The sequence below is a fragment of the Lolium perenne genome, chromosome 3 (genome assembly GCF_019359855.2).
Source record: "Lolium perenne isolate Kyuss_39 chromosome 3, Kyuss_2.0, whole genome shotgun sequence".
Taxonomy (NCBI): Eukaryota; Viridiplantae; Streptophyta; class Magnoliopsida; order Poales; family Poaceae; genus Lolium; species Lolium perenne.
The window spans coordinates 48,398,260-48,470,348 of NC_067246.2; the positions used below are offsets into that span (position 1 = coordinate 48,398,260).

Below are 72,089 nucleotides of genomic sequence, written 5' to 3' on the forward strand. Positions count from 1 at the left end.
CCGCACCACCTGCCGGCCAACGCATGCGTCCTCCTGAGCTGCTTCGTGGTGTTCATGGAGGCCTACGCCGGCTTGTGGCCGGATATCGACTTCTGGAGCCGGCTGTTCTACCTCAAGGCCCAAACCACTGAGGGCCGCCTGCGGACCTGCGGCGCCGCCTCGATCTACACCCGGCCTGGTACGCCTTTCCCCAAAATCCCCACCGTTGACTCGGTGAAGAATTGGCAGATGTTATTCTTCTACGTGCGCAACGAGGGCCAGCTCGTCGACCGGATCAACTTGCCGGAGTTCAACCCGGCTCCTCCAGTCGGCCGGATCAACTGGAGCTACAACGCCCGTACGACGGATCCGGATGCTGAGGTGAATCAGCTCTGGGACTTCCTGGGGGCGGCCGTTGAGAACGGGCTGACCGCCGAGGACCTCCTCTGCACCATCGCCGAGCGCCGGGTGCTGCCGCTCCAGAGGCGCACCCACAAAATCGGGCACATGTCCGGCCGGTTCGACCCGAACCGGACGTCCAAGGCGCTGCTCTCCAAGGCCCAGGTGGCCAGCCGGGTGAATAACATCACCAAGGCGAACATGCCGGACGACTGGAACTACGGGCTGGCGCCCCGCGACAGGGACCACCCGCCCGAACGGGTAAGCTTTGTGTTTTTCGCCGGCTTCCGGCTTGCGGCTGCGAGGCCGACTTCCTTTTGCTTCTGCCGATTTCCGGCTTGTTGTTTGCTCATGTTTTCTGCTTTTCTAGCTTTTTGAGCGCCAGAACGTCGAGGACGGCGACCTGGCGACGAGGAGGTGGACGCCGGATCACGTTGATCCGGCTGACCAAGCCGGCGACCAAGCTGGCGACGACGACCTGCTGCAGGCGCCTGACCTAGGCGGCCAGGGGGAGCACAATCCGCCCCCTTCACCGGAGCAGCAGGAGGACGAGGAGCCGGCGACGTCCGGCACGGGGCCGATCCCGGCCGTGCCTCTGCGCGCGAGGCCGCCAAGCACCACGGCGACTTCGGCGCACAAGGGGAAGAAGCGGGCCAGCGAGCCCCACTCTACTGCCGCCTTGGAGGCGAAGGCGAAGAAGCTCCGCCGGCAGCAGCCGAAGAAGGTTCCGGAGCAGGCCGGGTGAGTTTTCTTTCTCTTTCTTGTTTGATTCCTTTTCTTTCCTTACTTTTTATGCTTATCTTCTCCTTGTTTGTCCGGCTAGGGCTCCCATCAAGTTTGCCCAGGGCGGCGGCTCCCGGCAGGCTCCGCGCGTCGCGTCGCCGCCTCTGCGCCAAAGGAGGGAGCCAACGCCGCAGCCTCCATCGCGCGCGCCACGCCGCCGCCGCCTGCGGGCACTCCGCCTCCCGCAGGGCGCCTTCCTTCGCCGTGCCGCTGGCCTCAGCGCCCGATCGCGGCACGCGGGTCGAGCCGACGCGGCAGCCGACACCGGATGACATGTTCCCGCGCCGGACTCGCCTTCTGGACCCAGCCGCCGGGGCCGGGCGGGCATGCCGCCTTCAACCGGAGCCGGAGCCGGCAGGGCTGCACCGCCCGCGATCGAGCCGGGGCTGGCGGGGCTGCGCCGCCCGCGACCGGAGCTGGAGCCAGGCCAAGCGTGGTGGTGCTGGATGAGAGCCCGGAGGGGGCACCTCGAGCGCCGGAGACGGCTGCGCCGACCGGGCCCTCTCGCCGCCCGGAGCGCCGCCACCACCGGAGCCGACGGGGGAGCCGGCCAGGCAGGAGCCGGCAAGGGATGAGCCGGCGCGCCCGGAGGGCGCCGACTCTCGCGCGCTGGTGAGGACGGGAGCCCCATCGGCGCCGCAGCAGGGCCTGCACGTGGCCAAGGGTGCCATGCTTCTGCATGTGCCATCCGCCTCCGACTCCAGCCTTGGCTCGGCTGGCACTATGGAGCAGGCGTGGCTCCGCGCCGACTCCTACGAGGTGACCAGCCGGGAGGGGAACCCCGGCCAAGCATCGGTGGAGATGTTCTTCTCCAGCCTGCAGGCCAACCTCAAGGCCAGGGCTGCCGAGGCCGCAGCCAACGTTGCCAAGGTGGAGGAAGCCGGCAAGGTAAGCTTCATCTGTTTTTTGATTTGGTTATCATCCTGGTAGCCCTCCGAGGCATGGGCCGGCTGCTCGGAGCCGGTCCGGGTTTCGCCTAGCTGACTGTTTTTCTCTTTTCCTTAGGCTGTGATGGATCGGCGCACCACTCTGTACAACCGCGCCGTGACCCATTACCACAAGGCCAAGCTGGACCGGGCCGACTTGGCTCGCGAGCTTGCGACCGTCAAGGGTAAGATCTTGTTTCTTCCGACTCGATGTCTTCTTTCTTTTTAGTCTTCGTTGGCTGACGTTTCTTTCCGGCTACCTCGCAGTTGAAGCCGCCAAGGTCCCGCGGCTGGAGGCGGATCTCCGGGTTGCTCGCGCCCAGTGCGCCGAGACCGAGGAGGCGGGCCGATCTGCCACCGCCAAGCTCAAGCTGGCTGAGCAGGAGCTGACGCGGCTGCGCCTGCTGGAGCAGAACCATCTCACTGAGCTCGCCTCCCTTAGGACGGCGGAGAAGGAGAAGGTGGAGGATCTGAGCCGGCGGCTGACTGAGGTGGAGAAGCAGCGGCTTGCGCTGCAGGAGGAGGTCACCACCAAGTCCACGGAGCTGACGGCTACCGCCAAGCGCTGGACGGACGAGATTGGCGCGCTTGATCGCGGCTTGTCGGGTGAGTGCATCTCTATGTTCCTTTCCCTTTGCCGGCTTTCGGCTGTCGGCTGCCGGCTTTCGTTGGCAGCCGGCGGCAGAAACTTCTGATTTCTTCGCTATCTCCATCTTCGGGCTGGGGGCAGTCGGTTCTTGCCGGCTGCCGCCAAGCTTTTCCTTTTGTCTTAGGACTTCGAAACTTTGCATTTTTCAGCTTATTTCGGCTTCGTTGATTTCTGACTTGCTTCTTCTTGCAGCGGCCTTCCCGGAGACGCAGGACGCGGCCTTGGCAGCCGTTGGCGTTGCGCGCGATTCCAGGAGGCGGGCGACTGGCGAGGGCAGCTCGGAGTACTTCACCATGGAGGACTACATGGCGTCGATGGCTGCCCGCGTCGAGCCCATCACCAAGCTTGGCTGGGAGCTTCGGAAGGCGGCTGAGGAGCTGGTTCCGATGCTGTGGCCTGAGGAGGCGGTGCCGCAAGATATCTCCCATCTCACGTCCTTGATGGAGCGGGCGCCGGATCGCTTCCTCGATTGGAAGGAGTCGGCCACGCGCGCTGGTGCCGACATGGCGCTGTCCTTTGTCCTCTCCTGGTACAACGAGGTGGACCTGGGGCAGCTCGAGTACCGGCGAGCCGGCGTGGAGGACAAGCTCCCGGCCGAACATAAGACCGCTCGGCTTGCCCGAGCCAGCGCCATCGCCGACTTCGTCGACAAGGGCCTCTTCGTCGCTGACCCGAACCCTCCATCTGATGAGGACTATATGGAAGATGAGGAGGCGGAAGACGAGCCCGACGACGACCCGGCAGCCGGCTCCGCTGACGCTCCTCCGGCTGGCCCTTCTCCAGCCGCTGCCTAGTTTTACCTGTCTTTCAGTTGTTCTTTTGCCAAGACAATTTATTAAATCCCCGGGATGCCGGGTGCATATGTATGAACATTATCGTCCTTTTATTATGTCACAGTTTAATGTGTTTGTTAATCATTTGTGTGCCGAGTTGCTTTCTTTCGACTCGTTCGCTTTTTCCCATCCGCCCCACTCTTTGGCTGTGCTCTTGCCGATCGTACGTCCGACTTGCGATCCGTCGCCGGATCAAGAGCGGGCCGCTGGGTGAGGCCGACAGTATTTCAGTCGAACGAGCTGAATTCGGCAATCCGGCACTTTTATGAAAAGTTGCAAGTCAACTCGCTTTTACTCTTTCCCTTAGTCGTTTTTCGCGTGCCGGCTCCCTAGGCCTTACTCCCGCCAGCCGGACAGCCGGGTTGCGGTCTGTAGCTGGATCGGAAGCCGGCTGTCGGAAACCGGATCACGTTACTGAGCCGACCGCGTGAGAGGGTTCAAGCCAATTGGCGAAACAAAGTAGAGTACACGAAAAACTTGTCAGAAACGGCGCTCTTGGCACGTGCTTTTTCATAGCTTACAAAAGGGATACAAGGGATACATACATTTCTGCTCTCATGTGTAAAATGGGCGGAGTAAGTTGACATTCCAGGGACGTTTAGTCTCCTCGTCAGCCTTGTCCGGCTTGTTTTTCTTAGCCTCTTGGGCATCTATGAGATAGTAGGAATCATTGCCTACTGCCTTGCTCACGATGAAGGGACCCTCCCATGGGGATGACAATTTATGCTGTCCGGCTGTCCGCTGGATCAGCCGGAGCACTAGGTCTCCTTCTCGGAATGCTAAGGGCTGGACCTTCCGGCTGTGATAGCGTCGGAGGCTCTGCTGGTAGATAGTAGATCTGGACGCAGCCAGCAGCCGGGCCTCTTCGACCAGGTCGACTCCATCTTCGCGAGCTTCTTTGGCTTCGGCTTCGGTATAGAGCTTGATCCTTGGCGCGTCGTGCTCGATATTAGTCGGCAAGACGGCTTCGGCCCCGTATACGAGGAAAAATGGTGTGAAGCTGACTGAGCGGTTTGTCGTTGTGCGCAGACTCCATAGCACATTGGGCAGCTCTTCAATCCAGCAGCCGGCTGCTCGCTCGAGCGGCTCCACCAGCCGGGGCCGGATGCCGGCTAGGACCAAGCCGTTAGCCTTCTCCACTTGTCCGTTGGACTCTGGGTGCGCCACGGAGGCTAGGGCCATCCGGATCCCCATTTCCCCGCAATAGCGAGAGAAGATGCCTTGGGAGAAATTGCTGCCGTTGTCGGTGATGATGCTGTGGGGGTAGCCGAATCTCACAATGATTTCCTTGAGGAATGCGACGGCTGTGGAGCCGTCCAGCTTCTTGATTGGCTTGGCTTCAATCCACTTGGTGAATTTGTCAATCATTACCAAGAGATGTGTCATGCCGCCTCGCGCCGTTCTGAACGGACCCACCATATCCAAGCCCCATACGGCAAATGGCCATGTGATGGGGATGGTCTTCAAGGCGGAAGCCGGCTGGTGTCTCTTCTTTGCGAAGCGCTGACAGCCGTTGCACTTCTTCACCAATTCTTCTGCGTCTCTGTGCGCAGTCGGCCAGTAAAAACCGTGCCGGAAGGCTTTGGCCACTATGGCTCTGGATGAGGCGTGATGTCCGCACTCTCCTTGATGGATTTCCCGTAGGAGTTCAATCCCTTCAGCCGGCTCGACGCACCGCTGGAACACCCCACTTACGCTGCGTTTGTACAGCTGGTGGTTGATGATGGTATAGGCCTTGGCCCTTCTCTCAATCTGCCTGGCCTGGACTCTATCATCAGGCAGCACACCATCGGTGAGGTAGGAGAGGAATTCTTGTGCCCATGAAGGTACGCATCTTATCTCGAATACGCTGACCAACAGGGCCTCCTGCGTGGGAGCTTCCGGATTCGACTGCATGGTCGTCGGGTTCGGCTTGCTAGCCGGCGGGTTCGGCTTGCTAGCCCCCGAGTTTGGCGATGAAGCCCCCGGGTTGGACTGAGAAGTCCCCGGGTTCGGCATGGTAGCCGGCGGGTTTGGCTTTGAAGCCCCCGACTTGGGCGATGAAGCCCCCGGGTTCGGCTGAGCAGCCCCCGGGTCAGCCGGCACGAATATTGAATCCGAGTCCGGTGACGGTGTGATGGACGACTTCTTGAGAACCGCCAAGGCGATGCCCGGCGGAATGGCTTGCCGGGTTGAGCCAATCTTGGACAAGGCGTCAGCCGCCTCGTTGTTTGCTCGTGGCACATGGTGGAATCGCAGCCGTCGAAGAAGCCGGATAGCTGCTGGACATGGAAGCGGTATGAGGCCATGTTGGCGTCCTTCGCGTCCCAGTCGCCAGATGCTTGCTGTATAACCAAGTCGGAGTCGCCGAAGCAGAGTATGCGACGCACGCCAATCTCCTTGGCCAGCTTCAGCCCATGAATGAGCGCTTCATATTCCGCCACATTGTTGGATGCGGCGAAGTGGATCTGCAGGACGTAGTCCAGCCGGTCTCCCTTGGGAGAGGTGAGGACGATGCCGGCTCCCAAGCCGTTGCGCATCTTCGAACCATCAAAGTGCATCTTCCAATGTGTGGAATCCGGCACAGGCGGCAGGTATTGCATCTCGGCCCAGTCGACGAAGAAGTCCGCGAGGATCTGCGACTTGATGGCTGTGCGTGGCTCGTAGAGGATGGTGTGGACGGCTAGCTCCAGGGCCCACTTGGCAACCCGGCCGTTGGCATCCTTGCTGCCGATGATTTCCGCCAAGGGCGCTGTGGCAACCACCTTGATGGGGTGCTCTTGGAAGTAGTGCTTGAGCTTCTTGGCCGCCATGTAGACGCCGTAGGTAACCTTCTGGTAGTGGGGGTAGTTTTGCTTCGACTGGGAGAGCACTTCGCTAAGGTAGTAGACTGGGCGCTGAACCAGCTGCTCCCTGCCGTCTTCTTTGCGCTCCACCACCAGGACAACGCTAACCACTCGATTGGTGGCTGCGATGTATAACAGCATCGGCTCCATTGAAGCCGGCGTTGCAAGGATTGGCGCGGTTGAGAGCACGCGCTTCAAGTCACGGAAAGCTTCCTCCGCCTGCGGTGACCAGACAAACTTGTCCGCCTTCTTCATCAACTCATACAGGGGCAGTGCCTTCTCCCCCAGCCGGCTGACGAAGCGGCTCAAGGAAGCCAGGCAGCCAGCGAACTTCTGGACGTCCTTGAGGCACTGCGGCAGTTCCATCTTCTCCAGGGCACTGATCTTCTCCGGGTTGGCTTCGATCCCTCGCTGAGAGACGAGGTAGCCAAGGAGCTGGCCAGACGGCACGCCGAATGTGCACTTGGCCGGGTTGAGCTTCATCCGAAATCTTCTCAGATTGGTGAAGGTTTCTCTCAGGTCATCAAGGAGGGTAGTCGTCTCCTTGGTCTTTACAACGACATCATCCACATATGCGTGAACTTTTCTGCCGATTTGATCCTGCAAGCATTTTTGCATGCACCTTTGGTAGGTGGCGCCTGCATTTTTCAAGCCGAACGGCATAGTCGTGTAGCAATAAGCCCCGTACGGGGTAATGAACGAAGTCTTTATTTGATCATCCGGATTCAAAGGAATCTGGTGGTAGCCTGAATAGGCATCTAGGAAAGACAACAGTTCACAGCCGGCAGTCGAGTCTATGACTTGATCTATGCGCGGCAGGGGGAAGGGATCCTTCGGGCACGCCTTGTTCAGGCTGGTGTAGTCGATACACATGCGCCAGGAGCCGTTCTTCTTCAAGACCAGGACCGGGTTTGCCAACCAGTCCGGGTGCAGCACTTCCATGATGAAGCCGGCTGCCAGCAGCCGGGCGATTTCTTCACCGATGGCCTTCCTTCTTTCTTCGGCGAAGCGCCTGAGAGGCTGCTTCACCGGCTTGGCTTCAGGCCGGACGTGGAGGTGGTGCTCAGCCAACTCCCTCGGCACACCCGGCATGTCTCTTGGAGTCCATGCGAAGATGTCCCGATTCTCACGGAGGAAGCTGGTGAGCTCGCTTTCCTATTTCCTGCTCAAGCCGGCACCGATGGTGACGTACTTGTCCGGCTGCGCCGGGTCCAGCAGGATCTTCTTGGTGTTGTCGGCCGGCTGGAAGTGAGTCGTCCCAGCCGGGTTGCCTGCAGCCGGCATGTCTGTCTGCGCGGCTTTGGCGAGGGCGACGGCGTCGTGGATGAGCTGCTTCTCGGTGGCGATGACCAGCGTCTGGACCATCTTGGAGCTCTGCGTGGCGCAGTCCATGGAGCGGCGATAGTCGCCGGCTATGGTGATGACCCCTTTAGGGCCAGGCAGCTTCATCTTCAGGTACCCATAGTGGGGCACCGCCATGAACTTGGTCAGGGCCGGCCTGCCCAGGAGCGCGTGGTAGGGACTCACGAGGTCCACCACCTCGAACTCGATTCTCTCGGTGCGGAAGTGGTCCGGCTTCCCGAACATCACCTCCAGCGTGATCCGGCCGATCGGCTGGCAGCAGTGGCCAGGCACGATGCCATGGAAGACGGTGGGGGTGGGGCGCAACTCGGCCTCCTGGATGCCCAGCTTGCGGGCGGTGTCGCGGTAGAGGATGTTGATGCTGCTGCCGCCGTCGATGAGGACGCGCGAAAAACGCACGCTGCGCCGGGTTGTGCCGATGGTGGGGTCGAGGACCATGGCGTAGCTGCCCGGCTTCGGCAGGACAGCCGGTGTGTCGTGGCGATCAAAAGTGATGGCCTGCTCTGACCAGTTTAGGTACTGGGGGACCGGCGGTATGACCGCGTTGACCTCGAGGGAACGGCTCTGCTGGCTCGTCTTGTCCTCGGGCTCGGAGGTGAAGATGATGTAGGTAGCATCTTCGGCCAGATATCGGCCGCCATGGTGCACTTGGTTAGCCTCGTGGTGCTCGAGGTTGGCGTTCTCTGCGCCGGCTTGGCCACCCGGCCCGCCGGCTGGTGGAGGCGGGGGTGGAGGCGGGAGAGGTTCACCGCTTGTCAGCCGCTTCATGAAGTGGCAGTCGCGGGTGGTGTGGTTGGAGGGGTTCTTGCCGCTGTGGTACTTGCACGGCGAGTCGAGCATCTGCTCGAAGGTGTACTTCGGCTTCCACTGCCGGTCTTGCTTCTGGCGGCGGCTGCCGCCTGCCGCATTGTCTGCCACGGCGGCCACGTGGGCGGAGCCGTACCGGCGGTCCGGCTGGTCGCTGTGACGCTTGCCGCGGTAGTTGTCCCGCCGGCTGCCATGAGAGGCGCCGTCTGCCGGCTTGTGCTCAGCCGACTTGTGGTGGTCCCGCCTGGAGGGAGCCGGCGCTGCGTCAGCCGGTGACTTGCCGGCTTCTTCAGCCAGCGCGTACTTGTCGGCAATGGCCATGAGGGCGGCCATGGACTTGGGCTCGCTGCGGCGCAGCTTGTGCCACAGCATGGTGTTTGGCCGGCAGCCTCCCATGAAGAAGCTGATGGCTTGGATCTCGTGCACACCCTCGCAGGAGTTGCGCATCTCGCACCAGCGCTTCAGGTACGCGCGATCCGTCTCGTCCGGGCCCTGCTTGCACATCTCCAGCTATTGGGGGCGACCCGGCCGGCGGTAGCAGCCGGTGAAGTTGCTGATGAAGGCCGCCTCGAAGTCCAGCCAGCCGTTTATGCTGCCGGCTGGCAAGTTGTTGAGCCATGTGCGGGCGGAGCCGAGCAGCATGAGGGGGGAGTAGCGCACAGCCCAGCGCTTGTTGCCTTTGGCGATGCCGACTGCGGTGGAGTAGTCCTGCAGCCAGTCCTCCGGCTTGGCAGTGCCGTCGTACTTGGGGGTGTCGCGCGGGAGCTGGAAGCCATCGATCATGGGCTCGTTGATGATGCGTGGCCCAAAGCACTTTGGGCCGGCTGGCGCTTCTTCTTCCGCAATGCGGGATTCGACCAGCCGATCGAGGCGGTCTCTGGCGTCGGCGGGCTCGATGCGGGGGCCCAGCCGGTAACGAGTCGGCTGGCGTGTGCCGGCTGCTTCTGGAGCCGGCCGGTGCTGGCGGCGGGGCTCGGAGTCTTGCTCCTGGTTCCGGCTTGGGGGAGGCCGGCTGCGGCTGCTGCCGCTCGGCTGGTGGCTCGGCCGGCCCGAACTTGCGTGCGTGGCCCGGGAGTCACGATGCCGGCTTGGTGCTGGGGAGGCGGACTCGGCCGTGTCCCTGGCGCCTTCCCTGTCGTTGCCTGCAGCACCACGAGCGTGAGAAGCTCTGGGGGCATTGACATACCTGGGGTCGGCCGCCTGCCTGGTGGCTGCGTTGAGCAGCTCAGTCACCCGCTTGGTCTGGCGGCGTAACTCTTCGCCTTCAAGGCGGTTCAGCTCTTCCGCGGCGGCTTGTGCCGCGCGCATGTTCTTGTCGGGGGTGTTGTAGACGGGTAGCTCCGCGGACGGAGCCGGCGAAGGAGCGCCGTCGCGGGCGATCTCAGCGCCAAGGTCGCGGCCCCTGCGGCGGATCTGGCCGACTCGGCTGGGCTCGTCGCCGCCTGGAGTGAGGCCGTGGGCGCGGTTGTACTCGCGCTGGGTGATCTCCATCTGGCGCTTAGCAGCAGCCAGTTCTTCGGTTTGCTTGAGGAGGAGCTGGCGGTGCGCCTCCAAATCCGCCTCGCTGGTGGTGGGGTCGCCGCCAGGCGTGAGCGGGGTGCTCAGCTTCGCCCGGACTTCGTCCAGCCGCGACGGTGGTGGTGGCGCCTTTGGGCCCGAGCCGGAGGCGTTGGGGTCGACGTTGCGCTCCAGGTTGGGGCCACGGGTGCGCGGGTTCTTGGTGGGGAGCTCCTCGCCAGCCATCATGACTTGCACGACGGCGGGGCTAGCGGTTGCGCTGCTGCCGGCTCGCGGAGGAGGGCTTGCGCAGCGCAGCACCTGCCGCGGGTAGCGCGGCGGTGCGACGGTGGCGACGTAGACGTCGTGGCCGCCGAAGGAGATGATGCTGCCGCCGGCTGGGAAGGGCCGGTCAGCGAAGCAGCCAGCGTTGTCGCTGACGCAGTCGAGGGAGCCGAATCTCCAGATCAAGCCTGAAGCGACTCGCTCGCCGGTGGTGATGGTGAGGCCCGTCCGGATGAAGACACCGGCCGAGGACGCTGAAGGCCCCACGGTGGGCGCCAAATGTCATGGTATCGTCACGGCATATGCCATAGGGTGGCTAATCGAAGTGGTTCCTGAGAGATCTCACGGCGGTATCCGGATGCGGGTATGGGGACGAGCGACACGGCGACGTACCCAGGTTCGAGGCCCTCCGATGGAGGTAACACCTCTACTCCTGCTATGAGTGTATATGATGATCACACAATACAATGGTGCTCCTAGAGCTGTGTCCGGCTGCTCCTGGGAGGCTAAGGGAGACGATGGTCTCTCTCAATGGGCAGCGCTAAGGGTGGAGTGAAGTGAGAATGATCGATCGATCCCCTGCACGAGAGGGGGTAGTGCGGCTTATATAGGCGCCGGCATTTTACATATAAGACCCTATAGTCTACTGGCCGGCTTGGCCAGCTTCGGCTTCCGCTCCTTCCCGAGGCGGTGACGTCAGGAGCCGTTGAGGCGTCGTGGCCTGTCCCATCCGGCTGCCAAGGTCAGCGGTATGGAGAGGAGGTGTCCCTGTCGCCGTCAGCCACTGTAGCCAGTACGGCTCGACGTAGACCATGATGGCCTGTCCGGCGCGTGGCACTATTGCTCCACAGTGCCCCGCGCTTTACGGAGGATGAAGTCAGCGTGGACTTTGGGAACCCGGATCACCAACCCGGTTCCTTCTAGTGCAAGGCTCGCCAGCCTCGAGTCGGTCTGAGGTACAAACCCCCAGTCGGATATGGCTTGTAGAAGCCGGCCCAGCTACAGCATTGGTGGCCGTAGCCAGGCCGACTAGGACCTAGAGCCAGCCGGCTTCCGGACCAGCCGGCCACGGCGCCAGCCGGCTGCTCCTCAGCCGGCCTTTGCCGCGAGCCGGCCAGTGGCCAGCCGGCTGCTCCGCGTCCATTGCCCTACCCGGGGTCTTCCCCCCGACACGTGCGGGAGGGAGACGTCGCGGTGGTGATAGGGGCGCCCACCATTGTTGCGCCTCCACCAGCGGCACGTACCACTTGTTGCGGCCCGTCCGTTGCGGAGGAGGATCCTGCACCGCCGCCGCCTGTGGACTAGCGAAGAGATGCGGCTGTGGGGGTGGAGGCGGGAGGCGGGCGTGCAGGGTTCCGCCGCAGCGGAGAGTCCAGGCAACGCCGCTGGCCGAACGAGGAATTAACCTCGTGGTTGTTGCCGGATTTCTTCATCCAGCGGGGCAGCTTCATCGTGGGCGAGATCGTAGCAATGGTGGCGGTGGTAGGAGTTCGGGAGAAGATGCGGGCGCTCCCGTGGCTTATGTGCGCTGGCCATCAATGCCGGCGCAGAAGCTGAGACGGCACGCGCAGCTTCCAGCGCCATCGGCTTCAATGCCGACGCAAGAGTCCAGGCGGCTGGCGCAGACTTCTGCGGCGGCCTTGATGGCAAACGCTGCCGCCGATCAGCCTTCTGCCATCGGGTCACTTCCAGGCGGGGCCGTGGCACGCGCGGCTGGACAAGCGTGCTGTCCGCGCAACGTCTGGACGACGCATCGTTTTCCCAAATTTGGGGCACGGATGGGTCGCGGCTGATGGGTCGGTATGTTTGCGTCCCCCGCTGGAGCATGCGCGAGCTGTCTATCTGTCCACGCGGACCGAAACAGACAGCCCATGATCATTTGAGTCATCCCGCTGGAGATGCCCTTAGCCGGACGGTCCAACGCAAACTGACCCATTTATCCGTAGAAACGTATTTGTGGTTAAATTTTAGCTGCGAATCTGTGCGAACACGGCGCGGAAACAATGAGCGTCCGGGCCCTTACCCCTCCGGCACGCATGGCGGTGACTGCGACGCCCGAACCGCTGCCCTCCTTACGAGGTTTGAATCAATGCTCTCCATGCGCAGCCGCATCACTGCCCCTCCCTACATGGCCGCATCGCTGACCAACTGTGGCACCTCCAATGACACGCTTCGGCTTCAGTGGCAGCACCAGTACTGGCAAGCGTCATAGCTTTCACGCCACCATGAATGGCATGCGCGTGGAAAAAGCTAGGCATACATTCATAGAGGCCGCCCTGCCACTGATACGTCTCCGACGTATCGATAATTTCTTATGTTCCATGCCACATTATTGATGATATCTACATGTTTTATACACATTATATGTCATATTTATGCGTTTTCCGGAACTAACCTATTGACGAGATGCCGAAGTGCCAGTTCCTGTTTTCTGCTGTTTTTGGTTTCAGAAATCCTAGTAAGGAAATATTCTCGGAATCGGACGAAATCAACGCCCAGCATCTTAGAATCCCCGGAAGCATCCAGAACACCCGAGAGTCGCCAGAGGGGGGCCACAGGCCCACCAGATGATAGGGCGGCGCGGCCCAGGCCCTGGCCGCGCCACCCTAGCGTGTCACCGCCTCGTTGACCTTCTGACGCCGCCTCTTCGCCTATTTAAGCCCCCTCGACCTAAAACCTCGAGACGAAAAGCCACGGTACGAGAAACCATCCAGAGCCGCCGCCATCGCGAAGCCAAGATTTGGGGGACAGGAGTCTCTGTTCCGGCACGCCGCCGGGACGGGGAAGTGCCCCCGGAAGGCTCCTCCATCGACACCACCGCCATCTCCATCAACGCTGCTGTCTCCCATGAGGAGGGAGTAGTTCTCCATCGAGGCTCGGGGCTGTACCGGCAGCTATGTGGTTAATCTCTCTCCTATGTACTTCAATACAATAATCTCATGAGCTGCCTTACATGATTGAGATTCATATGATGATGCTTGTAATCTAGATGTCGTTATGCTAGTCAAGTGAATTTTACTTATGCGATCTCCGGAGACTCCTTGTCCCACGTGTGTAAAGGTGACAGTGTGTGCACCGTGTGGGTCTCTTAGGCTATATTTCACAGAATACTTATTCACTGTTATGAATGGCATAGTGAAGTGCTTATTTATATCTCTTTATGATTGCAACGTGTTTTGTATCACAATTTATCTGTGTGCTACTCTAGTGATGTTATTAAAGTAGTTTTATTCCTCCTGCACGGTGTAATGGTGACAGTGTGTGCATCCGTGTTAGTACTTGGCGTAGGCTATGATTGTGATCTCTTGTAGATTACGAAGTTAACTATTGCTATGATGGTATTGATGTGATCTATTCCTCCTACATAGCGTGAAGGTGACAGTGTGCATGCTATGTTAGTACTTGGTTTAGTCGTGTTGATCTTTCATGCACTCTAAGGTTATTTAAATATGAACATTGAATTGTGGAGCTTGTTAACTCCGGCATTGAGGGTTCGTTTAATCCTACGCAATGGTGTTCATCATCCAACAAGAGAGTGTAGAGTATGCATTTATCTATTCTGTTATGTAATCAATGTTGAGAGTGTCCACTAGTGAAAGTGTAATCCCTAGGCCTTGTTCCTAGATACTGCTATCGCTGCTTGTTTACTGTTTTACTACTGTTGCGTTACTACTGCTTGTTTACTCTCCTGGGCAAAGCACTTTTCTGGTGCCGTTGCTACTACTTATTCATACCACCTGTATTTCACTATCTCTTCGCCGAACTAGTGCACCTATTAGGTGTGTTGGGGACACAAGAGACTTCTTGCTTTGTGGTTGCAGGGTTGCATGAGAGGGATATCTTTGACCTCTTCCTCCCTGAGTTCGATAAACCTTGGGTGATCCACTTAAGGGAAAACTTACTGCTGTTCTACAAACCTCTGCTCTTGGAGGCCCAACACTGTCTACAGGAAAAGGAGGGGGCGTAGACATCAAGCTATTTTCTGGCGCCGTTGCCGGGGAGGAAAGGTAAAAGGTACTCACACTACGGATCTCGGCTACTAAGCTATTTTCGCCGTTGTAAGTACTCGAAGCTATTTCCTTTAGATCCTGCAATTGCATCTTTTTGTTTCTTGTTTACACTAGTTAGGCATAATGGACAACAATGAGCTTCTTATTCTATTTCCTGATTTAAGACATGGATGGTTTGATGCGAAAATTAAAAAACCTATGGAACATATTAGTATGAATGCTTTGAACACCATTGTTGCTAATGATATGGAAAATTCTAAGCTTGGGGAAGCTGGCTTTGATGAGCATGATATTTTTAGTCCCCCAAGAATTGAGGAGAAAATTTACTTTGATGATACTTTGCCTCCTATTTATGATGATTATAATGATAGTAGTCTTTTGTTACCACCTGTTATGGAGGATGAATTTGATTATGATTACAATATGCCTCCTATATTTGATGATGAGAATAATAATGATAGCTACTTTGTTGAATTTGCTCCCACTAGTACTAATAAAATTGATTATGCTTATGTGGAGAGTAATAATTTTATGCATGAGACTCATGATAAGAATGCTTTATGTGATGGTTATATTGTTGAGTTTTCTCATGACACTACTGAAAGTTATTATGAGAGAGGAAAATATGGTGGTAGAAATTTTCATGTTACTAAAACACCTCTCTATATGCTTAAAATCTTGAAGTTGAGCTTGTCTAGTTTTTCTATGCTTGTTGCATTATGCTTCTTGAATTTGTTTATTTACAAGATTCCTTTGCATAGGATGCATGTTAGACTTAAATGTGTTTTGAATTTGCCTCTTGATGCTCTCTTTTGCTTCAACTACTATTTCTTGTGAGTGCATCATTAAAACTGCTGAGCCCATCTTAATGGCTATAAAGAAAGAACTTCTTGGGAGATAACCCATGTGTTTATTTTGCTACAGTAATTTTGTTTTATATTTGTGTCTTGGAAGTTGTTACTACTGTAGCAACCTCTCCTTATCTTAGTTTTGTTGAATTGTTGTGCCAAGTAAAGTCGTTGATAGCAAGGTTGATACTAGATTTGGATTACTGCGCTGAAACAGATTTCTTTGCTGTCACGAATCTGGGAAAAATTCTCTGTAGGTAACTCAGAAAATTATGCCAATTTACGTGAGTGATCCTCAGATATGTACGCAACTTTAATTCAATTTGAGCATTTTCATTTGAGCAAGTCTGGTGCCCCTTTAAAATTCGTCTTTACGGACTGTTCTGTTTTGACAGATTCTGCCTTTTATTTCGCATTGCTTCTTTTGCTATGTTGGATGGATTTCTTTGTTCCATTGACTTCCAGTAGCTTTGAGCAATGTCCAGAAGTGTTGAGAATGATTGTGTCACCTCTGAACATGTGAATTTTTGATTATGCACTAACCCTCTAATGAGTTGTTTTGAGTTTGGTGTGAAGGAAGTTTTCAAGGGTCAAGAGAGGAGGATGATATACTACGATCAAGAAGAGTGAAAAGTCTAAGCTTGGGGATGCCCCGGTGGTTCATCCCTGCATATTTCAAGAAGACTCAAGCATCTAAGCTTGGGGATGCCCAAGGCATCCCCTTCTTCATCGACAACATTATCAGGTTCCTCCCCTGAAACTATATTTTTATTCCATCACAGCTTATGTGCTTTGCTTGGAGCGTCGGTTTGTTTTTGTTTTTGTTTTGTTTGAATAAAATGGATCCTAGCATTCTTTGTGTGGGAGAGAGACACGCTCCGCTGTTGCATATGGACAAGTATGTCCTTAGTTTCTACTCATAGTATTCATGGCGAAGTTTCTTCTTCGTTAAATTATTATATGGTTGGAATTGGAAAATGATACATGTAGTAATTGCTATAATGTCTTGGATAATGTGATACTTGGCAATTGTTGTGCTCATGTTTAAGCTCTTGCATCATATGCTTTGCACCCATTAATGAAGAAATACATAGAGCATGTTAAAATTTGGTTTCCATAATTGGTCTCTCTAAGGTCTAGATAATTTCTAGTATTGAGTTTGAACAACAAGGAAGACGGTGTAGAGTCTTATAATGTTTACAATATGTCTTTTATGTAAGTTTTGCTGCACCGCTTCATCCTTGTGTTTGTTTCAAATAGCCTTGCTAGCCTAAACCTTGTATCGAGAGGGAATACTTCTCATGCATCCAAATACTTGAGCCAACCACTATGCCATTTGTGTCCACCATACTGATACGTCTCCGACGTATCGATAATTTCTTATGTTCCATGCCACATTATTGATGTTATCTACATGTTTTATGCACACTTTATGTCATATTCGTGCATTTTCTGGAACTAACCTATTAACAAGATGCCGAAGTGCCGCTGTCTTTGTTTCTGCTGTTTTTGGTTTCAGAAATCCTAGTAACGAAATATTCTCGGAATTGGACGAAATCAACGCCCAGGGTCCTATTTTGCCACGAAGCTTCCAGAAGTCCGAAGAGGAGATGAAGAGGGGCCACGAGGGGGCCACACCCTAGGGCGGCGTGGCCCCCCCCTTGGCCGCGCGGCCCTGTGGTGTGGGGCCCTCGTGCCGCCTCCTGACCTGCCCTTCCACCTACTTAAAGCCTCCGTCGCGAAACCCCCAGTACCGAGAGCCACGATACGGAAAACCTTCCAGAGACGCCGCCGCCGCCGATCCCATCTCGGGGGATCCAGGAGATCGCCTCTGGCACCCTGCCGAAGAGGGGAATCATCTCCCGGAGGACTCTACGCCGCCATGGTCGCCTCCGGAGTGATGAGTGAGTAGTCTACCCCTGGACTATGGGTCCATAGCAGTAGCTAGATGGTTGTCTTCTCCCCATTGTGCTTCATTGTCGGATCTTGTGAGCTGCCTAACATGATCAAGATCATCTATCTGTAATTCTATATGTTGCGTTTGTTGGGATCCGATGAATAGAGAATACTTGTTATGTTGATTATCAAAGTTATATCTATGTGTTGTTTATGATCTTGCATGCTCTCCATTACTAGTAGATGCTCTGGCCAAGTAGATGCTTGTAACTCCAAGAGGGAGTATTTATGCTCGATAGTGGGTTCATGCCTGCATTGACACCGGGACGATGTGAGAAAGTTCTAAGGTTGTGTTGTGCTGTTGCCACTAGGGATAAAACATTGATGCTATGTCTAAGGATGTAGTTGTTGATTACATTACGCACCATACTTAATGCAATTGTCTGTTGCTTTGCAACTTAATACTGGAGGGGGTTCGGATGATAACCTGAAGGTGGACTTTTTAGGCATAGATGCAGTTGGATGGCGGTCTATGTACTTTGTCGTAACGCCCAATTAAATCTCACTATACTCATCATGATATGTATGTGCATGGTCATGCCCTCTTTATTTGTCAATTGCCCAACTGTAATTTGTTCACCCAACATGCTGTTTGTCTTATGGGAGAGACACCTCTAGTGAACTGTGGACCCCGGTCCAATTCTCTTTACTGAAATACAATCTACTGCAATACTTGTTCTACTGTTTTCTGCAAACAATCATCTTCCACACAATACGGTTAATCCTTTGTTACAGCAAGCCGGTGAGATTGACAACCTCACTGTTTCGTTGGGGCAAAGTACTTTGGTTGTGTTGTGCAGGTTCCACGTTGGCGCCGGAATCCCTGGTGTTGCGCCGCACTACATCCCGCCGCCATCAACCTTCAACGTGCTTCTTGGCTCCTCCTGGTTCGATAAACCTTGGTTTCTTTCCGAGGGAAAACTTGCTGCTGTGCGCATCATACCTTCCTCTTGGGGTTCCCAACGAACGTGTGAGTTACACGCCATCACATACCTACCTACTACATGGTATTTCTCCGTGTCATTCCAAAGTAAATTGCTTGAGTGCTACCTTTAAATTTCCATTCTTCGCCTTTACAATATATAGCTCATGGGACAAATAGCTTAAAAACTATTGTGGTATTGAATATGTACTTATGCATTTTATCTCTTATTAAGTTGCTCGTTGTGCGATAACCATGTTCCTGGGGACGCCATCAACTACTTTTTGTTGAATTTCATGTGAGTTGCTATGCATGTTCGTCTTGTCTGAAGTAAGAGCGATCTACCACCTTATGGTTAGAGCGTGCATATTGTTAGAGAAGAACATTGGGCCGCTAACTAAAGCCATGATCCATGGTGGAAGTTTCAGTCTTGGACATATATCCTCAATCTCATATGAGAAAAATAATTGTTGCTACATGCTTATGCATAAAAGAGGAGTCCATTATCTGTTGTCTATGTTGTCCCGGTATGGATGTCTAAGTTGAGAATAATCAATAGCGAGAAATCCAATGCGAGCTTTCTCCTTAGACCTTTGTACAGGCGGCATAGAGGTACCCCATTGTGACACTTGGTTAAAACATGTGCATTGCGATGATCCCGGTAGTCCAAGCTAATTAGGACAAGGTGCGGGCACTATTAGTATACTACGCATGAGGCTTGCAACTTGTAAGATATAATTTACATGATACATATGTTTTATTACTACCGTTGACAAAATTGTTTCTTGTTTTCAAAATCAAAGCTCTAGCACAAATATAGCAATCGATGATTTCCTCTTTGAAGGACCTTTCTTTTACTTTTATGTTGAGTCAGTTCACCTATTTCTCTCCACCTCAAGAAGCAAACACTTGTGTGAACTGTGCATTGATTCCTACATATTTGCATATTGCATTTGTTATATTACTCTATGTTGACAATATCCATGAGATATATATGTTACAAGTTGAAAGCAACCGCTGAAACTTAATCTTCCATTGTGTTGCTTCAATACCTTTACTTTGAATTATTGCTTTATGAGTTAACTCTTATGCAAGACTTATTGATGCTTGTCTTGAAGTACTATTCATGAAAAGTCATTGCTTTATGATTCATTTGTTTACTCATGTCATTACCATTGTTTGGATTGCTGCATTCATTACATGTGTTTACAATAGTATGATCAAGTTTATGATGGCATGTCACTCCAGAAATTATCTTTGTTATCGTTTACCTGCTCGGGACGAGCAGGAACTAAGCTTGGGGATGCTGATACGTCTCCGACGTATCGATAATTTCTTATGTTCCATGCCACATTATTGATGATATCTACATGTTTTATACACATTATATGTCATATTTATGCGTTTTCCGGAACTAACCTATTGACGAGATGCCGAAGTGCCAGTTCCTGTTTTCTGCTGTTTTTGGTTTCAGAAATCCTAGTAAGGAAATATTCTCGGAATCGGACGAAATCAACGCCCAGCATCTTAGAATCCCCGGAAGCATCCAGAACACCCGAGAGTCGCCAGAGGGGGGCCACAGGCCCACCAGATGATAGGGCGGCGCGGCCCAGGCCCTGGCCGCGCCACCCTAGCGTGTCACCGCCTCGTTGACCTTCTGACGCCGCCTCTTCGCCTATTTAAGCCCCCTCGACCTAAAACCTCGAGACGAAAAGCCACGGTACGAGAAACCATCCAGAGCCACCGCCATCGCGAAGCCAAGATCTGGGGGACAGGAGTCTCTGTTCCGGCACGCCGCCGGGACGGGGAAGTGCCCCCGGAAGGCTCCTCCATCGACACCACCGCCATCTCCATCAACGCTGCTGTCTCCCATGAGGAGGGAGTAGTTCTCCATCGAGGCTCGGGGCTGTACCGGTAGCTATGTGGTTAATCTCTCTCCTATGTACTTCAATACAATAATCTCATGAGCTGCCTTACATGATTGAGATTCATATGATGATGCTTGTAATCTAGATGTCGTTATGCTAGTCAAGTGAATTTTACTTATGTGATCTCCGGAGACTCCTTGTCCCACGTGTGTAAAGGTGACAGTGTGTGCACCGTGTGGGTCTCTTAGGCTATATTTCACAGAATACTTATTCACTATTATGAATGGCATAGTGAAGTGCTTATTTATATCTCTTTATGATTGCAACGTGTTTTGTATCACAATTTATCGGTGTGCTACTCTAGTGATGTTATTAAAGTAGTTTTATTCCTCCTGCACGGTGTAATGGTGACAGTGTGTGCATCCGTGTTAGTACTTGGCGTAGGCTATGACTGTGATCTCTTGTAGATTACGAAGTTAACTATTGCTATGATGGTATTGATGTGATCTATTCCTCCTACATAGCGTGAAGGTGACAGTGTGCATGCTATGTTAGTACTTGGTTTAGTCGTGTTGATCTTTCATGCACTCTAAGGTTATTTAAATATGAACATTGAATTGTGGAGCTTGTTAACTCCGGCATTGAGGGTTCGTGTAATCCTACGCAATGGTGTTCATCATCCAACAAGAGAGTGTAGAGTATGCATTTATCTATTCTGTTATGTGATCAATGTTGAGAGTGTCCACTAGTGAAAGTGTAATCCCTAGGCCTTGTTCCTAGATACTGCTATCGCTGCTTATTTACTGTTTTACTACTGCTGCGTTACTACTGCTTGTTTACTGTCCTGGGCAAAGCACTTTTCTGGTGCCGTTGCTACTACTTATTCATACCACCTGTATTTCACTATCTCTTCGCCGAACTAGTGCACCTATTAGGTGTGTTGGGGACACAAGAGACTTCTTGCTTTGTGGTTGCAGGGTTGCATGAGAGGGATATCTTTGACCTCTTCCTCCCTGAGTTCGATAAACCTTGGGTGATCCACTTAAGGGAAAACTTGCTGCTGTTCTACAAACCTCTGCTCTTGGAGGCCCAACACTGTCTACAGGAAAAGGAGGGGGCGTAGACATCACCACTTTTTAAGGACGTCAGCATTTGCCAAGATCTCCACAACAGCCAGCGCGACCATGACCATGGGAAAGGGATGGCCATGGAGGAAGCCAAAACGTGACCCCGAGGCTAGGTCGCTGGTGGCGAAGAAGAAGACAATGAAGAAGCAGTGTATCTGTGTGTCCGTCTCCATCTAAGTGGCATGTGCCATATACTGCGAGCGCACGCCATGAGCTCCTGGGTGGACCGACGTCCACCTCCCCCTTAACTGGCAGCTTAGCCACCAGAGGGTTCCCATGTTGCCGATGCCACGGCAGGGATGGGAGCAGCGGTAGGAGATTACCCGACGTAAGGCCCTTGTATTCCTAGATGATGACTGCAAGTGCACAATTTATTTATAGCTAGTTTCGAAGTAAGAGTACCGAACCACGAAGAACTAGATTGCAAAAAGGCTTAATGCTACTAATTAGCAATATTAGATTACTTATGCAAAGTCTACTAATGCAAGCAACAGTTCTCTTGACTGTGTTTGTATTTGAGTAAACTATAAATGCTAGAGAACTAGAGATTCCAACCTACGGGCTGGATAAGGAATGTTTTAAGATAAAACTGCAATAGGCTAAAGTGTTATCGAGAAATGTGGATACACAACTAGCAACGTATTAATCATAATTAGGATAATTTATCCCTTCCTTCATGTGTATGCATGGGGTGGAGCTTCATAATTGGATGACAAGAGATCAGCCATGAATCATCACCCCTCATAACCAACATAGCTATTAATAGTCGGCCCGTTCAATCCGACAATAATTAAGGGTTTTCCCGTGGTTATGGATAGGTTTAGTGAGTCTCCTCATACCCTTTGGATAGGTAAAATGAAGATCCAATGCGATATGTCACTTAGCACCTTCAACAACACCCTCTACCCAAGAGTAGTTCCCTCTATCGCTCCGAAGACATCTTGCGTGGTCGACTTCACACAAGATCAAGAGAGACAACTAATACATAATATCATAAATTAAGGAATGAATCATCTTTATTTCATATCATAATATTGTAGGGTTTTTTCATCTCCCCAAGAATAGGGAAAACTACTCACTCATAGAGGTAATCAACATCATCATAATAATATGCATGAAACACAAATGGATGGCTGAATACTTGTGCAAATCCACAATGAGATCTAGGGATTACAATAAGAATGGAGGTAAATGAATGTAGACGTTGATGTCGATGGTGATGATGATAATGGTGATGATAAAGATGATGCTTGAACCTCCAAGGATCTTCATAGTTGCACATATCAACGCCCTCCCCTAGTTCACACTCTGGATCCCTCCCGAAGGTCAGGTCTTCGAGAGTTTTGGTGCTTCTGTGTGTTCTATCTCAGATCCGTTTGCAGGGGGCGAAGGCATTTGACGACGCGGATCCAGCACCTGATACGGGCGCTGATACGGGAGGGTTGTGCATGTATCATTGCTTGTTAAATTCCCTGGCTCTTGTCTCTTCGATGGCATTTTACCAAGATACATGAACAAATATTCAGAACACTTAATAGTTTTAAAAGGTGTTTCCATCGCTCCTTAAGTTTTTAGGATCCTCATGTAATAGGCATAGAAGGATGCGTACAAGCGCAATAAAATACGAAAATCCTAATACAACTAGTGCGAAAAAATATTTGGTAAAAATGCTGACTTATCAACATCCCTAAGCTTAGACTCCTGGTCGCCGTGAACAAGATCATCATATTTATGAAGCGCGAGTCAATAAAATAAATGAGGCAGTGCATCAATTGGCCAACAATAAAAGATACAGAACCATCTGGGTTATATCACACTTATACATATCAAATGACATAAAAGGCTTCCACACCTCAATACCAATTGTTTATAAGAAGATCAATTTGTAACTTAATCTAGAACATTTTTAGTTCAACCGAATGAGTTTTGCTAGGCGATCTCAAACATGTTTATGACTTCGTACATCCGTATGAGTTTAGAGTTTGAAGCTATCCTTTTCAAGTCCTCTCATGGCCATGCATAGTTCTATTTGATCATCTTCAGGAGGTTCTGCCGCTGAAGTCATTGAGATATGATGACTTGGCTGATATTTGTTTAGAATTTCAGACACAACCTTTCTAATACTCTCATGAGAGGAGGGATTTTTTTTTTACATATATGAATTTGTGCTGAAAATTGGGTGTTTTTTGAGATAAACAGAAAATTCGTCGCGATAAATTAACATGATGACATAATTCCCCGCTCTTCCTCCCGTGCGCTCCCTCTCGGGGCAACACTGGATGACCCCGAACCCTAGCCACCACTAGGCCATCCCAACAAACCCCCTCCCCCTGGACACCGACGCCGGCGGCCACCGGCTATGGCAGGGCCGCTCTTATCCTCCTCCTCTAGTGCATCCTTGTTCCTGTGTCTTCCTCCCAACCCTGCTTCATCCAACTCTTCCATGATGGTGTGTGTCCGTCTCCACTAGCTTCACGATGTTCCCTCGACCCGGTGGCGAGCAGTGATCCACGTGCAAGGTGCTCGTACCGGCTTCCTATGGCGCGAGCAGCTCCATGCGGCTCCAACTTGCCCATGTTTTTCGAGCTCTTCTTCACCGTGGCACCTCCCTGCTCGGGTGTGGGGAGGAAATCAGCCTACTTTGGCTGGCCGGTGTTGTGGCTCATGCCAGATCCATTGAGTGCCTTTCATTTCTCCGATGGTCCTGCTCCCATGCCTCAGATATTTCTTGTTGGGTATTGTGTGCCATGGAGCTCGAAAGGCGCTCGGCTAGGGTGGTTTTCGTCGACTAGGGAATCTTTAGGAGTGTCTCTCGCGGTGGTTGGGGCTGCCGGCTTCGTGAAGGTGGACATTCGTCTTTGGCGGCGGCCAAGCTAGGTAGCAAATAAATATGGTACTTTGAGGCGGCGGCCCTGAGCGGTGGGTGTGGTGGCGTCCTGGCGGCATGCTCCTTTGTACGTGGTATTGGTCGTCTTCACTGACTGCGTAGGTGGTGAGGTCTTCGACATGCTCGGTCATGTTTGGAAGCTTCTGCTCTCCTTCAGATCCAGGTGAAAGCCTTGCCAGGTGGTGACTGTGCCGATGATGATGATGCTTTCGGGCATTGTTTCCCTCTTGAGAGCGTCGTCGAGGGTCCAGGTCACTCTGCCATGGGGCTCCGGGTGAAAACCTTGGTCCGCACTCTAGACCGGGCGACGACGATGTTTATGCACCGCGTCCCTTCTTGAAGGTGTTGACTTTGGAGCCCCTCTCGATGTTGTCTCGGCTCAGGTGGGTTTTGGTTATGTTTTTTATCTCCATCGTCTGGCAACCTTGGTGTTTACTCTACATCCGTGCTCTAGGGTTAGTTCTCATACCTTCGACGTTACGGTGCTCTTCGAGCCAGAGCAAGGGGGGGCAGGGGCCCTCTTCGAATATGGAGGCGGATGGTGCTTTGTCGAAAGGATTCCAGTAAAGTTGGAGACGTGTGGCCATCCGCAGCGATTCGGTTGCTCCGTCATCAAGATCATGTACTCACCTCCGGTCGACGATCGTCTCGGGTTCCGGCTGACTGTCTTGAAGCTTCATCAAGCGGCCTGTATTGTTCTTCTTTATGTTTGCTTGTTGTTCCTTTTCTTATTAGCTGATTTCCTCAGCACTTGTAAGCTGATTCATCCGCGCTGCCGTGATGAATCAAAAGTTTCTGGTAATATTACTGCTCTACTCGTTTTATTTTGAGAACCACGAAAATGTTTCAGTATCTGGATATCTATGTAAAACTGAAACAAGCAGCAAAACAAAGCATCAGTAGATCACGACCGCTCAGTCGGTGTGACCAGTGTACACGAATCGTGTGAGGACTCACCTCATCGTCTCGGGTTACGGCTTACTTTGTCTTGAAGCTTCATCAGGCGGCGTGTATTGTTCTTCTTTATGTTCGCTTGTTATTCCTTTTCTTCATCTGCTCTGCCGTGATGAATCAAAAGTTTCTGCCAATGTTACTGCTCTACGTCTGCTTTGCAAGTCTATGGTGTAGAGGATTAGGCAGATCTCTTTTATAGACCACTATCCACTCAGGCATTTCAGGAGCTTCAGAGTTTACAGAGTCTGATGCAAGATAATCAATTGTCAGTGACAAAAGATGAATGGCGCTATTGTTGGGTGAGAGTTACTCTGCAAAGCAGTTTTATGATCATATCCATGCTCATCTAGTTGTATCTTAGGTTTAGACATGGCTTTGGAAGTCTTGTTGTGTGATGAAAACAAATGTGTTTGCTTGGTTGTTATTGGTTGATAGATTGAACACCAGAGATCTTTTAAGGAGGAGACATTGAAATGTTTTTGAGGATACTACTTTTGTGCTTGGCCCATCTAGGGTTTATGAGGATAGGATCCATTTGTTCTTTCACTATAACTTCAGTGCAAGAATTTGGACCTATTCACAGATTGAATGGTAACAACATGATGATTTACAGGTGGTGTTGAGTGAGGCCAAGAGAAGTTTTCGACGACCTTTTTACATGGAGGTTCTAATTACAGCCTGCTAGAATACTGGGCTTATCACAAATGGAAGAATTTTTAGACAGGGGAATATATCATTTGCTAGATGGAAGACCAAATTTGTACATGATGGCTGCAGTATAGAATTAAGGCCAAGCATAAGGATAGCCTTCTTAATTGACTTAAGTCCCTACCTTAGAGACTTTTCTTGTTTTCTAGTCTTTTTAGTTGATAGTTTCTTTTCTTGTACATAAACCTTTTTTATTAAATTAATAAAATTTTGCTGTGGGCTTTTTGCTTCACAGTCTTGCTTCAAAAAAAAAAAAACGTTACTGCTCTACTCGTTTTATTTTGAGAACGACGAAAATGTTTCAGTAGCTAGATATCTATGTAAAACTGAAATAAGCAGCAACACAAAGCATCAGTGTAGATCACAAGACATGACCGTTCAGTCGCTGTGACCTGTGTACACGAATCGTGTGAGGACTCGCATCAACTCATTGGCCGCCTCGCCGAACGGCTGGAGGACGGAGAAACCGTGCTGCTCTCCCTCGAACTCGACGACTTCCACGGTCTTCCCCATGTCCTTCAGCCTCGCCGCGTAACCGCGCACGTGGTCGCGGAGCACGTCGCTCCCCGGCACCACCACAAGCGCCGGCGGGAGGTCCACCGCCGTGAGGCTGGGGCTGTCCGCGCCGAGCGGGTTGGCCACGGGGTGGTCCCTGCTCGCCCCCACCGGCAGCGACATGTGCCAGAGCTGGTCGGACGCCTCGACGGTCAGGGACACGTCCGCCGGCGCCGGCCGTGCGCTCGGCGCTGCCAAAGAACGCGGAGAGGAGGACGTACCCGACGACGCGTACCGGGCTGACCGCAAGCTGCGCGGGAGCGAGCTGGACGGCGATGTGGTGTGCCAGGTTGGCGCCGGCTGATACACCGGAGATGAACGTCCGTGCGAAGTCGGCCGACTCCGCGAGCCACGGATCGGCGCCGCCACCGGCCTTGCCGCGCAGCCAGGAGGCTTGGGCCGAAGCGTAGGGGGTGCGGGGGGTGGCAGGCCCCCGCGGTACGGTACGGATCGTTAGTACCGCCTATATATATATCTTGTAAGCCGCCGGCTAGACTTTATCAGATTATAAGATAACCCATAGCGTTTGTAGACATTCTCCGATATAGTGAAGTTTTGCTGGCTGGCGCCCGTGGTTTTTCCCCTTCTGTGTTGGAAGGGGTTTTCCACGTTAAATCTTGTGTCTTCGCTGCGTTTTCCTTTATCATTCTTCGTTATTTGCTTGTCGCTTTTGTAACAGGATTGACAACAACTCTTCTCCTCCGGTGCATCGATAGTTGACAAAAAAAATCCCTAGCCCACCGGTCCAACGGCAAACTAATCAGGCTATTAGAGCATCTCCAGCAGGCTTTTAAATTAGAAAAAAGTTTCAGAACAAATGTCTAAAGTAGATGGTGATTGATAGAGCAATTCTTGCTCGTAATTTCCCATGGTCTGTTGGATAGTCGGTGCGAGGCCAGAAATTGAAACACATCGATTCGGCGACGCATTTCGGACATGTAAAATGGTTGTACGCGTCTGTTTCCGTCAGGTAGCGGACACGAATTTTATCATTTTTAATGGTGCGTCCATTTACGCTGGGATGCCTCCAGTTGATGTTTTCATGGGCCAGAAGACAGCTATGAGACTTACCGCGGAAGAGTAACAAGAAGATGTAAAACTTGAAACCACGCAGATACACACCAATGCTATCTTATTATGTTGTAGTATATTATGATAAGAAGCAAATTTGGTACATATGAGCACTAATGCTCATGGTTTTAAAAATATTTAAAATTGTATTTTGCGTTTAAAAAATCATAAAAATTATTTCATGAATACATACACATGTCCTGAATACTCGTGTGAAGTTTTAGTAGAAATTATGTTGTATTTTAAGGTAGAGCAAAAAAAACAAATTTGTGGCTGTGTATATGAGCATATATTTTGTATAGCTCAAAATACAACAGATTTTTCTCCAAATTTTTTAACATACCTTCGGAATGTTTATATGTATGTGCATTTTTTTAATTCAAGAAATATAATTTTTAAAACTCAGGAACACTGGTGCTCATGTGCCAAATACACCTTCCGTTCCTAATACATTTTAAAATTTCATAGTGAGTTAGAAATTATATATGTGCATTGAGAAATGAAACTTTCCATCCTTGATATATTTTAAAATTTTATAGTGTGTTAAAAATTATATACGTGGATTGAGAAATGGAATTTAACACATGGGCGTTTGTAATATTATTTGTTTAGAATTACAGAAACGACCTTTCTACAACTGTTAACAAAGAAAGGATGTATTGTTACATAGGAATGGTACTCGCTGCCGTGATGAATGAAAAGTTTCTACCAATATTTCAGGGAAAATTGAAACAAGCAGCAACACAAAGCATGAGTGTAGATCACATCACAGCACATGACCGCTCAGTCGCTGCATGTGACCTGTGTGCACGAATCGTCCGAGGACTCGCATCAGCTCATTGAGAGCCTCGCCGGATGGCCGGAGCACGGAGAAACCGTGCTGCTCTCCCTCGAACTCGACGACCTCCACGGTCTTCCCCATGTCCTTCAGCCTCGCCGCATACCCGCGCACGTGGTCGCGGAGCACGTCGCTCCCCGGCACCACCACAAGCGCCGGCGGGAGGTCCACCGCCGTGAGGCTGGGGCTGTCCGGGCCGAACGGGTTGGCCACGGCGTGGTCCCTGCTCGCCCCGACCGGCAGCGACATGTGCCAGAGCTGGTCGGACATGTCGACCGTCAGGGACACGTCCGCCGGCTGTTCGGCCTCCGCCGCCGTACGCTCGGCGCTGCCGAAGAACGCGGAGAGGAGGACGTACCCTGCGACGCGTAGGGGATGGACGGGAAGCTTCCCGGAGGCGGCCTGGACCGTGACGTGGTGTGCCAGGTTGGCGCCGGCTGATACGCCGGAGATGAAGGTCCGTGCGTAGTCGGCCGACTCCGCGAGCCACGGGTCAGCGGCGAGCTCAGACTGGGCGCGCAGCCAGGACAGGAAATAGGCGCCGTCCTCGATGGCGGCCGGGAGGCGGTGCTCGGGGGCGAGACGGTACTGGACGGAGAGCACGACGGCCGGGAGCTCGGCGGCGGCGCGGAGGCAGAACGTGTGGAACATGGGCTGCGCGAAGGAGCCGAGGCAGTAGCCCCCGCCGTGGAAGTACACCAGCACCGGGAGCTTGGCGCTGCCGGCGAGCGACGAGGACGACCTGTAGACGCGGGCGCGAAGGCCGCGCGCCGCGTGGTACACGACGTCCTTCCACTCCACGCCTGGGATGTCCGGGTACGTCGCCGGAGGCTGGAGGGCTTCCTCGTCGCCACGGACGACGGTGCCGTCGCTGAGGATCTGGACGACGCCGAAGAAGTCCTCCACGACGTGCGCCGCCGTGTCGCCGCCGGACATGGTGTGTGCGTGACGTGTGGTCGACTGATGCCGTTCAGGTCGGCTCGTCGAGGTATTTGATGCACCAGATTTATCTCTTATCTCGAAGGCGGGAAGGATCGAGATAAGATGGCACTCTTCGCCCTTCTGGATGGAGGTCAAATCCGTGGCGCGAGATCCGGATGGACACGGACTCTTCTTCAGTTCGGCCGTCGCAGACACGTCCGGTGAAGCAGAGCAGCCAAAGTGGGATGTTCCTACCTTAGCTCGTACAGTATTTTGTGTGGTGCAAAAGGGCGATATAACTTAGTTTCAAAGAAAACGATGGTAGACTGGTTTCCTGGACAAATGCAATTTCCACAGCGCCGGTGCCTCTTGGTCCTTTCAATCAACCACGTGCTGCTAGAGCTATCCCTTTCTTCATACTTTCTCCATATCGATTTCTTAGGGGACAGAGATTAAGCACCAGCGATCTCGTTTTTTTTTCAAAAAATAAAAAAATCACATTTTTAGTTTCAATTTTGTTTGAAAATAAATATGCATATAGTCACCCACAAACATGTAGAATATCAATTTCAAATACTTTATACTCTGAGCAACATAAAAATAACAAAAGTGTAGATCTTAGTAGTTATTTTCAAATCTCCAAAACATATCAGATTTGTTATTTTTTCTAGCACAAAATAAAAAGAATATTTGGTTGACATTTTGCATGATTGTGAGATGTATCACTAACAATCCCTAGAATTATTTTCAAATTTTTTAATTACGTATAAAATACTTTTTATTTTTTCTAAATGGCGAGAGCACTGGAGCTCGAGAGCTAAAAGCACTTTTCGTTTGTTAGGCCACCACACATTTCGATAAAAAATCTCTATTAATTTGGTTAACAAAATATAAAATATATGTCATAAAAATTATACCTTTACAAACTTCTTTAAATTTCAATCTGTTGACCACCAAAACCCACCGACGAGTAGCGACGGGCAACACGAAGAGCCGGGAGGCTCCCAGGACTGCTGGTGGGCCCTGGTCCCTCGGGCGACGGCCCGCAAAGCTCCGGCACGCACGTCTGATGCTGGTGCAAGGGCGTGCCACCTGACCTATACCTGGTCAGGAAGGTGATGGATTGCTTCGACTAGTTTCCTGCATGGCATACACGTAAACATTAAATACGAGCCTCGATCGGCTCTCAGGTTGTCCTGTGAATCGGCTCAAGGAGCCGATCCACCCATGATTCGTATGAGATCTACGATAACATGGTGGTCCTGCTTGATCAATATTAGGTTAAAACGATCTACGACGATCTAGGGTTTTCACCACATAACCGGAACGTCCTACACGTAATTGAGCCTGGCAGACACGAAAGGTGATAATAAACCAGCTCTAGACAAGGCCTAAAAACCAACGTGGAGTTGATTCCCGGAACATCTTCTCTAGGGCTAGCAAACTATACCTTACGTGCTACTGAATCCGTCAACCCGTTTGCAAGGCCTAACTATGTAGATATCAAACTAATCCCTGAAGAACAAGGAGCAATCGTAACGGATCAAATCTACTAAACAATGAATAAGCAGGGTGCCACCCTTGCACCTGCGATCGGTACAAGGGTGGCTAGATATCCAGGGGTAGCATGACTAATCAAATACATCAAGAAAGTACCGATGCTAACCCTAACATATCCATGATAACGGTGTTGCTCGTCATCAAAAAGGCTTCAGTACGAGCAACACATGAACAACGAATAAACAAGATTCTGCCTAGATCGCAAGATGCGATCTAAGCAGCATAGCGCTTACCCGGAAGAAACCCTCGAAACAAGGGGTGGCGATGCGCCTAGATTGGTTTGTTGTGAACGTGATCGTCCTCCTTTCTCAATAACCCTAGATACATATTTATAGTCCGTAGACTTCCCAACGTGGGAATAATCCCAACCGTGTACGAGCTAAACTCTACCTTTTAATCCTATCCGACACGTATCCTACTATATTTACAGATACACGGGCAATTTAGCCCAGACTCTTCATACAAGGCCGATTCATGAATAATTTCTACGTATATTTGCTAAGCCCATCTCAATCACGGCCCACTTCTGATTTGGTTAAAATCTGGTGATAACACATGCCCCCCTGGTTTTGGTAATGATAATTCCAAAACCACTCTGCTTTTTCTTCGTCGGGTCATGTCGTTGCAGAGCAGAACCGTCGCAGTATCCTTCATCATGATGCCTTGCCTTCTCAACTTCTCCGCGTGATCTGACAGTTTTTTTTTTCTTTTGGCACCACTTCCTCGGAAACTGTTGTGGCATTAAATCTCCACTATATCCCCTTTATTTAACCGTACCGAACAGTTCTCCTCTTCATCCCCTTGCTCTGTTCTAGCCATCGGCACCAAAAAACCCCCTTTCTCCTGTAGCAATGTCTTCCTCTTCCTCCTCCTCCGCCTTGTCGGGTCTTTCTTCCTAGTCCTCCTCTTCCTCATCTTCCTCCTCCCGCGAACCCACGCCGGAGTGGGATTTAACGGCGGCGCACAACCACGGCGCCCCAGAGGAATGGGACCAGGAGGACCACAACTCCTTCGTCTGGTCTGAGGACGACAAGTCCTTGACCAGCGGAGACGATGACCTCCAGTTCCTCGCCGATGGGGAACTGGAGGCGGAGAGCGAGGATGACTCGTTCTCCTGGGACGACTACACTTCCTCCGAGGAGGAGGAAGAAGAGGAGGACGACGACTCCCTCGAAGACTACCCGCCGGCGAAGCGCTTCCGCGCCGGATCAGATGACGACGACGACGACGAGGAGGAGGAGGAGGCTCCCAATGAGGGCTACGGGAGCAGCGACGAGGAGCCCGCCGGCAGCAGTGCCGACGGTAGCTCCAACGGCGACGACGAGGGCAGCGACGGCCCGTAGAGCACCTACTAGTATAGGTCTAGTAGTAGTAGCAGATTGGTCAACAGACCTTTCTTTTGTTCTTCCTCCCTTGAGCAATCGGCTCTTTCTTTGTAAGAAATCCTCTCTATTAATGAAGAAAATGTTCCTCTATCGATTTTGCTTTCATATCAAATTTGCCGATTGCCAAAGTAAGTCAACGCGCAAAGAGCCGATGGCAGGGCATCGGCCTTTACCATAAAACGCGATTAAGGCCAACTCAGTTGCCTATTTACGCGGTCATCTGCAACCTTCGTTTGAGAGAATAAAATCAAATTCCCCAAATTGCCGTCCAAACAGGTCCAATCCGTGTCCACGCCAACCTTAAACCTCAAACGCACAGATTCCACTCCTCAGCGAATCCAATGGGAGAATCATCCCAATGCCACAATCTCTGGTCTGAAAATAATCTGTTAACTACTCAATTGAGCTTGTTCCTCTAGAGTCGATGGCTACGCATCGTTTTTTTTTATTCTGAAGTCGATGTCCGTGCATCGGCTGTACTGGTATCCATATTTCTAAAGTCGATGTCTGTGCATCGGCTGTGATTTGTATATAAATTTTTTTTACCGGCAGATTTTATGCATCGGCCCCCATATTTCACTGTCCGTCATCCCACACGCTTGGGAAATATTTCTTGAGATGTTGACCATTGATAGCTACTGGGAATTTAACACCGTCCAGCTGCTCGAGCACGTATGCATTACCCTTCAAAACCTGGTCGACTCTGTACGGACCGTGCCAATTAGGAGACCATTTACCATATTCTTTATCCTTAGTCCCTAATGGCAACACAGCTTCCCATACTAGATCACCAACCTGAAACTCCTTTGGTCTCACCTTCTTATTGTATGCACGGGCTACCTTGGCTTTGTTCTCTTTAATCTTCTCCAACGACCAAAGTCTGAGTTCCGTTGAATCCTCAATAGTATCACTCATCAGGGCTGCATATTCTTCAGCTGTTAGATCATTCTGAAACGTAACACGTCTCGATCCAGCCGTAATTTCCCAAGGCAATACGGCTTCCTGCCCATAGACCAACTGGTATGGCGAAGTTTTTATAGCTCCATGGCATGACATGCGATAGGCCCACAAAGCTTCCGACAATACCTCATGCCAACGCCTAGGGTTCTCGTCAACTTTCCTCTTAATCAGCTTGATAAGGCTCTGGTTGGACGCTTCAGCTTGCCCGTTGGCTTGAGCATAGTATGGAGACGATCGGATCAGCTTAATCCCCATGTCATCGCAGAACTTTCTGAATTCCTTAGAAACAAAGACCGATCCTCCATCGGTCGTGATAGTCTGGGGAATCCCGAATCTATGAATGACATGTTCTTTCACAAAATTGATAACATCTTCCGATTTTACCTTCTTCATAGGGACGGCCTCCACCCATTTAGTGAAGTAATCTGTAATGGCCAAAATCCACTCGTGGCCTTTGCTCGATGCAGGATGGATTTTACCGATCATATCCATGCCCCAACCTCGAAATGGCCAAGGCTTGATGATGGGGTTCATTGCTGATGCGGGCACCATCTGAATTTTCCCAAACATCTGACATGCTTGACACCCTTTATAGTACCTAAACCAGTCCTCAAGCATGGTGGGCCAGTAAAACCCTGATCGCCTAATCAGCCACTTCATCTTATGAGCCGATTGGTGAGTTCCACAGGCGCCTTCATGCACCTCATGTAAGAGCCGATTAGACTCGGCTGGTCCCAGGCATTTGAGAAGTAACCCTTCTAACGTCCTGTAGAACATATCATCTCCTATAAGGACATATTTCATGGCCTTGTACCTTATCCGTTTAGGTGCCCCCCGAGCCGGATCCTTCAAGTAATTGAAGATATCGGCTCTCCAGTCATCCTGTTCCAGGAACTGCACCTGAACTTCTGACCCATCTGGTATGTCCTTGTAGCCTGACGCCATCTGTGCGAGATCGTTGGCCTCGGTATTTTGAGATCTTGGGACCCAATTGAAGTTGATGTACCGAAATTGTGCCATCAGCTCGCGGCATTCCATCCATAATGGGAAGAGTGACTCACTCTCGCACTTGTATTCGTCCGTGAGCTGGGAAATCACCAACTTAGAGTCTCCAAAAAGTTCCACCGCTTCTGCCCCGGCTTCCAAAAGCAACTCCATTCCCTTGCGTATTGCCTCATACTCAGCGACATTGTTGGTACAAGGGGTAGATAACCTGATGGAGAAGGAATATGTTGCCCCCCCCGAGGCGACACGAGCAGAATGCCGATGCCACAACCATCGTCACAAGCCGATCCATCGAAGAACATAGCCCATGCACGTACAGATAGTGCTGCTATATTAGTATTGATCCGTTCAGCAATGAGATCGGCTAATGCTTGTCCCTTGACTGCTTTCGCAGGCTGATACCGGAGATCAAACTCCGATAATGCAAACATCCATTTACCGAGTTGGCCTTTTAAAACAGGGGCCGACAACATATGTTTGACGACGTCTGATTTGCATATGATGATGATTTCTGCCGTCAGAAAGATATGACGAAGCTTGGTGCAGGTGAAAAACAAGCAGAGGCACAACTTCTCGATCTCAGGATACCTCGTCTCTGCATCCAGCATCCTTCTGCTGAGGTAGAAAGCTACCTTTTCCAGACCATCATAAAGTTGCACCACCACTGACGCGATGGAAGTGTCAGCTACCGATAAGTAAATGTAGAATGGTCTGTCTTGCTGAGGCGGAACCAGCACCTGCGGTGTCGATAGATACTCCTTAATCTCGTCAAACGCTTGATGCTGCTCTGCCCCCCAGTGAAACTCGTCATCAGATTTAATTTTCACCAATCCCATAAACGGTTCAATTCGTCCCGACAGATTGGAGAAGAATCTTCGGACGAAGTTGATTTTGCCGATGAGGCATTGGAGTTCCTTCTTCGTGGTAGGAGGTTGCATGGTGCGCACTGCCTCCTGGCTTTTTAGGCCGATCTCGATTCCACGTTCATGAACCAAGAAACCCAAGAACTGACCGGCCGTCACCCCAAAGGCACACTTCTTTGGATTCATTCTTAGCCCGAATCTTCTGGTTCGGTTCAGAATGCGTCGCAAATCCTCCAGGTGTCCTTCTACGGAGACAGACTTGACCACTACGTCATCGATGTAGATTTCCACCAATTTGCCGATCAGATCATGAAAGATGTAATTCATGGCTCTTTGGTATGTTGCACCGGCATTCTTCAGTCCAAAAGTCATGACTACATATTCAAACAGGCCCACTGAACCTGGTACTCTGAATGCAGTCTTGTGTATATCTTCTGGAGCCATGAAAATCTGATTGTAACCGGCGTTGCCATCCATAAAACTTAAGACCTTATGACCAGCAGCTGCATTGACCAATGTCTCTGCTACCGGCATGGGATATTCATCCTTTGGAGTGGCTCTATTGAGATCTCGAAAATCTATGGCAACGCGCCATCGGCCATCCTTCTTTTGCACAGGCACTATATTGGAAATCCATTCAGCGTACCTGCACGGCCTGATGAACCCGGCGGTCAGCATTTTCTCGACCTCTTTCTTGACTTCTTCTAGGATATCGGCCTTCATCTGACGTGCACGTTGCTGGAACGGCCGAAATCCTTTCTTGAGAGGGAGCCGATGCTCAATGATGCTCCTGTCTAACCCAGGCATCTCTGTGTAATCCCATGCAAAGCAATCTGGGTATTCTTTTAACAGAGCTATCATCTGGCTCCTGAGATGTGGATCTAGCTTTTTGCTGATAAAAGTTGGTCGTGGCTTATCCCCAGGACCAATGTCAACCTCTTCTAGCTCATCAGCCGATGTAAACCCATACCCTAGCTTTTCGTCGCCTGCTAGATCGATGTTAAACACAGGCAAAACGTATGGCAAGGATAGTATGGGCCGATTGCTGGAATCGGCCCCCATTTTTATTGCATTTCTTAATGAAGGTTTACATCTTGCTCGTGCTTTATTACGACTACGTGGCATGCTTGAGACGAGATCACCACTTTTTATTTTTTGGGGCCGATCGCTGGGATCGGCCTTGCCACGTATGTCTGTTGCCTTTGCTCTTGCTATACTGTCAGGCCGGTGGATAAGACCAGCCTCACCCCGTTTTTTGTCACTTCGATGCACTCACAGCCGTCCAAACTGATTCCGGAGAGCGGCTCTTGGCCTCCTGCTTCCCAAATGTTCATGCCAGCCGTTGAGATTTCGGCTGAATCATCTGCATGGACGACCTCCACTTCATCTCCATCCCACTGTATCAAGCATTGGTGCATCGTGGATGGAATGCAGCAGTTAGCGTGGATCCAATCTCTCCCTAGCAGGACAGCGTAGGTGCTTTTGCTGTCGACGATGAAGAATGACGTAGGGATGGTTTTTCGGCCTACAGTTAAATCCACGTTCAGAACGCCTTGTGCTTCTGATGCTTGGCCGTTGAAGTCGTTCAGAGTGACGTTGGTTTTGATCAAATCCGCGCTAGAGCGTCCCAAGCGACATAGCATGGAGTATGGCATTATATTGACTGCCGCTCCCGTGTCGACCAGCATCTTATTGACAGGCTGCCCGTTGATATAACCTCTTAAGTACAGGGCTTTCAGATGCCTGTAGCTCCTTTCTCGTGGTTTTTCAAAGATGACCGGTCGTGGGCCACAGTCAAGCTGTGCTATAGGCGCCTCTTCTGTTCCTGGAGCACGAAACTCCGATGGGAGAATGAACACCATGTTTGTGCCAGCCGATGTCTTATCATCGGCTTTCTTTTATTTGGGGCGCCACTCTTTCTTCTGTGGACGACCCTCCTCGTCCAGAGTTTGCTGAATTTTCGCGGCCAGATCAGGCCGCGCTTTCCTTAACGCGTGTAGGTATCGTCTCTCGGCTTCCTCTACGCTACGTAGTCGCTGAACCCTACGCTTTTGAGAATGACTGAGTCCATCAGGGCACCACCTTGGCCGGTGGTATCTATCTTCTTCTTCATCGTCATCTTCTAACTCCTCGAGATCTTCCACCCGAGAGGACTCGGCTTGCTTGTTCCGAGATGGGAGAGGCCCTAGACGCTTGAACACTGACACATCTCATGTGTCCCTCTTTTTATGTCTACACTCTGGGCAGTTGCCGATTGTAGGAAATCGGCTCATCCCTGAATCCCAGCAATGCTTGAAGAAAGGACAATCCCAGTGTCTGTCCATGTCGTCTTGCTCTCTTGACTTTTCCTTGACGCGGCGCTCATATCTTTCGTCGTCTCGATCATACCGACGATATGTCCTGTCATCCATACTAGACCGACGATCTTTTTCGCCGTCGTTGTCGTATCGCCGGCGTTGGTCGTACTGACGCTCATATTTGTTGAGGAGGTGCTCGGAGAGAGGTCGCTGGTATCGCACGTTCCTCACTTGCTCCTCTGTGATGTAGCGCTTGTCATTACGTTGGGGCCGGTCACGTGGAACGGCCTCTTCTTTGCCCTTGCCACGAGAGCGGCTGCTCTCGTCTTTGTCCTTACCAGGGTGGTGCACAGGCCCTACCATGTTAATGCTGAACGAGAAACCTGGCTGGCACCTCCCGGGGTAAGTGCACTCCACCATGTTAACGGTAGGGAAGGGGTGCGTGTCAACTTTCATGGCGTACTGGCTGAAAATTAGACGGCCTTGTTCTATCGCCATTTGGATCTGCTGACGCCACACCCTGCAGTCGCTGGTGGTATGGGTGAACGAGTTATACCACTTGCAGTATGGCCTTCCGTTCATCTCTTGCACCGTAGGGATTTTATGGCCTTCGGGTAACTTCAGCTGCTTCTCTTTGAGTAAGAGGTCGAAAATTTGCTCAGCTTTGCTTACGTCGAAGTCAAACCCTTTTGCAGGACCTTGTGGTTTAACCCATTTGCAGGACACGGGGTTTGCCCCCCGAGTCCATTCAGCCACGGCTACCTCCTAATCTCCCGCAGAGTCCTCATCTCCTTCTGTCTCAACCAGGACTACCGAGCGCTTGAACTTGTCCTGGTACAACTCTGGGTGGCGTTGTTCATATAACGATAGTTTCTGAACCATATGCGCCAGTGAAGTGTACTCTGCTTGGGAAGCCATATCCTTGATCGGCGATGCGAGACCCACCACTGCCAGATCGACTGCCTCTTTTTCATTCATACGAGCCGAATAGCATCAGTTCCTGACGGCCCTGAAGCGCTGAATGTATTCCGATACCGTTTCTCCGCGCTTCTGTCGTATTTGTGCTAGATCGGCAATGCCGGCCTCGGAATCTTCTGAGTGATATTGCATGTGGAACTGTTCTTCCATCTGCTTCCAAGTCCGAATTGAATCTGGTGGCAGCGAGGTGTACCATCCGAAAGCCGATCCTGTGAGAGATTGCGCGAAAAACCTCACACGTAATGGGTCTGATGCTGAGATCATGCCCAACTGCGCTAAATATCGGCTCACATGCTCAACTGAACTAGAGCCTTCCGATCCACTAAACTTGGAGAATTCAGGGAGCCGATATTTGGGTGGTAATGGGATCAAATCATACTCGTTGGGGTACGGCTTGGAATAGCTGATTGCCCTCCTTTTCGGCACCATGCCGAACTGGTCCCTCAAGATTGCACTGATCTGATCCACGGTGCTAGCTGCAGGAGTTGAGCTTTGATGATTCGTTGGAGTGGTATATTTAGCTAGCCACGCCTTCTTCTCGGGATCCGATCCAAAAATCCCTCCTGCTGCTCCAGAAACCCCTACTGTTGCAACCTGGTTCGTGCGCGCCCAGTTATTGCAGTCTGGCACATAGGTGCACATGTATCCGTGCGGGATCTCCTTAGGCGGTTCATACAAGAACTGGTAATCACTAGGATCGCCACCGATCTTGTAGACGACGTATGCCGGTGAACTCGGCAGTTCTGGTGCTGCTAGCGCGAACGGCAGCGGTGGTCTGGTCTGGAACGGTATCTCTCCTTGGTGAGTCCCTAGGACAGGTCCTGACGGAGAGTACTGATGCTTCATGATTTCCTGGACCACGCGCAGCGCGACACGCTCCAAAGCGTTCACCAGGCTCTCAGAATGGCGGTGTAGCGAATGAGCTACCATGTGATTAACCTCCTGACGTAGAGACCTGGTGCGTTCTTCTGAAGGAGTAGACAGATCCACTCCATCGAGAGCGCCTTCAGCTGAGAACCCTTTCCACCTGATGCCGTGTGAGCGGGTTCTCTGGAAAGAGCCGATGAGGTCGGCTTCGAAGAGAGCCTTGATCTCGTCATACTTCTTCTTGTACTCCTCAGACAAGTCTTCGTACGTGACTGGATCTTCCGCCATCTCTGATGCGGATGTTGATGCAGTTGTTGTAGAAGAAGCTCCCACCGGGCGTGCCAGAATGTGTTGACCACCAAAACCCACCGACGAGTAGCGACGGGCAACACGAAGAGCCGGGAGGCTCCCAGGACTGCTGGTGGGCCCTGGTCCCTCGGGCGACGGCCCGCAAAGCTCCGGCACGCACGTCCGATGCTGGTGCAAGGGCGTGCCACCTGACCTATACCTGGTCAGGAAGGTGATGGATTGCTTCGACTAGTTTCCTGCATGGCATACACGTAAACATTAAATACGAGCCTCGATCGGCTCTCAGGTTGTCCTGTGAATCGGCTCAAGGAGCCGATCCACCCATGATTCGTATGAGATCTACGATAACATGGTGGTCCTGCTTGATCAATATTAGGTTAAAACGATCTACGACGATCTAGGGTTTTCACCACATAACCGGAACGTCCTACACGTAATTGAGCCTGGCAGACACGAAAGGTGATAATAAACCAGCTCTAGACAAGGCCTAAAAACCAACGTGGAGTTGATTCCCGGAACATCTTCTCTAGGGCTAGCAAACTATACCTTACGTGCTACTGGATCCTTTAACCCGTTTGCAAGGCCTAACTAAACTAATCCTTGAAGAACAAGGAGCAATCGTAACGGATCGAATCTACTAAACAATGACTAAGCAGGGTGCCACCCTTGCACCTGCGATCGGTACAAGGGTGGCTAGATATCCAGGGGTAGCATGACTAATCAAATACATCAAGAAAGTACCGATGCTAACCCTAACATATCCATGATAACGGTGTTGCTCACCATCAAAAAGGCTTCAGTACGAGCAACACATGAACAACGAATAAACAAGATTCTGCCTAGATCGCAAGATGCGATCTAGGCAGCATAGCGCTTACCCGGAAGAAACCCTCGAAAGAAGGGGTGGCGATGCGCCTAGATTGGTTTGTTGTGAACGTGATCGTCCTCCTTTCTCAATAACCCTAGATACATATTTATAGTCCGTAGACTTCCTAACGTGGGAATAATCCCAACCGTGTACGAGCTAAACTCTACCTTTTAATCCTAACCGACACGTATCCTACTATATTTACAGATACACGGGCAATTTAGCCCAAACTCTTCATACAAGGCCGATTCATGAATAATTTCTACGTATATTTGCTAAGCCCATCTCAATCACGGCCCACTTCTGATTTGGTTAAAATCTGGTGATAACACAATCTAATGGCACACTTTTTGTAGTTTACAATTATACCATTACAACTTCTTCTGAATATGAACACCAAAGCTATCACATGTTTGCTGTCGAGTTTGCCAGTGCAAAACGCCACCTTCGCTTTAACAACACTCTGAGCTTAGGCTGAAAGGTGATGCCTGCATCTGAAACTGACTTTTTTTTTGATAATGGGCGCTTTATTACTGATGAAAATCAATTACACCCGATCTTTGCATAGCTAAGATGCACAAAGCCGTTCAAATAGTCTCAGAAGTCTGTAGTCATAAATAAAAAGACGAATTACATATCAAACATGAGCAACTGTAAGACGCCTAAGATGAAGGCGGAGGTCCAATCCTTAGATTAAGTTGCCACCTATGTAGGGAAAAGTATCCCTCGTCGTGTCCTCTAACCGTGTACAGACATCCGTAAAGAGGTGGCGATTTCTCCATCTTTTGCAGCGCAGACTACGAACGGAGAGTAGAGGTACATCTGTAGATAACCTGCAAGAGAGAATAATTCTTGCATTTAAAAACTTCGTCATTTCTACACAGCCATAGTGACCATATAATAGCAAACTCCCCCACCCTAATAAACGTTCTAAATCTTTGATCGATACCATGAAGCCAATTACCAAAGATATTGGCCACACTAGTCGGAGGATACAGATCAGAAGCTACTTGGATGCATGACCTGGTAAAGCGACATTAGAAGAATAAGTGTTTAATTATCTTGTTGTAATGATAGAAAACACACTGCGTACTCCCATGCCAATTGCGTTTCACGAGATTATCTTTGGCTAGGATTACTCCTCGACGCAAATACAAGCCAACAATCTTAAGTTTGAGCGGTATTTTCATCTTCCAAATTTCTTGTTTTTATCAATTGATATTTCAGGTTGGATAATTGCATTGTACAACGAATATACAAAGAAGTTTCTATTGGATTGTAAGTTTCAACGAAATTCATCCTGCCCTTCGGACAACTGAATGGAGTCCAAACGTAGTAGTATGAGATTCCATGCAAGAAGTCTCGGACCGATTAAATCTCGTCTAAACGTCACTGTCGGAGGTGAGGTTGCCATTACATATGCAATTTTATCACTTTTGCGACTAACAATGCTGTATAACGCAGGATATTATTCAGAGAGAGGCCTATTTTCTAGCCATGTATCCTCCCAGAACCGTATCTGCGATCCATCCTTAATATTGAAAGTACCATATCTGAAGAAAAATTTGCTAGTCGCAATTAGGCTAGCTCAGAAATGTGAATCTCCTGATTTCCAATAAATCTGGGATCACGCTTTCTCGCCAATGCGTTTTCTTTTAACCATGGTCTGCCATACATCATGTTCTGTTAGAAGCTTATAAAGCCACTTAACTAACAAGGCCGAGTTCTTGACCTCAATGTCATGAACCCCTAGCCCACCCATATCTCTAGGTCGGCATACGACATACCACTTGATCAGTCGATATTTCTTTTTTTTTCACTATCCCCTTGCCAAAAAAATATTAATCTGTAATAATCGAGCTTGTGTAACACACCTTTTGGAAAGGTGGAGAAGGATATTATATACATCACCATGTTAGTGAGTACTGCATTAATGTGAACTAGTCTTCCTCCGAGAGTAGCATTTTACCTTTCCAGTTACTAAGTCTCTTCTGAAGTCTTTCCTCGACTATTTTCCACTCATCCATAGTTAATTTTCGATAATGAATCGGGATGCCCAGATAGTTGATAGGAAACTGGCCTTGCCCATAGCCAAACAGTTTCGAATATTCGGCGAATGAGTCCTGAGCATCGCCAAAGCATAACAATTCATTTTTATGAAAGTTTATTTTGAGACCTGATAAATGCTCAAAAGCTGCCAATATTAGATTGAAATTTCGAGCTTTATCGATGCCATGTTCCATATATAAAATTGTATCATCGGCGTATTTAAGAATTGATAAATCCCAATCTACAAGATGTGAGATCACTCCTTCAATTTGGCCATCAGTTTTAGCTCGTTCGATCAAGATAGCGAGCATATCAGCCACAATGTTGAATAAAAGTGGTGATAGATGACCGCCCTTGCGTAATCCGTTTCGTGTCTCCCGTGTCATCATTGACACGAATCCCAGCACTTCCTCCATACACAAAATTATTGATCAACGCTCTCCACTCTGGTGAACAACCTTTCATCCTGAGTATCTAATGAAGAAAAGACGAATTAACTTTATCATAAGCCTTCTCGAAGTCATGTTTTAAAATTACTCCATTCATCTTTTTTCTATGCAGCTCATGAACCACCTCATGTAGAACCACAACCCCATCTAAGATATTACATTCTTGCATGAAAGCGGTTTGCAACGGCCTGAACACATGATTAGCCAATGTACTCAGTCTAATGGTGGTGATTTTCGTGAAAATATTGAAACTTACATTTAAGAGGCAGATGGGTCTATATTGTTGGATCCTTTCTGCCTCCTTAACTTTGGGTAACAAGATAACCGCAAAAAAATTTAGATGGAATAATTCTAGCTGTCCAACGTGTAAAACACTGAACATTTCTAGAAGATCATCTTTAATGGTATCCCATAAAGTCTGATAAAATTTAGCAGGGAAACCATCTGGATCCGGAGCTTTGTTACGTTCCATTTGGAAAACCCTTTTTTAACTTCCTCGTCCAAGTAAGGGGTCGTTAAAACAGTGTTCTCCTCCTGAGACACTTGGGGTATATCTGCTATTTGGGACTCATCGAGAGAGAATGAACTCTCATCTGAATGACCAAATAGGCTCTTGTAATAATTAGTAATGTAGGATTTGAGTCGTTAATGGCCTTCAATTAGACCCTCATCTTGCAATAGGGATTGAATACGCTTTTTCCCGTGACGGCCATTGGCACTCCCATGAAAATATCTCGTATTTGAATCCCCTTCAAGAATGAATTGGGTTTTTGAATGCTGGTATCATTTCAACTCTTCTTCCGAAAAAGACCCGCTAGTTGAGTATTAGATTGATTTTTCAAATCCAGTTCAATGCTCGTTAGCATTCTCACTTCAGCAAGCGCTTCTAACTCATCAATGATAGTCGATAAGAGAAGCTTCTCCTTTTAAAGAATACCAGCTGTATGACTCGCCCATCCAGAAAGGTGTTTGCGAACTGCTCGCATATTTTTATTCCACCTTAGAACCGGATTGTTGGCATATACTGGTCATTCCCATACATTTTTAACCATCTCGCGAAAACCTTACCGTTGTAACCATCCAAGTTCAAACTTAAATTGTTTCTTAGACAACGGTCTTGTTAAACCAGTAGTTAAAAGTATGGAACCATGGTCCGACAGTTTTTCAATATGTTCTAGAGCGTGCATTGATACCATCGGGTATTTATCCTTCCAATTGGTGTCCATCAGCACACGATCTAGTTTCGAGTATGTTGGGTCAGGTAAACTATTAGCCCATGTATATATACTGCCGGGCTGCCATCTCAACCTCTCTCAAGTCTAATCTACCGATGACAACATTAAACAAGAAACTCAAGTGGCCATTGAAAGGGCATTTACTTTTCTCATGGCGGAATCTAAGAAAATTGAAATCTCCCCCTATGAGAATAGGGTATGGATCGTACTTTGCAAGATTCACAAGCTCGCGTAAAAAGTCAGCCTTAAAGTTATCCATAGCCGCACCATAAACAGAAACCAAACTCCAAATGAAATTATCAACCCTATTCCGAATAGTGAGTTTGATATGATACTCACCATCAGAATTAGCCAAAACTTTCATGGAATCTGTCCGGACTACACTGAGCAAGCCACCGGACCTTCCTCTAGGTGGGCGAGAGAACCATTCAAAGTCGAATCCCCCGGATAACCGGTTTAAGAAACTTTGAGAGTAATCATGCTTTCCCGTCTCATAAATAGCAATAAAATCTAAATTATAGTCCTTACAACAATTGGCAATATGAGAGTGCTTAGCCAAGTCATGAAGACCTTGCTATTCCTAAACATGCCATTCATTTAGAAACTATTTTAGATTTTGTAGCTAGACCGGACCTATTATTTTCTTCTTTTCAGCGGAAGACTTAGAAGACCGCTGAGAGGCTTTTAGGTCATAAAATGACTCTAACCCCAAGTGTTCTAAGTCCCCCTCCGAAATACCACCTATTAGAGTAGAAAGAAGACGACCATCTGAGATGACATCATCTTTCTCCTCCTCTAGAGAAGATAGTCCAGCCTCCGCGGAAACCTTCAGAATTACCATGATGTGGTCATATTCCAAATGCCTCAAGACATTGGCCGAAACCGAAGTCTCCTCCGAAGTGCGACCCAAAGAAACGCCTAAACTACCCAACGTGGAAGAAATTTTGGAATATGAAAATATAGTAAAAGAAGTGGAGGAACTCTTCGTACCTGACGCATCCAGGTTCTTTGCCACCTTACGGTGCATCGCCTTCTGCATCATATCCTCATCCGTAGCCCCAGCCCTGTCCGCAGTCATCGCATGACGTCTGCTCCTCCTCATCTCCGGCTGATGAAAAGGAGGAGGCTGCGTTGGCTGGGGACAAAGTGGAGGCAAATCCACCGTAGAACCAAAAGGCATCCACGACCGAGGTGAGGGGGGAGAAGTTGACATAGACCCCTTTGAACTCGATCTAAAGACACCAGCGGCTGAGCTCCCAGTGATCACGGATGTGATGACGTAGGCGACGTAAACGGCCCTGCCGTGACCAGAGCCCCCGCAATAATCGGCCTCCCGGCCGCATCGAAGGGCGCCTCAAGCGACCCATCCCTATCTGAAACTGATGGAAGCAAGCAAGTCTATGAAGGGAACTGATCCATTGCTAGTGCCGCTAGAGAGTCCAAGGATGATGTCACAATCTCTTCACCTGCTAAGGATGTGCAGAAGATGATGGCGGCGGTGCAGCGACTGGAAGTGAATGAAGGTATACAAACTAACATTTATGTTGATACCTCAAGCTCTCAAAGAACCAATATGTGCGGACACATGATGCTGAAGTAGCGCTGGGTGAGGCGTTACCGTGAAGAGCAGAAAAGGATGGTGGCGAACCGTGCTCGTGTTAGAGAATGGGCGATGCAGAAGGCGTTATATGTGACCCAAGGCTCCCCTCTGATTCGCGGTCCTCCATTACAAGATTGTATGTTGTCTAAAATCAGCCTGTTCAAGTTGATAAAAAGTGGGTGCTGACAGAATCGTTGCAATGTTCTTTATGAAGAAATGCCCGGTGCTTGGAAAAAAGAGCATAGCCGGCTGATGGGAAGAAGGATGCTGATGATAAGATTAGTGGTGCATATCTAGGAGAGAAAAGGGGGTAATAGATTCCTGTTATGCTTGTTGTTCTGCATGTAGTAGACAAGGAGAAGGAGACCCACATAAATCAGAATGAGGATGCTCAGATTGATGTGGAGGCAACCAACCATGGGGCCGCTTGTACCCTGATAGGAACTGACGACGCAACCGTGAAGGAGTTGGCAGGGGTGCAAGGCTAGAGACGGTGCAGAGCAGAAATGCGGTTGTGGAGGAGGTGGCCAGGGTGCGAGGCCGAGGACCGTGCGAAGCACAATACGTGGTCATGGAGGAGGTGAACAGGGTACGAGGCCGGTGACGGTGTGAAGGAGAAGACGCGGCCGTAGAGAATATGGCTCGGGATGTGAAGTTGGTGATGGCACGGAGCATAATTTGATGTCGCCCATGAGATTCGCATTGGGCTTCATGTGAGGACGACTTCGAGGCCATTCAAAATTTGAGGTATAAGACGGATGTGTTCACTACTACTTTGGACAATAGCATCTCCCAAGGGTAGTGTTTCAACATTTTCTCTCTTAATGCATTCTACTTTATTATGATTTTGACCATATATGAATTCTTGTATAAAATCGATTGTCCATTTAAGATGAGAAATGTGTGTCTCCTTTGTTTTGAACCATAATAATTAATATATTGGATTGTTGTATTGTTTCTATCTATCTATTGTTTACCCGCCTAGTTACTACTAATATCATGTGCAATATTCTTCTCTATTTTGCTCTGTATCCATCGCTATATTTAAAATAGAACATAAACTATTTGGGTCAAACTTTCTAAGACAAATGAAGCCTCAAAACAAAAAACATGGCGAGCTTAAGTTTCCATGGAGGCTTGCGAGCTCCTTGTGGTACCTTACAACTGGCTTTTGCATCTGCATGATACTTTCTCCGGTGATATAGGTATGCCTAACAGACATGTCGAATAAGTACGCTGGATGTATAAGAGAGTATGCAGCTCATGGACTCGAAGCTTTGGAGGTCCAGAAGGTTGAAGGCTTTCGGGTTAGGAAAATAGAGTTGTAATAGTAAACTTGTATCAATATAGGAAAAAGTCAAATGCGATCCACAGTTTGTAACTTGTACGACACGGAAAAGCCTTAGCTTCGCCTCCTATATAAAGGGGAAGCCAATGGAGAAGGAGGGAATTGAATCATTGTAACCCTAGCCACCATAATTTCGAGTTAAGCACCTTTGTTCGACTGAACCTTTGAAATCTACTTGCCCTCTACTTCTTACGAAACCCTAAGTCTATAACATATAGGCATTGATAAGTTAATTCCTTATCATCGATTTTTTTTAATTGACTCGAATTTAGTATACAACACGTAGGCATTGACACGTTAATCCCTTGTCATCCGGTATTTTTTAATTGACTCGAATTTAGTATAAAGTTGTACTAAATTCGAGTCAATTAAAAGAGACCGGAGGGAGTACTACTTTCTTCCTTCTATGCATTTTAATCTCATACTACTTTTGTTATAAACACGATATTAAAATGAAGAAATAAGAAACAACACGCGTGAAACAAGGTTTTCTTGGAGTCGACAAATGACATTGGGTCAACAAGCTTTTATTCGACGTGGCAACGCATTCACCATCTGTGCAGTGTCACCACGAAACCAACACTAAATGAAAAAAAATCTTGCTACACCCGAGACGAGACGGGGTCATTTCACCTCTACGCCACGGTACCAAAACAATAGCTAAAGGCGGACAGGAACAGAGTTTGGATTTTGAGACGATGTCAAGGGTTCTCAAAATAGTTGGGAGATTTGTTTGAGTTTAGTTTGTAGACGTACATGATTTGTTTCGATGAAAAAATTTAATAGCCGGCTATGGGCTATAGTCACCGAGAAAGGCTATAACCAGCCCATAACGGGAGTGGTGTTTTGGAACATGGGAGCATATGCTTCCTATATTTAAAATGCATCGTACACATATTTTAAATTTCAAAATAATTGAAACAAAAAATTCGCATGTACATATTCATGTGCTACGTGCTCACAAAGTTGTTTCATAAAAAATGAACTTATCATGTGACATGTGTAAAAAAGACAAAATTCAGTGCTTAAAACAATGCTTTTCACAATAAGTTTTCTCTTTTTCATTTTCTCTTTTTCACATAGGTCACAAAAAATATTATTTTTTGGTGAAACTTGACGCACACACATATATTATGGGGATGTACATGTAGAATTTTTTTTCAAAATTTTTCCACACTTTGAAATATGTTTTGTCGGTAGAGGGAGCATGTGCACCCGGGAGCCGAATTGAATTTCCTGCCAATAACCTGCTATAGTAACCCTTTAGAGCAAATACAATAAGATCTAGTCAGCTGACTATAATAAATAAAATAATATATTTGTGTCTAGTTGGAGGAGAGAGAATGTAAGTGGGCTCTTATGCAAGAGTTAGCTCCAGCACATGCTTCTAGCAAAGTGTGTGAATGAAAAGTTGGTCATCCATTGAAAAAGTAGTACATTTTTATAGCTAACTATTGTACTTGTTGGCTACATGTTAACTATAGATGATATGGCATCATGCTTATAGCCAACAACCGGCTATACTATTGGAATTGCTCTTAGTAGGCTAATGTATTTAGCCGCACATTTCTAAAGGGCTACAGTGGAACTTTAGCCAGCTGTTAAAAATTATGGTTTCGATAAAGCAAAATTGCTATAAAAAAAATACAAATCCGGCACGCGCGTGTGATGGTCACATTTTTTCCTTGTTTTGTCAACAACGAAGAAAAGCAAGAACACCATGTTTGACCTCCATCAGTGTGTGAGATCGACATCTGATAGCGTGGCATAGCATGAACCTACCCGGAACATCCTCTCGCATGGATCACCTGCTAAGCATAAATTTACTCTGACGCATTCATCATTCAGATTCAGAGGTCGCAAAGCAACGACCTGCTAGCGTCCGTACGTCGACGGCACAGCCACTGATCGATCTAACGACAAGATGACAGGCGACACGGCGCCGCACGTCGTGGAGGACATCCCGGGCGTCCTCCAGCTCCTCAGCGACGGCTCCGTCGTCCGCGGCGATGAGGCAGTGCTAATGTGCTATGGCCAACGGACCCGTTGCCGGACGTCCCCGGCGTGCAGTGGAAGGATGTCCTGTACCACGCCGCGCACGGCCTCAGCGTCCGCGTGTACAGGCCGGAGTCGTCGTCCTCGGTGGCCGGCAGCAGCAGCAAGCTCCCGGTGCTGGTGTACTTCCACACGTACTGCCTCCGCGCCGCCGCCGAGCTCCCGGCCGTCGTGCTGTCCGTCCAGTACCGCCTCGCCCCCGAGCACCGCCTCCCCGCGGCCATCGACGACGGCGCGGACTTCCTTTCCTGGTTGCGCGGCCAGGCCGAGCTCGCAGGCGCCGGCTCTGCCGACCCGTGGCTCGCGGAGTCGGCTGATTTCGCCCGGACGTTCATATCCGGCGCCTCGGCCGGCGCCAACCTGGCCCACCACGTCACCGTCCATGCCGCCTCGACGCAGACGCAGCTCGCGCTCAACTCTCTGCACGTTGCCGGGTACGTCCTCCTGTCCGCGTTCTTCGGCGGCTCAGATCGCACGACGACGGAGGCCGACCATCCGGCGGGCGTGACCCTGACGGTCGAGGGATCCGACATGCTGTGGCGCATCTCGCTGCCGGTTGGGGCGAGCAGGGATCACCCGTTGTCCAACCCGTTCGGCCCCGAGAGCCCCAGCCTCGCGCCGGTGGACCTCCCGCCGGTGCTCGTGGTGGCGCCGGGGATCGACGTGCTTCGGGACCGCGTGCTGGGTTATGCTACGAGGCTGAAGGACATAGGGAAGGCCGTCGAGGTCGCTGAGTTCGAGGGAGAGCGGCATGGTTTCTCCGTCCTCCAGCCGTTTGGCGAGGCTGCCAACGAGCTGATGCGAGTGCTCAGCCGGTTCATGTATACTGGCGTCACGCGCCAGCCCAACTGAGCGCTGATGTCTCCTGAATCCTGATGCATCTTTGGTCATTTGGATTTTTAATCCATCTACTCAACCTAAGAGCATCTCCAGCCGCGTCCCCCAAAGCGTCCCCCAAACCGCGCCGGATTGAACGTTTGGGGGACGTGTTTTGTTCGTGTCGCCTTTGGGGGACGTCGCTCCCCAGCCGCGTCCCCCAAACGCCGTCCCCAAACATTTAAAATACTTTTTTTTGGCTTTTTTATTTCAATTTCCACAAACTAATACATAATTTGGAACGTGGTTTACACGAAAACATAATTGGGAACGTGGTTTTCCACAAACTAATACATAGTTTGAACCGTCGTGGACACAAATATAAAATTTTGCAAAGAAACTAAACCTAACTAGGCCGTGCATCGAAGGTTTCCTGTGTTCGCTGCTAAGAAAGAACACTCGAGGGCACACCCAGTCACCTAAACTGGAAAATCCAGCGGGAGGATGGTGCCCTTGTTGGTTCTACCGATGAAGCGAACAGGCAGAAACCTCCGTGCACCTTAGCTCGTATTTTGTGTGGTGCAAAAGGGCGATATAACTTGGTTTCAAAGGAAAAGGATGGTAGGCTGGTTTCCTGGACAAATGCAATTTCCACAGCTTCCTTTCAATCAACCACGTGCTGCTAGCGCTATCCCTTTCTTCATACTTTCTCCATATCGATTTGTTAGGGGACAGAGATTAAGCACCAGCGATCTCGTTTTTTCATAAAATAAAAAATCACACTTTTTAGTTTCAATTTTGTTTGAAAATGAATACGCATATAGTCAATGATGTATCCCACAAACATGTAGAATATCAATTTCAAATACTTTATACTCTGAGCTACATAAAAATAACAAAAGTGTAGATCTGAGTAATCATTTTCAAATCTCCAAAACATATTAGATTTGTTATTTTTTTCCTAGCACAAAATAAAAAGAATTTCCGGTTGAGATTTTGCATGATTGTGAGATGTATCACTAACAATCTCCGGAATATTTTCAATTTTTTTAAAAATATATAAAATACTTTTTAATTTTTTTAAATGGCGAGAGCACTGGAGCTCGAGAGCTAAAAGCACTTTTCATTTGTTAGGCCACCACACATTTCGATTAAAAAATCTCTATTAATTTGGTTAACAAAATATAAAATCTGAAGTTACCATGAATTGTGATTCCTCGAAATATCTTGATGCAGGTGGTAAAATACGCTTTCAATGTTGGTCAAGGTGGAGCCGCTCCAGATGCTCTGGATTTTTGCTCACGGTATATACATACACGAGGAAGCATTTTCAAATGCAGTTATTCTTGGAATTAAATAAGCTTTTTTAGTTCTGACTGTAATGTCTTGTGTTCCCTAGAGCCTTGGAAGATTTTGAGATGCTCCTACGCAAGGCAGTGGATGATCCATCGTCATCTACTGAAGCAATGAAGGGACAAATCAGTGTTGCTCTTGGAGCTTTTTTTTTTTTTGAAACGGAGGCTTTGCCTCATCCATTAATTAAGAAGAAAGTGCCCAATTTTTAGGAGAAAATTGGGCAAAAACCAACAACACACACTGGACACCCCGGCCAACCTGGCTACCCACACGGAACACACACGCCATCGAGAAGAAAAGCCACCGATGAGGATGTCATCGAGCGTCATCGTCGTCACTCCTCCACAAGCCAGCGATTCCGACTTCACCTTAAACGACCGCCACCGAGACCCTCGCCGCGAACGACACTGGAGCCAATGTGAGCCTATGCCAAACAGTCGACCCCCAAGCACGTCGAGGAGGAGGCAGCTCCGACTTCAACCGTGACCTTCAAAGGAGAAATTGCACGCCTTGCACCGACGCAAGCACCAATCAAGTGGCATCGTCGCCACAAGTCGCCTCGCAGCTCCGACTTCACCATCACAGCAGGGGTGACGAAGGACATGCCGCAACTCCGATCCGCTCACCATTGTCATCGTTGCCACGCAGCCCACGACGCCAACACCAACCATCTTCCACGGGTCCCTCCGACCAAAGCAGCTCCAAATCGATGCCCCCAAGAGGGAAGACGACACAAAAGCGCCGCCACCGACCGATCACGGCGGATCTAGAGATTACCCCGGAGCTTTACCAGACAGGATGACAAAACATCACCTCGGCGATGCCTTCAAGAAGGAAGCGGCGCCCGAAGCCGTCGCCATCGCCGGCCTCGGCCAGCTGCCGGCCGGCCAGCCACCGAGGACAAGGCATTAGCCCGGAGCTTATCATGTCATCCTGCTTCATGCTTCTGGCCAGACCACCTCCCTTCCCTCAACCACCATCACCACCACAGCCCTCCCTGGACTGCACCGCCGGCTGACCTCCGGGCGCCGGCAGGAACACCACCGTGCCCCCCACGGCCACCCAAAAACTCCCGCAGCACTCCAGCACGCCCCTGGGAGGGCCTCTTCCTCCGCTCGACGTCGCGCCCAGCTGAGGCACCGCTCGACGCCGCGCCCAGCCGAGCCAGCACCCGCACCGCGGGCGCCGAGCCGCGCCGCCATCATCCACCTTGCACCGCCGTGCCAGCGCCATCCGGGTCTGACGGGCCCATCGGCCCGCCAAGCCCATCGGGCGCGCGCCCCTCCACAGACGCCGCAGGAACAGCTCCGCGCCCCACAGCACCGGCGCCGCCACCGCAGCTCCCGCTCCGCCGCCGCATCAGCCCGAGCCCGCCGGCTCGGCGTCCATTTCCCCGACCGCCGCCCCCACGGGCCGGTCCACCACCTGCGCGAGAGGGCCTCCCCGAGCCACCTTTTGGCAGCAGAGGGCGCCGCCACCGCCGCCGCCAGGGCCGGCGACGGCAGCGGCAGGGGAGGTCAGACGGCGGCGGGCTGGCGGCGCTGCGCGAGGTGCGCCCCTAGCGCCGCCTGGGGGGGCGACGCGAGGGGATGGGATTTTGGTCAACCCATCGTGTGTTGCTCTTGGAGCTTTAGACAGGTTGGAAAATGGAATACGTTTCTGTACTTCATTATTATAAAAATGAACCAGTTTAATGGTGGCGCATTTTCCATGTTTTCAGTATCTTGAACATGGTGCTGCCATCTGTGAGGGTGCTTGCGGATGCAGCCTGCCACCAAAAACGAGATGAAGCAACAAGTGAACTTCGTGAGAGGCCAGGTCAAACAGAGAATTACAAATTGCTGGGCTATCTGGATGCAAACCTTTCTCACTGCAGGAAGCCATGCGATACAAGCAATGATTCTCGAGGGAAGAAGAAGAAGCGGGCACGGAGTCGGAAAGCTAAGCAAGTTGGTCCAGGTAGCCAACTGGAACAGTCGAGAAGCCCTTTGTATTTGCTGATTCTTTTGTGTCTGCTCTCAGCTGCCTTCATATGGACACTAATGAAATCGCTAGTATCTTAGTACCTTCTATTAGGTCATATGCGTGCTTTTCTCCGGGACTTTGGCCCCGCTGGACCTCTACCTTTGCAAGGCATTCTCATGTGTGCGTTCGTGCAACGTGCCCAGACCGCGAAAAATAGAAGATATGGGCACTGTTCCACCAGGAGATCCAGAGACGGCACGGTGTTTGGCACTTGGCACGTTCCTGGTCCAGCTAAACCTACCACCGCTGTCGTTCTTCCCTGGGTTGTTATTGGAGGAAGATCCTTATGGCCGGTGGTTCAAACGAGATTACTCCGGTGGTGGAGCAAATCTTGGTTGCTGACACGTCGCCAGTGCTTTGAGGCTTTGAGTTCTGACAGTCTGACAGTCTGACACTCTTTCTTGAGGATTCCCAGTCACGACGTAGGCCTTATATTTTGGGTCAGAGAAAGTACTCCATAGCATATAGTTACTTTTTTCTGCATCGAGCCACTATAGAACATCTCTGGTTTACTTATGACTTACACCGGCCACCAAGAGCAAGTATATGTTTACTGTATTTTCTCTCTATTTTCTTGATGAGCTTAACCGCAACATGGCGAGGTGATAGCGGGTGGTGCATGGCCAAAACAAAATTTGTTGGATGCTATGACTGCTGAGGCGGAAGCCCTTCGGCATGGCCTTCATCTCATCGAGAGGATTGGATGTTCACCGCTAATTATTGAATTGGAATGCTTGGAATTAGTGCAGGCTTGCAATGGTGCGGAACTATGGAGCCCATGTACACCTATAATTGCAGATTGCTTTGAAATTTCTCAACGTCTAGGTCTGATCACTTTTCAACATTGCCCAACAGAAGGAAATAAGGTCGCTCATAATCTTGCTAGGTCCTGTTTTGAAGAAGATAATATGGTTACTTGGGATGATGACCCTCCTAGACAGGTTGCTTTAGATGCTTTAGATGATTTAGCTGTTTTGAACAATTTGTAATTGAATCTTGATGTTTAGCAGCAAGTTCCAGAAGCACTCTTTTCCTTACCAGTGTACCGAAGGGGACTGGAAGGTTTTTAATGAGGCGGCTTGCTGGCTTTAATATATTGATTTTCAAAAAAAAAATAGAGTGAGAGAAAAAAGTGGAATGACCGGTTCCATCAAACCGATGGATAATGGACTAGTATAGCTTTTTATTTTTTTGTGAAACTTCCACCGATCTATTAATAATCATCAACAATAGTATAAAAATATTCAAAAGTTACAAATGTGATTAGTTGCCGACCAGGGTATCTACTTGGTGCTAAAAATATTCGAAAGAGGAACAGTACATTGGAGCAGAAGAAGGTGATTTATCCAAGCCATCCACCCACTCCTGGTGCTGCTGTAAACCGACGAGAGGCGGGGGAAGGGCATGGTGCAGACCGAGGGCCTGGCCGCCGCCCACCACCAGCCCCTGCCGGTGTGCTGCAGATGGAAGCCTACGGAAGGGGAGGGGGTGGACCGCAGCGCAAGAGCCGCCGCCCATCACCATCCGCGCCGGTCGCCGCCGTGTGCGTCGAGGAGGGGAGAGCCCGTCCGCCGTCCCCCACGTCGGCGAGGAAAGGCCCCCGCCGCCACCACGCCCCGTGGGTCTTTGCCCCGGCGGCGCTACCGGCGGCGGCGGCTGTTAGGGTTGGGGAGGGGTTCGGGAGAGGAGGGGGTCGGGAGAGGAGGGCTGAGGCGGCTGTCCATATATATCATCTGGGCCGACACACTCGCATACCCTCACGCTTCACACACATGTGCTTAGCTTGGCACGAGTATGTAGCTAGTTTTCTTAACTAGGCACGAAGAGTTAGCTACCTACTCCAGGAGCGTCCCACATAAAACCTAGAAGTACGTCAACCGCCGCACTCTACTATTATTATAAATATATTCATAGACCGTGAAATACACGAAAGAGAATAAATAATGAAATTAAAACCTTGTTAGTGTAATATTTTAATAATCAAAGTCTAGGCAGTATTGGACGACATGGCTTATATATGTGTACACGCAATGTGATCTGAGGTGCACTGTTATTCCGGCGATACTAAATTTCAAAATATCCACTTGCATCCCATCAAAATCGATAAATCTGAACCCCGTGGACCGCTCCTCTGTCGTCTCCTCCAGGCGACGGGGGAGCGAAACCCTAGCTCCCCGCCGCCACCTACCTAGCCTTCTACCCGCCTCCTCGTCGCCTTCCCAGGCCGCCGCCGGCTAAGCCGTGCGCCGCCAAGGACGGGGGCGGCGAGGATCTATGCGTCTCGGGCTCCCGCATGGCCGTTTCGGAGGGAGGCCACCATGCCGGTCCCGAAGGTCGCCACCGTCCGCGTTGCGCGCGTGTCTCGCCGCCGTCCTGCTCGTTGTCGTCTCCCCGCCTCTCCCTCGTCGCGCCGCGTCATCCTTGCCGTGGTGCCTCTGCGCGCCGGCCCTGGCGGCGAGCTTGCGCGCCGGCCTCGGCCTTCGCTGCTCTCTGCAACTCGTCGTCCGGTCTGCAACTCGCCCCGTCCAGCCATGGCGCGGCCCCCTACGGCTTGGGAAGGGCGCGGTTTTCGCCTGGCGTGGCGCTTCTCGATTGCCCGGTGGCTGCCTAGTGTGCCACCAGCGCTAGCGCGCGGGCTCTGTTGGGCTCTTGCGGGCTCAGATGGGCCCTTGCAGGGCCCGTTGGGCGCCTCCCAGCTCCATTTTTGGGGTCATGGGCCGGTGGCGTGGTTCTCGTCGGGTGGTGTCAAGCTCCATGCCCTACTTTTTGGCCCGGCGGCGGAGAGGAAGACAGGCGAAAGCTTTGCACTGTGTCTGGCCGATGCCGATGGCGGCGCCGCCGCCTCTGGGTGTCGTTCCCCTTCTTGAAGGCGTCATCGTGGGCGGAATCTCCTGCCATTGTGTGTGTCTTCTGGTCTCCGGGTGAAAACCCGAGCTCCTTCGGAGCAGGCGATGGCAACAGTTTCTGCCACTACCTTCTTGAAGGCGACGCCTTTGGAGTCCTCGACACAGTGGCGTGTGTGGGTGTGGGTTAGATAGGCTTGTTCCCCCTTTCCGATTTTTCTCACCATGTTTCCCTCATAAACTGGGTTGCTCTGTATGGTTTTGGGCCCGGTTTCCCTGATTAACCTGCCGGATTATGAAAAAAAAATTCACTTGCGGTATAAACTATGGTTGGCTAAGACAATCCTGGTCACGTTGTATTATATTAAAACAAAATGCAAAATATACGTCTATAAAAAGATGTTAAATATTTGTCTAATTTAATATGTATCTATACACTAAAACATCCAAATTTAGATAAATATTCAACACCATTTTTATGGACGGAGGAAGTAGTATGTATATGAAAGAGTTATCAAAAAGAACACTTCCCCTTGTCTCTCAGGGCATCTCCAGCGGCGCGACGCAAACGGACGCTGAGCGACCGTTTGTGTCCACCGTGACTGGAAATGCGTCTGGTACCACCTCCAGCGGGGCGACGCAAAGTGATCGGGCCGTCCGCGGAGACGCAAACCTGGCCCAAATATGCGCCAGATTTGCGTCTCCCTGGACACTCGGCGGTCGCGGAAAATGTCCGCCCGGTCCTCGCACGGGCCCGCCTGGCAGCGGCACAACTGCTTCGTCTTCCGCGGCATTACTTCCGGGCGGCGCGCTGCAGCCTTTGCAGGGCCGCGTTAATGGCGTGCCTCGGCTTCCGCGAGCGTGCGCAGCGTCGATGCGTCTTCTCCGCCAGTACTGGCACCGAGGCGTCGCTTCGGTAGTCTGCGGCCGCGTTAATGGCAGTCGCCTCGCGTGGCTCGCGGCCGTCGCCTACCTCTGCGCACGTAGTAATGGCGATGCCACGCGTGGCGCGGCCGTCCCCCTGCCTCCGCGCTATATATACAGGGGCGCGAGCATCTCATCTCCTCCCCACAAACCCTAGCCGCCGCTGCCGTAGCGCCGCTTCCTCTCGAGCAAATCCACCATGAGCAGCACTAGACGCGGCCAGGCTGCCGCGCCTCCACCTCCACCTTCACCTCCCACTCCACCTCCTCCGGCGTCGAGCTCCTCCGACGAGTTCGACTCTGAAGACAGCACGGGTGACCTCCTCGACCCGGTCAGGGACGCCGCGGCCCTGGCACTCGCGGCGCAGGAAGCAGAGGAGGAGCTGGCGGGCCACGCGGCGTTGGACGCCGAGCTGGAACAGCGCAGGCTCGCGGCTGCCGCTGCAGCCGAGGACTCCGACTCGGAGATATCTTGGTCATCCGATGATCCTGATGCGCCGACGCCGGAGGAGAGGGCGGCGGAGCAGCGGGCCCTCGTCGAGTCTTTCGAGACGCTCAAGGACGAGGCCGCCAACCCGAGGCTGGAGCAGTGCCTGCAAGAGGACGCGGCGGCGCACCGAGCCATAGCGGCTGCGCGGGAGGCGGCGGAGAAGCATGCGACGGAGCGACGCAACGACGGTGCCGGCCCGTCAGGAAGCAAGTAGTCTAGGCCTATAGATCTACTTTGTATAGTTTTTATGCATTTTTATGTACTACTTTCAATGTTTGTACTATGTTGCAATTCAAAAAATGGGCCGCCCCGGTGGGAGCATACCCAGACGCAAATGGACGAGCGGATAAAATATGTCCGCGGGGCGACGCAAACGGACGCTCGCGACCACTTTTGGGCATCCGAAATGCGTCGCGCCGCTGGAGATGCCCTCATTGATCTGGGCTCCACGTCGATGCATGCGTGCACTGTACGCTCAGATGAGATGCGTGAGTAGCTCAGCATCGTGTAAAATATCAATTTCAAATACTTTATATTTTAAACTACACAAAAAAGACAAAAGTGCAGATCTGAGTAGTCATTTTCAAATCTACAAAAATATGTCAGATTTTGTTATTTTTGTCTAGCTCAAATTAAAAAGAATTTTGGGTTGAGATTTTCCATGATTGTGAGATGTATCACTAACAATCTACAGAATTATTTTTCAGATTTTTTGATGACTAATAAATATTTTTTAATTTTTTTTAAAAATGGCGAGAACACTGAAGCTCGGGAGCCAAATATACTTTTCGATACTTTTGGCCACACCTCACGTAAGTACTAGCAACCTGGTTGGGATCCAATAAATAAAGCTTCAAAAAAGCATGACCAGTTATCTAGGTTAGCTAATCACACGTAAAACACACAAGCTAGGTAGGATTATAAACTCCAGGTAAGACCACAAACAACTCGACGACTTAATCTTTGCATTGCACTTCATAATTAAAACTTCCTCTTGGACTTAGGTAAAATGCAGGCTAAAATTCATCTACGTTTATTAAACCATGCGACAAGTATTTAGGGCTAGAGGAAGTACTAAATGACTCGTGGAATAAGAAAAACAAATTTATATGTAAGAATCACATGGAATAGCCCGCTATTTCGGCGTTAATAGCGCGCTATAACATATTCGAAGAGTCCATGCTGAATTTTGCTCCCTCTATTTCGTCAAACATGCCTTAACTTTCTTCAAGTTTGGATTTCTCTAGACATGGGATAGAGGGAGTAGTCTTTCATATATTGCGCTAAAATGTTATAGAGTTAGCCTGCTATTTTTTCAAGCATGTTGGCCCAAATGCCCGAGTTTTCCACATTAGAAAGAAGAATAATTTGCTTCATGTTTGTTGTGGTAATGAACTACAATCTGCTTGTTTCTCTTTCAAACGGAATATGCCATCGAGAATTAATGGCGATGCGTCTTAATAAGTAATTTATGTTACGTTGTTTATGTTAGGCTTCTAAACAACTGAAGAACTATTTTTGTATGTGGCTATGAGTGCATTGTTCCATCATTTGTTGACTATATCATTTATTCTTGCTGGAATCTTTACTTTTTTGGGCTATTTTTGGTTCTTTTAACAGAATTTTGAATATATCACGCTATTAGCACCATATAATGTACTCCCTCCGTTCTGAAATACTCTACATTTTAGGCCTAAAATTTGTTCTTAAATACTCTACATTCTAGCTTTTAGTTAACAAGAATATGAAAAACGAAGTGATTCTTCTTTTATCTATTGGATGTCACTATTTTCAATGTAGTTTGGATTGGTTGTTTACCAATGGAGCTATCTATACCAATTGGGTCCAATAGCTCTGCTCAGTGGATAAATTATGAGTTGTTTTGTTTAAGACAAACGGAACTCGATCTGGCTTTGTTAAAAAAAAACTCCGGCTTTGTTGACATGATCAATGAATGGATACTTGTGAAGCTTTGCTCATGTCCACATAGATTAGGATTTTAATTTATCTTTGTTTCTGCAAATTAAGTGCATGAGAAATCTTGGCTACTGGTTAGAATTTGTTTGTTAGGTCTAGTAGCGAACAACCCCAAGGAGCTCAGCTGAGCATCATGAAATGAAGAGAATGTACAGCCCATAGCTATTTTTTTTTCTAGAAGCAGCTCTAACTAGATTTCCGTGATGTTTCTTTTGTTCTTTTACGGATCTCTTCCTCTTCTCCACCAAAAAAGGCCGAAAATTAGTGCAGACTACAAAGTACGTAAGAGTTGTTGGCATTAATCTCTCCATGGATTGCTGGATCTCCTTACCTCTTCTCCACGGAATAATAATGCATAACTTCTCACGAAAATCTCTCCCAGAATTGCTGGCATTCTATAACTTCCCATCGGAGTGGCATTAATCCATAACTTTCCACCGAAATGTCCTCCCAAAATTTCTGTCATTAATCTATAACTTCCCGGCCGGTGAAAATCCCCCCAGAATTCCTGGCACTGATTACGCGGGCTGCTTGGATTACGGTTGCACGCGGTAATTACCTCCCCGAATTGCTGGCATCAATCCATTACTTCCATGGAATTCCTTCCCAAAAATGTTGGCATCAATCAATAACTTCCCACCAAAAATCTCTCACAAAAGTGCTGTTATTAGCCAGATTACGGACATGGGCTGCCTAGATATATTAGTATTGAATTGCGGCGTCCATGTCAGCGATCCGTGTGATGGGTGTATCTGGGCCATTCATCATATCCTCCAACCAAGTACTAACCGATAATCCTTATGGTCTGGAACCAAAATTAGGAGCGGGAGATGTAAAAAATGGCGCCAGGTTTGAAAAGTGGAACAAAAATTTGGCTTCTGATTGTATAAATATGAAGGGAAGTGGAGCATACAGCGTGCGGGGAGCGTGTGTGACTTAGACTTGTTATACCGTCTGGAGCTACCATGTAGTCATGTGACTTTTTAGGCTTGTTATGCCGTCGTGTAGGTTTCTCTATTTGAATGAGCATTGTCACATTGTACCCTATAGTTTCCGACCCTTCCATGCCACACATTTCTGCTAATAATTGCTCATCCAGAGCTGTCGGCGTTTGTTGATTTGTTTCTTTGTAGGTTAATATCTGAGAATACACGCTCCCCGCACGCGGACGCTCCGCTTCCCATCATAATTATAGACACCTAGAAGCCAAATTTTTGCTAACTCTTCAAACTTGGCGCCACTATCTTACATCTCCCGCTACTAATTTGTTTCCATACGATAAGGATTACTGGTAACTTGATTAGAGGAGATGACGAACGGCCTAGATACACCATCACACGGATGGCTGACGTGGACGCTGCAATTACTGCATGCAACAGTAGTCCGAGCAACCCGTGTAATCAGTGCCAACAATTATGGAGGGATTTTTGGTGGGAAGATATGGATTAGTAGCAATTTTTGGAGGGATTTTTGTTAGGAAGTTATGGATTAAAGCCAGCAATTCTAGAAGGGATTTAAGGTGGCCAAATTCTCGGACAGATTTTTGTTAGGAAGTTATGGATTATAGCCAGTTCTGCGGAAGCGAGTTAGCTGACCAAGGGCCATCAGATCGGCAATGAACGGACCGGACAGAACTACGTCCCTCTGCAGTTCTTTTCCCATCGTCAGAGGATCTCGTTCCAAGATTGGAGGGAACATCTCAAAAAAAGGAATGGAGGGAAAGAGACCCAGCAATTATCGTAGAGATTAATGCCAACAATTCTCGCCGAGATTTTCGGTGCAAAGTTAGACTAGTCACAATGAGGGATCCTACTACCATCTCTTTCTTCATTTATTGATGTGACACATCAGCTTTTTGCATGCATGTGATGCATGATACTCCCATTGTGAGTAGTCTTATGCATTACTATTTTGTTGTATGCATTAATTTTCGGCCTTATTTTTCTAGTGGAGGAGGGAAAGGGATCCATAAAACAAGCATCACGAAAATCTAGTTGTGAGCTGCTTTTAAAGATAAAATCTAGCTATGAGCTGAAGAATCTCTCCATTTCATGATTCGCGTGTGAGTACTAGATCTGACGAGAAATTTCTAACTACCGGCTAACATTCCTCATACACTACATAAAAATAAGATAAAATATTCGCAAGTATTCATTTATTGATGATGCCAACAAAGCCAGAGTTTTGTTTGTATTAAGCTAAACAATTCAAAATTTGTCCACTCAAGAAAGCAATTGAATCCAAGTAGTCTAAGTCTGCCTAGATCCAGTAGGCACTAAAACTACAATGATACTGATATTTTCTAAACGCCATGCAAAAGAAAAGACCACGGCAAGCTCGGACGCATCATGACAGTTCATTGCACCTTTCCTCATGCGAAGGAACCAGCAATAAACTCCTCTTCGTTGTCGGGATCAGCATGGTATCCACCACCCACCTTTCTTTCACATCCATCAACACCATATACATATTAGCCTGCCGAGAGACATGCATATTTAAATCAGAATGCATAATCTGGAGTACTATAATCGCTGCAGCTCAATCACTATATCTCTAATGCTGAATTGAACCAAGCTTCAAATTAGACACAGAAATACATCTTCTCTTTACCCGTTGGATCATGTTCAGATAAAAATATCCATAAGGAAACAACAAGACCAATTGTTTCTGGCCGATTCGCATTTTGTGCCCCGTGTGTGGCAATCTGCAACATCAAACACGTCTAGGTGAGCAATCCATGTGAAATGTAGAGCAAGTGAAATCCATGTGCCGCCTTCCATCGCATCACTATGCTCCCTCCACCTACCCATGAAAGACGGGAAGGTCTAGAAGATGAAGACGCACAATCTTTTCTCTTAGTTCATGTCGGCCTATGTGTTTGTTCTTACAAATCCCTCATTTATTGTGCGAGTTTTTTTTTTTTTTGATTCTGTCCCTCTTTTGATTGTGTCACAAAGGCGCCGGCGAAGCCGTTTAGGAGGACGGGGATGAGGAAGATTGTGTGGCGGTGAGAGGGGAAGCATCATCTGCTTAGCAAGAAGAACTCTAAGACCAGAAAGCTGCTCTCCAAGATGGTATGAAAACGCTTTTTTCACTTCGCTCACATTATTTTCTTCAATTAGCCTGTCTACCTATGACGAAACTGGCCAGTGTTCTCGTGATTCAGTTCCACTATGCTTAGATTAGATGTAATGTGGGTTTATTTTATGTGAGCTCAGTTCCTTCGTATTTTCTCCAATTTCATCAGAGCCATATACTGCACTAAAATTTCCACTTTCTTTGTGTCGATGTGGTAGTCATGTCATAGTTGCAACAAAAATTCTGTTCGGAAGTGCGTACGTGTATTTACATCGGGAAGTTCTTGAATTTTTAATAAACCTAAGTCACCTATAGTTGCATGATCATAGTAGCTATTGGGCATGCCTAGCAGCCTAGGTATAAGTATTATCACATGCAATGGTGTATCATTTGACTACAGGGTTCAATGGAGTGCATGTTCTATTTTTAGATATTCTTGCATTTTTCTTTTGCTCGACTTTTGGGCAAATGAGTTGATAAAAGACACCATGTAATGATGTAAACACTAATTTAGCACATGATATTAGTTAGTTAGTCCTAAAGTTCTGCCTTTGCCCATTACCAAAATTGTACTTACTACATGTTGGTTGATCAACTTGTGGTGCATGTACAAAAAGATAAACTACTCCTAATGCTTGTGTGTACTGCTGGTGTTCTTGGATTTGTGTTGTTGCTGATGTATGCTTTACTACAAGACAAATCTAAATTTTTGTTAGTCTTTTTTTAATACTCCATGCAAATATTGGAATATACGTGATCTTTATTTTTATATTATCCATGTAAATACTGGAACTTTCTTGCATTTTCTTCTCATGTTAAACCCCTTCATGGTGATTGCAAGGTACATGGAACAATTGAGGTCCAACATGGTGCTAAAGTTAACAACATACTTTGTTTTCTGCTTGTTTCTTTGTCAAGTGCTAGTTTGACTCATCAAGTGAAGCTTGTACTACAGTTTTAGTCCATTCATGTTTTAACATTGAATAAAATTATGTGTGCTAGTTTTTCTATCCAGCGCTCTGAAAAGCTATTTTGGAGCACAAAATTTGTCTTTTTACACAGGTCACAAAAATTTCATTTTTTCGCAATTTCTGTGTGCGAATATAAAATGTCTAGATGTACTCCTAGATAACGTTTTGGAAATTTTAAACATTTTGAAATATTTTTTTATGCAATGGGTACATCTACACCTATGGACCAAAGTAGATATCCACTTGGAAGCTCACAATTCAGAAGATATGCATGCGGTTGCACTACGGATGTACTACCTGATGTGTACTAGGTCACGCCGGGCATAAAATCCGAACACCTAAGGCCCAACGCAAAACAGTTCACCTCTACTAACGCATCCAAACTCACAAATAACTATCCCACTCTCTTCTCTTTGTGACCCCGTACCCTAGCCGCCACTCATGGGCGCCACACCGCTACGGCAACACGCTGCCACTCACATGTGCCGCTGACGGCCAACCCGTCGTGAAAGCCTAACTGGGATGTTCCGAATTTGTGTACGTAAACAGGCTAAGCACGCATGCCTTTCTCGGTTCTTCCTCATGCAGCATACATTGCATACTACATGTAAGTACTATTTTATTAGTTGTTCTCGTGCTCATGGTGATTTCTTAGGTTCGTCCTCTCGTACTTATCCTCGTGCTCTACTAGTAGGTAGTGTGGTACCACTATTTCTGCTGACCAAGTTTATTTTATTGAACTCATTTCCAATAGCTAGCAAGTACCTGCAGAGACATCGCGACCAGAGAGCAAACACCAAAATCTGGTAACAGTGTTGATGTGATAGTTTTGTGCAACACTAGGTAATGTATGTACGAGCTAGTATACATGCGCGTATGAATGAGCTAGCTGCTGCCAAACTGTTGAGCTAGAAAGTTGCTATCACCTAGCTGTGTGGCCAAGGTATATTAGAAAGTGTTTTCCAGCACGAATCCAACGATACTAATTAATTACGTACAATATAATCAAGATTTGGTTGCTCAATTTTCTCGGTCAGAGTTGGTCTTGAAATGTGCATGTGTCTTAGAACGGAGGTAGTATGAAGGAGTGATGATGACGAAGGCAATGTGCGTAAAAAATGTCTCATTAGAGGTTAATTAATTAATAGTTTGTAGTTGATCCCTAATATTCTTAGCGATGTAGCATGCACATGATCCACTCCTTTGCCACTCCAGAATCATCTTCTGACATTGATACCAATTAGAACTAATCTTGTCATATGTAGTTGAGAGAGAAGAGATGAGCTTCCCAATGCAGGCCCAACAATAGGTATCAAAGAGCCTCAAGGTTTGAGGTGGTAGCGAGGCTCTGTGAGGTGGAGGTTGTTAGTTGTGTGATGCTGATAGAAACTGGTTGCGGTGCGATGCTGCTTGGAGAAGACGGTGTTGTGAGGGTGTCGTGCATCATTTGCAGATGGATGGTGGTGACGAGCGTTGTGACTTGTGAGGTCGTCACCCAAGGCATGATGGTGGTCTTGTGTGGTGTCATGCCATCACCAAGACGAGCCGCTGCGACGGCGACAACGAGATGTATGTGATCAGTGGTGCTCGCGAGTTCTTCCATAACATGGTGAAGCTCCTGGAAGATGGTTCGGGTGATCCGAAGATTTGGCGAGTTAGCACGACAAGATTAGGGAGTGATTGTTAGATTAAATCTACGAGTACTTGGATATATTTCTAGGTCACGCTTCCAAACCCCAAAGCGGCTGGAGGAGACGAGTCTTCCAGCGGTAGGATGATCAGATCTAGACCGAGCCGCAAGCGCTCGTGCGAGGCTTTTCATAAACAAAAAATCCACATTACCTTCTAGTACTACTAAGATGCATGCATGCATGAATTAGACGGCACCGCCTCCCTAATTAAGCAATCCACATAATAATTGAGCCGGGTGGAGCGGCATCATTTTTGTCCTATAAACAAAAATTTCGGAATGGTTTTGGGTAAATAATTGGTGTCGACGATTCCTTCCGCTAATTATCCGCCTGCTTAAAAATCGCGAGGAATCATCCACAATTTTAGGTACTTGTCCGATTCATATTAATTGACTTCGATATGGATGTATCTAGAACTAAAATGTGTCTAGATACATCCATATTAGAATCAATTAATATGAATTTCTAGATACATCCATATCGAAGTCAATTAATATGAACCGGAGGGAGTATCATTTTTGGGGAGAAAATTGCACAGACCACCTACTTTTGCTGTCTTTGTTGCACAAAGTACTCACTATTGATGTCTGTTGCAAAGAACACCAACTTTACATGTACTTGTTGCACAGAAGTCCAAACTTAGGATTAGTCTGGTTTACTGACTGACTAATTAGTTAACAACCAAACTGACAAAGGAGGACCACCAAATATACATGAGTCGAACCAACTCTCCTATCTGTCCTATGTGCATAAGAACCAGCTCTCCTATATGTAAATATTTTAGAGAAACAATATTACTGTAAGTGGGAAAGTTTGAAATAATTTAGAGAAACAATATGAACATCAGGTGGCAGACAACATAATATTTAGAAATAGTATTCCATCAGTTCTAGCATAGTTCTAGCATATATATTCCATGATTCCATCAGGTCGCAATTACATCAAGTCACACACAACAAAAGGTTACAACCATCATATATTTCATTCATTTTGATTGGCTTCTGCTTGGTAGCCTGGACCTGCCGTGAAGTAAGAATAGAGTCTTGTGCTTTCATACCCTTGCATTCCTAAATTCGAACCGCTTGCACCTGATGAATTTTGGTGAGCAGAAGTCTGTCAAGGAACATGAGGTGGAGCTGGCCGTCGAGGAACATGAGGTGGAGCTGGCCGTCGAGGAGCTTGAGGTGGTGCAGCAGCCCATGACGGATCTTGAGGTGGTGCAGCAGCCTGCGACGGTGCTTGAGGTGGTTCAGCAGCCCGCGGAGAACTTAACCTAGGCAATCGAGTGCGGAGGTCGGAGAGAGGGAGCACCGGTGTGGGGGATGGGCTTACCCACCGACGCAGACAATCTGGCTGGAGTCCATCCTCGCCGCCTCCACTCGGTCTGATTCAGCGCCGCCGAGATAGGGAGGTGGAGGAGTCAAAGAAGTGGGGGAAGAACCCCTCCATCGCCGGCCAGCAGGTTGCCGCCGATGGGTCGGCCGTCGCCGATGTCGTTCCTCTCCGCGTCGGACAGCCGGCCGCAGTGTCTTCTTTTCGGTCGCGTGTGTCGTTCGGGAACAGAGGTAGGGGATGAGCTAGCTCCAATTCAGATTGTTTGGTTCAATGTATTTGGTGGTCCCCACTAGTCAGTTAAGTTGTTAACCAAACTAATCCCAACTTTGGACTTCTATGCAACTAAATACAGGTAAAATTGGTGTTCTTTGCAATAAACATCAATAGTGAGTAGTTTGCGCAACATCGACAGCTAAAATAGGTGGTTTGTGCAATTTCCTCCATTTTTGGGAGACAATGGCGTGCCATAATCATCATTTTTGGGAGCTACCAACGAAACAAGAAAACGAAAATCACGCCGTCGCTCCCCTATATATCTCGCCAACCACCGCCACCTCTGCTCCCCAACCACCGCCCGTCGCTGCCGGCGCCGCCGCCTGCTCTTCCCCAACCACCACCAGCACCTCCTCCTCTCCGCCAGCCCCTTCTCCCCACCTCTCCTCGGCGCGCCTACAGCTCGCCCGGATAAGATCGATGGTGGTCGCCGTCTCCCTTCTCCCCTGCACCAGCTCAACCGGTCACCGGCGGCTTCCCCCACCGCCCCTCCTCCCAAGCTCCGCCCCATCCTCGCAGAAGAAAGAGGACGCGCCGCGCAGCAGCCACCATGGCGGCGCTACTGGCCTGCTCGTCGACGCCGCGTGCGTCGATTCGGCGGCGCGCGCGGCTCCGTCGATCACGCCGGTCTGCGTCGTGCACGCGAACGACGGAGTGCGGCGCGGTGCTGCACGCAGCCGCGGGGGCGCCGGCGACCGGGAGGTCGAGCTGCTCGTCCGGGAGACGCAGCCGTACAGGGTCTTGTCGGCGTCCGCCTCAAAGTTAGCAGCTTCCAGATTCCCTCTCCGTCATTGCTTCGGTAGAGCAGCTGATTCGATCGTTAGGAGGAGATTTGGTACTAGTACATGATCTGATTAGGGTTTCTTTGTGTGCCCAGGGTTTCGCCGTGGCCGGCAAGGGCAGCCTGGAGTGCCTCCAGAACGAGTAGTAGCCTGCAGTGCCAATTTCCTGTTCGGTTTGATCTGGTGTGGTTTGGTTCCGTTGATGTATGGATAATGTCCTGACGCGCTTCATTTTGGGTTGCAAGTGGCACTGGGCTGCCCACGCCCGCCCGCTTCCGCCGCCATGCCACCGCCGAGATGCATCAACACATTATTTGCAAACAAATCATTTCTACTCTTGCTCAGTGCATGATTTAATTACAAGGAGGAATGATGTGGACTTGTTTAAAGTTACCAATGATCTACTGCCATTTTCATTACCCGAACTGCACTTGTTTGAATTACTCAAATTTTTTCAATGAACTTGACTAGGTTGCATAACTGAAACTGAACTGGCTTGATCAATTAGTTAATTGCCAAAAATATAGAGTGCATCTACACAACAAAGATAAATTGTTGCTGCATGTCTATTGTAATTCTCAGTTAGTGTGCTTTATCAATAGTGTCAATGCTGTAAATTATTTCTTCAAAGTACCAGAAGTGTGTTCACTATACTGGTTAGTTTCTTCTTTAAAGGCTCACGTTACATGTTGCTGTAGTTTCTTCACCTTTTTTACTTCTAATGAAAAGCTCAGTTTCTATGATGCAATGTTGTAATTAAATCAATCCTGCAACCTCCAGTTGAAAATTAATGCAGCAAGGAATTTCAGTTGTATCACTAAACTTGGTTAATAGAGATTCTTGATAAATGTCACACTTCATCAATGAAGCCTTACTCTGGGCACAATTTAGAATTCATTACCCTTCACTATTATCAGGAACTTTACCATATGACAGTCCCAGGTTCAGAGTTGCAGTTTGACAAAAAAAATTGCAGAGGAGAAGAACTGATGCTGCTGAAGGGCAGAGGAGATGTGCTGCTGATGGCAGGTGAGGTGCTATTGCAGATCTCAAGGGAGATTTATTCTCCATCCTTGCTTCGGTAGAACATCTGATTCGACTATTAGGAAAAGATTTCATACTAGTACATGATCTGATTCGAGTTTATTTGTGCGGGTTTTGCCATGGCCCGCAACGGCAGCCTGGAGTGCCTCCAGAATGAGTAGTACTACGTGATCTACAAGGTTAGCTTGCCATCTTGATTCGATTCGGTGTGGTTGAATTCGTTGATTGTGGGGTAACGTCCTAATGCGCTTCTGTTTGGGTTGCAGGAGCTGTCGTTGCTGATTGTGGCACCCGCTTACCCAGCAACATGTTTGAGTGGTGTTGTAGGTAGTTTCCACTAATTCCATCTGCGTATTTTGTATTTACCGTCGTTCTCTTTAATAATGGAAACTAGGTTGTGTTGCGGGACTGGTTTTTTTGATTGCTGGGTCGGTATTGTGCTAATCGTTAATTGATATGGTATGCATATGGATATGAAGTTTTAGCACATGGTTGTTGTTTGATTTAGTCATCGCATGCTTACCTTTGCCCATTTTGAGCATAGGAATATAATGTTTGAACTGCTTATCCAACCTGCTTAATGCATCTGTATGGCTACTTATTGCTAATAATTCGATCCCTTGCCTAAGGAATTAGATTCAAACATTTTATATATCTATCATCATTTATTTATGGTGGAAGGACTGATAAAAACAAGTGCTACACCTGTCTCTTGTAGAAGCATTGTAGAACATAAGGTCTCCGATAACACATATTTAGTTGATGCACCTGTATGTGTTCTGAGATGGCATCACTTATGTTTTAGTTACCCTTGATTTATTCTTGGAAATTCCATGGACTTGTGTGCGAAGAGATCTGATATCTCATAGCTCTGTTGGTGACATAAGTGATTGATTTTGATCTGTATGTTCTGATTCTGATGATAGCCTTTTTATTTAGGGAGAAATAGCTCTTATTTGATGTGATTCTAGTTTTGGTTGGGGAGAATAGCTTTGTTCTGTTTCTGATGATGGCATGAATAATAAGAAAAGAATACTACTTTGTTTGATCTGTTTTTCACTTTAGTTGTAGAGCTGTCAAGAAGATAGGCTACAGTATCCATGGTCATTTTTTCCACTTTAGAGCTTTTTCTAGTCACTCTTGAGTATTGCCAATTATCCTTATGGATCATGCTTATTTCCGAAGAATGACGTGCTTTATTTGTTTCCTCAGTAGGTTGTCCTTATGTTATATACAATTAACGGGACTGCAATTTTGTCTCTTGGCTGCAATGGTGTGGAAATGACAGTGCAGTAACAGGAATCCCAGTGGCAAGGTAGACTGAAGACATTTACTCATTTGGACTTCAGTTGCAATCCTTTTTTACTTACCTTCTGAATCATCTCTACGATCTCGTTAATCTACTGCAGTTTCTGCAAGGTGTGTTGCCAATTTCCAGTTCTTTTATGTTCGGTGTGGTTCGGCCATTGATATTACAACGTCCATATGCGCCACAGTTGGGTTGCAGGAGCCGCCGGTCCTGATTGTGGCTTGCCCACTTGCGTAGCGACACGTTGCAGTGGCGCAGGTAGTTTCCACTGCTTGATTACACATGTATATGTAGGATGTAGTGTCCCTTAGTTTGCTAATATTCCGTGTTTGGGAGTGAGTATTGTGATTGGTGATCTGGTATTGTGCTAACCGTTGGTGGAAGTGTTATGCAGTAATTAGCTCCTCTGTTTTCTCATTAATTCAGTATAATGCATACATGGTTTGCTGTGATCAGGAATCTTTTTCTTCTTTCTTCTCCCTATGTAATTCTCTTTGTTCAAATTATTGGAACCCTGTCATGTAATATTTGCTAGCTAAAGTTTGCCTCTTTTTTCCTATTGTGGAAATGTTTACACTAATGTTCAGTGATCAGGTCTTGTTTGGTAGAATAGGTCCATTATTTTACACTTTCTCTACTTCTGGTTAAGAAAATAGCATCAGAACAAAATTTGGGTACTAAATGTAGTAGATTATAAATATATTTATGTTTGATTCCAACATGAAAGAATGTTCTCAATGCCAATCCTGTTTTCACTTTTCTTTTATGCTTCCCAATTTGATCCCAGTTTGATCTAGTCTTTTGTTACTTGGTTCTTTTTACCAGGAATTAACATATGTTTATCTCTTGTGCAGTTGTGCTATTCCTGGGAGCTGTCAAAGGCTGCCTGATCATCCTAGCCACGGATAGCGGTGTCGACTCCATGTGTTTGGGTGAGTTTCTTTTTCTCCCTTCGCTGCTCCACATGGCCATGTAGGCATGGTTACATCCGCATCCTCAGATGCTATGTTGATGGTCATGAGCTGTTTCTATTTGGACAAACATACTTGCTTTTGTCTTTTACATGTCAAGAGGCCAGAAACACCTGTTGTTTATGTTTTTTTTGGTTCTTCTGCTGATGGATGCTATGTGATGTAGCGATGTGGTGTTTCATTACTGTTTTCGTACAAGTGTCGTGAACGATTTTGCTCCTAGTGACATCCTGGAAGTTTCAGGTTGCTGCAATGTCGTGCCTGAGTGTTGTGTAGTGTTTTTTAGGTTGAGATCCGTCTGCTCTAGCAAGTTGTTGGCCATTTTTTTGGGTGAAATTTGATACAGTAGTAGCGATTTTACTTTGAATTTAGTGACTGTAACTGTGCCAAAATGGCTAACTCTGCCAAAATGGTTCAGCCATTTAACTCTACTTTTCTGAATATTCATTCATTCAAATTTGTTAGCTGCCCTCTTATGTTGGTTACAAATTTATTTCCTTCGACAAATTCTATCTTTTGAATTGACGAATACTAGTAGCGCTGCATTTATAGGCAGCAGTAGCACTACATGTACCAATTTGCACGTATTACTACTACTATGACAAGTCAGTAATTCCACTAGTAAAGTATTGTTTCAACAGCTTATTGCTTTTCTTTCTTTTCTAGAAGTTAACTTGTGTCTTTCCTCAGGTGATTCATGGTAACTATTTGGCTTCAAGAGTATATTCAAATGGCCTCTTTTTTTCGCCGAGGTTTAAGTAAGATGTTGGGTCTCTCTTCTTTTTCCTCTATGAGCTTTGTGATAATGTGGCTGCATTGGCATGTAGGCCTAGTTTTTAGAAGTTCTTATGCTAGTATTTATGGTAAGTCAGTGTGAATGATTGATTTTATGTTAGAGGTTCTTAATTGTATTCCATTCTTTTTGTTCAGATTATTTGAAACTGGTCATGTGAAGTTGTTGGTACAGATGTTTGACACTTTGCATTACTTATTGCTCTACTCTTAGGTGGTAGTAGAGATTAATTAGCCACATGTAGATGTGGACTCTGATGATGAACTAATTCATCTGTAGATTGATTCGATAAGGGTTGTATTGGTATTTGGCCGCTTGCATGGATTCTCTGGTGAGAGTGTTAATTGCATGCACATCTTGCTCTCGTTCATGTAACACTCTTATGTTTTACTTTTCTATTGTTCAAATGGGTGCACTTTAATAGATTATAAATCTAAAGAATTGTTTACTACATGCAAAACATACTACTGTTGTATCTCTGTTGCTATTGATGTTGTTTAGAGCTCTGAATTTTTTTTTGTGGTGACTGACTTCCACTGCAAATTTACAGTGGCAATGCAGACTAGATTACCAA

At 48.8% G+C, this 72,089-nt stretch overlaps 1 protein-coding gene and 2 pseudogenes across 1 annotated transcript; 1 reads left to right on the forward strand and 2 right to left on the reverse strand.

The window, feature by feature from the left end:
* Window positions 1-25,870: 25,870 nt before the first annotated feature.
* LOC139837874 (strigolactones hydrolase CXE15-like) lies at window positions 25,871-27,621 on the reverse strand (annotated as a pseudogene).
* A 206-nt stretch (window positions 27,622-27,827) lies between these two features.
* On the reverse strand, window positions 27,828-29,266 carry LOC127341335 (strigolactones hydrolase CXE15-like). The gene has a single exon (XM_051367147.2). It carries the CDS (start codon window positions 29,023-29,025, stop codon window positions 28,018-28,020), a length of 1,008 nt encoding a protein of 335 aa, XP_051223107.2. The 5' UTR covers window positions 29,026-29,266; the 3' UTR covers window positions 27,828-28,017.
* A 19,289-nt stretch (window positions 29,267-48,555) lies between these two features.
* On the forward strand, window positions 48,556-49,761 carry LOC127341337 (strigolactones hydrolase CXE15-like; annotated as a pseudogene).
* The last annotated feature ends 22,328 nt before the right edge of the window (window positions 49,762-72,089 follow it).

Excerpts from the sequence above, each read along its gene's own strand:
- LOC127341335 (XM_051367147.2), bottom strand. The coding sequence starts at position 29,025 with ATGTCCGGCGGCGACACGGCGGCGCACGTCGTGGAGGACTTCTTCGGC.